The following is a 67347-nucleotide window of genomic DNA, read 5'->3' on the forward strand; positions in this document are numbered from 1 at the left end:
CAGGAACCGGCAGGGGATTCAATCCACTCTTCAGGCGCCGCCGCAACCTTCCAAACCGGGGGAAGGGGCGGGCAGGGTCACCGGGTGCCACACACGCCAGCCAAGACCTCCACTCCAGAACACAGGGGCTGCTTTATCCGGGGGAAGGACATTGTTTCGCCAGCCACCAGGAAAGCTGTCCCTGTGCACCCGGATTCCCATTGCCACCAACTTCGTGTAAACTAAAGTCCCGAGGACAAGCCAGAGACCCAGGCCTCGGGGCCCCGTGGGCACGCCCGGTGCCACGGCCCCCGCCAAACGGGCGGGCGCACTCTGCAAATCAAGGGGACCACCGCACCACAGAAAGAGCACAGGAAGGTGCCAGCAAAGGAAGGAGCCCCCGAAACCCACCTCCAAAGGAAGCAATTAATCCAGGACAAAACTCGTCTCAGCTCTCCGTTGCTCCTCTCGCATGGACGGCCTGGCCACCCTGTTCTGGACCACCCCAAGCCCCCTCCACCCTATCCCTGCCTGATCAAAAGGGCCCTGGCCAATGGAGCGTGGCGCTCCCTCTCCAAGGCTCTATCGCTCTTGCTCTCCAGCTTCCTCCCCCTCTCTCTTCTGTGTTTGCTCCTGCACCTCCCGCTACTTCTGTCCCCTTCCCTCTGTCTCTCTGTCTCTCTCTTTCACTGTCCCTCTCTCTTTCTCTGCCTCTCTGTCTGTCTCTTTCCCTCTCCCCCTCCGCTGTCTCTCTCAATCGCTGTCTCTCTCCCTCCCTCGGTTTCAATCTCTCCATCCATCTCTTCCTTGCTCTCCCTCAAGACGTTTGTGTGTGCGTGCATGTGTGTGTGTGTTTTTGTGTGTGTGTGTCTGTGTGTGTGCACACGCGCATGTGTGGGTTCCCGCACGCGAGCGCCCGGGTGTGTCTGTGTGTGGGGCTGTGGATTTGCTCCTGGTAGTGATGGGGTGTGTCTGGGTTTCTCTCGGCCCTTCTCGCCGGGGATTAGGCTGCCGGCTCTAGTGCCAGCCCGGGGCCAAGCAGGTACATCCCCCAACCCCCAACCCCCCACACGGTCTTGCCCACCGGCCAGGTCTTGTTGGGGATCGTGGGCCCTGGGCCCTGACACCTGTGAGCACTCCCTGTTCCGAGCGGGTCCGACGTGGTGGAAGCTTGGGAGCTCCGGAGCCGGGGGAAGACCGCGGGAGAGTGGCTCGGGGGTCCCGATCCAAGGCCAGCGGCCCCAGACTGGTGGTGCCAGCTGGAAGCTGGTGGGCATGGCAAGGCTCGGCTCTTGGGGCAGCCAGGCGCTTTTGCCAGCGTCTACTGCCATATCACCCTGAACGCGCCCGATCTCGTCTGATCTCGGAAGCTAATCAGGGTCGGGCCTGGTTAGTACTTGGATGGGAGACTACCTGGGAATACCGTGTGCTGTGGGCTTTTTTGCTTTCTCTCCTGCCTTTCTTTCTTTCCCACCGTCCTTTCTTCCCTTCTCTCTCTCTCTCTTCTCTTTTTTGCTTTCTTTCTTTCTTTTCTTTGTTTTTTCCTTTTTTCTTTCCATCTTTCTTTTCTTTCTTTCTCTTTGTTTATTCCTTCCTTCCTTTCTATCATTTTATCTTTTCTTTTCTCTCTCTCTCTCTCTCTCTCTCTCTCTTCCAGACAGAATCTCGCTCTGTCACCCATGCTGGAGTGCAGTCGTGGTTCATGCCATTCTCCTGCCTCTGCCTCCGGAGCACCTGGGACTATAGTCGCCCTCCACCGCCGGGCTCATGTTTTGTAGTTTTAGTAGAGACGGGTTTTCACCGTGTTAACCAGGCTGGTCTGGATCTCCTGACCTCGTGATCCACCCGCCTCCGCCTCCCAAAGTACTGGGAATACAGGCGTGATCCATGGCGCTGGGCCTGCTGTAGGGTTTTGTGGCTTCCCCCCTCCCTCCCTTCTCCCTACTGTCGCCATGCTTCCCAACCTCCCCTGACTGCTTCCCCTTTGTCACCCGCCTACACACATGCCACAGCCTGGGACCTCCTTCAGGGTTTCCGCCACCAAAGCACCACCGGGCTGCAGGACCCCACCACTTCTGCCTCGCTGCGGCTCCACCCTGGGAGGGCAGCAGGCTGGACCCCAAAGGCGCAGGCATGGGTTCCCTGCCATTCGCGGTGTCTTCCCTCTCCCAGAACACCCAGGAGATTCAATCCACTCATCGGGCGCCGCCGCAATCTTCCAAACCAGGGGAAGGGGCGGGCAGGGGCAGCGGGTGCCACACACGCCAGCCAACACCTCTGCTCCAGTAGGCAGGGCCTGCTTTATCCGGGGTAAGGACATTGCTATGCCAGCCATCAGGAAAACCGTTCCTGTCCACCCAGATTCCCATTGCCACCAACCTCTTGTAAACTCAAGTCCCAAGGACTCGCCAGAGACCCAGGCCTCCAGCCCCGTGGGCACGCCCGGTGCCACGGTTCCCACCAAACAGATGGGGGCACTCTACAAATCAAGTGGCCCTCTGCACCATGCCAAGAGAACAGGGAGGTGCCACCAAAGGAAGAAGCCTACAAAACCCACCTCCAAAGCAATCAATTAATCCAAGACAAAACTGGTCTCAGCGCTCCGTTAGTCCTCTGGCATAGACGGCCTGACCACCCTGTTCTGGCCCAGCTCAAGCCCCCTCCACCCCATCCCAGCTTGCTCAAAAGGGCCCTGGCTAAGGGAGCATGGCACTCCCTCTCCAAGGCTCTATCACTGTTGCTCTCCAGCATCCTCCCCCTCTCTCTTCTGTGTTTGCACCTGCACCTCGCACTACTTCTGTCGCCTTCCCTCTGTCTCTCTGTCTCACTCTCTTTCCCTGTCCCTCTCTCTTTCTGTGCCTCTCTTTCTGTCTCTTTCCCTCTCCACCTACCCTGTCTCTCTCACTCGCTGTCTCTCTCCCTCCCTCGGTTTCAATCTCTCCATCCATCTCTTCCTTACTCAACTTCAAACCATTTGTGTGTGCGTGCACGTGTGTGTGTATGTGTGTATGAGTGTGTCTGTGTGAGTTCACACGCACGTGTGGGATCCCGCGCGGGAGCGCCCAGGTTTGTTTGTGTGTGGGGCTGTGGATTTTCTCCTGGTGGTGGTGGGGTGTGACTGGATATCTCTCGGCAACACTCCCCGGAGATCAGGCTGCCGGCTCTAGTGCCAGCGCGGGGCAAAGCAGGGCCATTCCCCAACCCCCAACCCCCTACGCCCTCTTGCCCACTGGCCAGGACTTTGTCGGGACAAGTGAGCATGGTGAGGGCGATGTGAGAAAAAGGCCACGCGCGGCTGGGCCGGCTGTTCGCCCTTGGCCAGCCCTGACGACTTTGGGTGGGTCAGGCAAGAGGGGGCCTCTCAGGAGCTCCTGAGCCGCCAGGAATCCAAAAGAATACCTCCGCGACAGGGCAGAGTAGCAGTCGGCGTCCCAGGATCGTGGACCCTGGGCCCTGACGCCTCTGAGCCCTCCCCTTTCCGAGCACACCTGACGTGGTGGAAGCTCCGCAGCTCGGGAGCCAGAGGACAGCCGCGGGCGAGCGACTCGAGGGTCCTGATCCGAACCCTGAGGCACCGGGCTGGCGGGCATGGCTGGACCTGTCTCTTGGGGCAGCCAGGCGCCTCTGCCGGCATCTACCGCCATACCACGCTGAACGCGCCCGATCTCGTCTGATCTCAGAAGCTTAGTAGGGTCGGGGCCATTTAGTACTTGGATGGGAGATGGCCTGGAAATACCGGGCGCTGTAGGCTTTTTTGCTTTCTTTCTTGTCTTTCTTTCTTTTCTACCTTCCTTTCTTCCCTTCTATCTCTCTCTCTTTTCTTTTCTTCTTTCTTTCTTTCTTTTCTTTCTTTCTTTCTTTCTTTCTTTCTTTCTTTCTTTCTTTCTTTCTTTCTTTCTTTCTTTCTTTCTTTCTCTCTTTTTCCTTCTTTCTTCTTTCTTTAGTTCTTTTTCTTTCTTTCCTTCCTTTCTTTCTTCTTTCTTTTCTTTCTTTCTCCCTTCCTTCCTTTCTTTGTTTCTTTCTCTTTCTTTCCTTCTTTCTTTCTTTCCTTCTTTCTTACCTTCCTTCTTTCGTTTTTCTTTTCTTTCTTTTTTCTTTCTTCTTTCTATCCATCTTTTTCTTTCTTTTCTCTCTTTCTTTCATCCTTCTTTCCATCCTTTCTTTCTTTCCTTTCTCTCATTCTTTCTTTCTTCTTTCTTTCCTTCTTTCTTTCCTTTTTCTTTCTCCCTTTCTTTCTTTCTTTGTTTCTTTCTCTCTTCTTTCTTCTCTTCTTTCTTTCTTTCCTTTCTTTTCTTTTTTCTTTTCTTTCTTTCCCTCTTTCTTTTTTTCTTTCTTCTTTCTTTCCATCTTTCTTTCTTTTCTTTCTTTCTATCTCTTTCTTTTTTTCTTCCTTCCTTCTCTTTCTTTCTTTCTCCTTCCTTCCTTCCTTCCTTTCTCTCTCTCTCTCTCTTTCTTTCTTTCTTTCTTTCTTTCTTTCTTTCTTTCTTTCCTTCCAGACAGAGTCTCGCTCTGTCACCCAGGCTGGAGTGCAGTGGTGCGATCTTGGCTCACTAAAAGCTTGGCCTCCCTGGTTCAGGCCATTCTCCTGCCTCAACCTCCTGAGCACCTGGGACTACAGGCTCCCATCACCATGCCCAGCTCATGTTTTGTAGTTTTAGTAGAGACGGGGTTTCACCGTATTAGCCAGGCTGGCCTAGATCTCCTGAACTCGTGATCCACCCGCCTTGGCATCTGAAACTCCTGGCATTACAGGCTTGATCCCCTGCACCTGGCCTACTGTAGGTTTTTGTGGCATCCCCCTCCCTCTCTTCCCCCTACTGTCACTATGCTTCCCAACCTCCCCTGACTCTGCTCCCCCTTTATCACCCACCTACACCCCCGCTGCAGCCAGGGATCTCCTGCTGGGGGTCCGCCACAGAAGCACCACCGGGCAGCAGCATCCCACTACTTCCGCTTCGCCGCCACCCTGCCAGGGCCCCTTCCCCAGCCCGGAGGGCAGGGGGCCGGACGCCGGGTTCCCTGACGTTTGCGGTGCCTTTCTGCTCCCGGAACGCCCAGGCGATTCAATGCACTCATCGGGCACCCCTGCAACCTTCCAAACCGGGGGAAGGAGCGGGCAGGGGCAGCAGGTGCCACAAACACCAGCCAAGACCTCCGCTCCACAATGCAGGGGCCGCTTTATCCGGGGGAAGGACATTACTTTCCAGTCACCAGGAAAACAGTCCCTGTGCACCCGGATTCTATTGCCACCAACTTTGTGCAAACTCCAGTTCCGAGGACATGCCAGAGACCCAGGCCTCAGGCACCGTGGGCACACTCGGTGCCACGGCTCCTGCCAAATGGACGGGTGCACTCTGCAAATCTAGGGGCCCAACGCACACCACCAGGAGCACAGGTAGGTGCCAACAAAGGAAGGAGACTACGAAACCCACCTCTAAACAAGCAATTAACCCAAGACAAAACCTGTCTCAGAGCTCCATTGCTCCTCTTGCATGGACGGCCTGGTCACCCTGTTCTGATCCAGTCCATGCCTCCTCCACCCTATACCGGCCTGCTCAAAAGGGCCCTGCCTACTAGAGCAGGGTGCTCCCTCTCCATGTCTCTATTGCTCTGGCTGTCTATCTCTCTCCCCCTCTATCTTCTGGGTTTCCCCTGCAACTCCTGCTATTTCTGTCACCTTCCCTCTATCTCTCTGTCTCTCTCTCTTTCTCTGTCCCTCTCTCTTTCTCTGAATCTCAGTCTGTCTCTTCCCCTCTCCCCTTCCCCTGTCTCTCTCTTTGGATGTCTCTCTCCCACCATCAGTTTCAATCTCTCCATCCATCTCTTCCTTGCTCTCCTTCAAGTCGTTTGTGTGTGCGTGCATGTGTATGTGTGTGTGTGTCTGTGTGTGTGTCTGTGTGCCTGAGCTTGCAAGTGTGTGAGTTCCCGCACGTGAGAGCCCGGGTGTGTCTGTGTGTGGGGCTGTGGATTTGCTCCAGGTGGTGGTGGGGTGTGTCTGGGTTTCTCTCAGCCCTTCTCGCCGGGGATCAGGCTGCCAGCTCTAGTGTCAGCCCAGGACAAAGCAGGGCCATCCCCCAACCTCCAATGCCCCATGCCCTCTTGCCGCTCTGCCGGCTCTTAGTCAGAACAAACGACCATGATGGGGACGTTGTGAGAAAAAGGCCATGCGTGGCTGGGCCAGCTGTTCGACCTTGGCCTTCCCTGTTGGCTCTGAGTGTGTGTGGCAAGAGAGGGCCTCACAGGAGCTCCAGAGTGGCCAGGGATCCAAAAGAATACCTCCGTGACAGGGCGGAGGACTGGACAAGGTCCCAGGATCATGGGCCCTGGGCCCTGATGCCTCAGAGCACTCCCTGTTCTGAGCGGGCCCGACGTAGTGGAAGCTGGACAGCTTGGGAGCTGGGGGAAGGCCACGTACAAGCGGCTGGGGGGTCCCAATCCAAACCCGGTGTCCCCGGGCTGGCGGTGCCGGTTGGAACCCTGCAGACATGGCAGGGCCGGGCTCTTGGGGCAGCCAATGGCCTCTGTTGGGGTCTACGGCCATACCACCCAAGCTCTGCTCTCAGAGGCTAAGCAGGGTCCGGTCTGGTTATTACTTGGAGGGGACACCGCCTGGGAATACCGGCTGCCGTAGGTTTTTTTGCTTTCTTTCTTTTCTTTCTTTTTTTTTCTATCTTCCTTTCTTCCCTTCTCTCTCTCTCTTCTTTCTTTCTTTCTTACTTTCCTTCTTTTCTTTCTTTCTCTCTCCTTCCTTCCTTCCTTCCTTCCTTCCTTCCTTCCTTCCTTCCTTCCTTTCTTTCTTTCTTTCTTTCTTTCTTTCTTTCTTTCTTTCTTTCTTTCTTTCTTTCTTTCTTTCTTTCTTTCTTTCTTCTTTTCTTTCTTTCTGTCTCTCTCTTTCTTTCTTTCTTACTCTTTTATTCTTCCAGATGGAGTCTCGCTCTGTCACCCAGGCTGGAGTGCAGTGGCGCGATCTCGGATCACTGCAAGCTCCGCCTCCTGGGTTCACACCATTCTTCTGCCTCAGCCTGCAGAGCAGCTGGAACTACAGGCACCCACCACCATGCCAGGCTCATGTTTTGTAGTTTTTGCAGAGACTGGGTTTCACCCTGTTAGCCAGGTTTTTCTGGATCTCCTGACCTCATGTTCCACCCACATCGGCCTCCCAAAGTGCTGGGATTACAGGCGTGATCCACCAGTCACAGCCTCCTGTAGGCTATTTTGGCTTCCCCCCTCACTCCCTTCCCCCTACTGTCGCCATACTTCCCAACCTCCCCTGACTCTGCTCCCCAATTATCACCCGCCTACACTCCCGTCACGACCGGGGACCTCCTCCTGGGGGTCCACCACCAAAGCACCACTGGGAAGCAGCATCCTACTGCTTCCGCCTCGCTTCCGCCCCGCCAGGGGCCTGGCTCCAGCCTGAGAGGGCATGGGGCTGGACCCCAAAGGCGCAGGCGCGGGTTCCCTGCCATACGTGGTGCCTTCCCGCTCCCGGAACACCCAGGCGATTCAAGACGCTCATTGGGTGCTGCCGCAACCTTCCAAACCAGGGAAAGGTTCAGGTAGGGGCAGCGGGTGCCACACACGCCAGCCAAGACCTCCGCTCCAGAACGCAGGGGCCGCTTTATTCGGGGGAAGGACGTTACTTCGCCAGCCACCAGGAAAACAGTCCCTGTACACCCGGATTCAAATTGCCACCAACTTCATGTAAACTCCAGCCCCGAGGACACGGCAGAGACCCAGGCCTCAGGACCCGTGGGCACGCCGGGTTCCATGGCTCCTGCCAGATGAGCGGGGCCACTCTGCAAATCAAGGGGCCCACTGCACCACACCAAGAGCACAGGGAGGTGCCAACAAAGGAAGGAGCCTACTAAACCCACCTCCAAAGCAAGCAATTAATCCAAGACAAAACCCATCTCAGCACTCCGTTGCTCCTCGTGCATGGAAGGCCTGACCACCCTATTCTGCCCCAGCCCAAGCGCCCTCCACCCTATCCCGGCCGTCTCAAAGGGGCCCTGCCTACCGGAGCAGGGTGCTCCCTCTCCACAGCTCTATTGATCTCACTCCCTAGATCCCTCCCCTTCTCTCTTCTGGGTTTGCCCCTACACCTTGCGCTACTTCAGTCGCCTTCCTTCTGTCTGTCTGTCTCTGTCTCTTTCTCTGTCCCTCTCTTTCCCTGCCTCTCTGTGTGTCTCTTTTCCTCTCCCCCTCCCCTGTCCCTCAATTGCTGTCTCTCTCCCTCCCTCAGTTTCAATCTCTCCATCCATCTCTTCCTTGCTCTCCTTCAAGCCTTTTGTGTGTGCATGCATGTGTGTGTGTGTGTGTGTATGTCTGTGCGTGTGTGCATGCCCATGTGTGAGTTCCAGCCCGCGAGCACCCGGGTGTGTCTGTGTGTGGGGCTGTGGATTTGCTCCTGGGTGTGGTGGGGTGTGTCTGGGGTTCTCTCATCCCCTGTCGCTGGGGATCAGCCTGCCGGCTCTAGTGCCAGCCCGGGGCAAAGCAGGGCCATCCCCCAACGCCCCACCCCCCACGCTCTCTTGCCCACCAGCTGGGTCTTGGTAGGGACAAGCGACCGTGGTGGGGGCTTTGTGAGAAAAAGACCACTTGCGGCTGGGCCGGCTGTTCGCCCTTGGCCAGCCCTGACAACTCTGGGTGGGTGGGGCAAGAGGGGGCCTCGCAGGAGCTCCTGAGCAGCCAGGGATCCAAAAGAATACCTCTAAGACAGGGCGGAGGACCGGACAGGGTCCCAGGATCGTGGGCACTGGGACCTGACACATTGGAGCACTCCGTGCTCTGAAGGGGCCCGACGTGGTGGAAGCTCGGCAGCTTGGGAGCCAGGGGAAGGCCTTGGGCGAGCTGCTCGGGGTTCCTGATTCGAGCCCAGTGGCCCTGGGCTGGCAGTATCGACTGGAAGCTGGCGGGCATGGCTGGGCCGGGCTCTTGGGGCAGTCTGGTGCCTCTGCTGTCGTTTGCGGTCATACCAACTTGAACGCGCCAGATCTCGTCTGATTTCAGAAGCTAAGCACGGTTGGGCCTGGTTAGTGCTTGGATGGGAGACTGCCTGGGAATACTGGGTGCTGTAGGCTTTTTGCTGTCTTTCTCTCTTATCTACTTTCCTTTCTTCCCTTCTCTTTCTTTCTTTCTTTCTTTCTTTCTTTCTTTCTTTCTTTCTTTCTTTCTTTCTTTCTTTCTTGTTTCTTTCTTTTCTTTTCTTTCTTTCTTTCTTTCTTTCTTTCTTTCTTTCTTTCTTTCTTTCTTTCTTTCTTTCTTTCTTTCTTTCTTTCTTTCTCTTCTTCAAGCCATTTGTGTGTGTATGCGTGCGTGTGTGTGTGTGTCTATGTGCCTGTGCTCGCGTGTGTGTGGGATCCTGCACGCTAGCGCCTGGGTGTGTCTGTGTGTGGAGCTGTGGATTTGCTCCTGGTGGTGGTGGGGTGTGACTGGGTATCTCTCAGCCCCTCTCCTGGGGATCAGGCTGCCGGCTCTAGTGCCAACCTGGGTCAAAGCAGGGACATCCCCCAACCGCCAACACCCCACGCCCTCTTGCCCACCTTCCGGGTCTTGGTCGGGACAAGCGACCGTGGTGGGGGTGTTGTGAGTAAAAGACCACACGACTGGGCCGGCTGTTCACCCTTGGCCAGCCCTGAGGGCTCTGGGTGGGTGGGGCAAGAGGGGGCCTCTCAGGAGCTCCTGAGTGGCCAGGGATCCAAAAGAATACCTCCGCGACACCTCGGAGGACCGGTCGGGGTCCTAGGAACCTGGGCCCTGGGCTCTGACACCTCGGAGCACTCCCTGTTCCGAGCGGGACTGACGTGGTGAAAGCTCGGGAGCTTGGGAGCTGGGGGAAGGCTGCGGGCGAGTGGCTCTGGGGTCCCGATCTGAACCCTGTGGTCCCGGGCTGGCGTTGCCAGTTGGAAGCCAGTGGGTATGGTTGGGCAGGGCTCTTGGGGCAACCAGGCGCCTCTGTGGGCATCTGTGGCCATACCACCCTGAATGCGCCCGATCTCCTCGGATCTCTGAAGCTAAGCAGGGTCGGGCCTTGTTAGTACTTGGATGGGAAACCGCCTGGGAATACCGGGTGCTGTAGAGTTTTTTGCTTTCTTTCTTGTCTGTCCTTCCTTCCTTCCTTCCTTCCTTCCTTCCTTCCTTCCTTCCTTCCTTCCTTCCTTCCTTCCTTCCTTCCTTCCTTCCTTCCTTCCTTCCTTCTTTCTCTCTTTCTTTCTTTCTCTTCCAGACGGAGTCTAGCTCTGTCACCCAGGCTGGAGAGCAGTGGCACGATCTTGGCTCACTGCAAGCTCCGCCTCCCAGGTTCACGCCATTCTCCTGCCTCAGCCTCTCGAGCACCTGGGACTACAGGCGCCCATCACCACGCCCGGCTCATGTTTTGCAGTTTTAGTAGAGACCGAGTTTCATCGTATTAGCCAGGCTGGCATAGATCTCCTGAAGTTGTGATACACCCGCCTCGGCATCCCAAAGTACTGGCATTACAGGCTTGATCCACCACACCTGGCCTACTGTAGGCTTTTGTGGCATACCCCTCCCTCCCTTCCCCCTCCTGTCACCATGCTTCCAAACTTCCCCTGACTTCTCCCCCTTTATTGCCCACCTACACCCCTGCTGCAGCTGGGGATCTCCTGCTGGCAGTCCGTCACAAAACACCACTGGTCAGCAGCATCCCACTGCTTCCACCTCGCCATCGCCCACCAGGGCCCCTTCTCCAGCCTAGGAGGGCAGGGGGCCGGACCCCAAAGACGCAGTCGCAGGTTCCATGCCATTCGCCGTGCCTTCCTTCTCCCGGAAGGCCCAGGCAATTCAATCCACTCATCCGGCGCCTCTGCAATCTTCCAAAGTGGGGAAAGGGGCGGGCAGGGGCAGTGGGTGCCACACATGCCAGCCAAGACCTCTGCTCCACAATGCAGGGACCACTTTATCCGAGGGAAGACATTGCTTTGCCAGCCAATAGGAAAACCATCCCTGTCCACCCAGATCCCTATTGCCATCAACTTGTAAACTCCAGTCTCGAGGACATGCCAGAGACCCAGGCCTCAGGCACCGTGGGCACTCCCGGTGTCACGGCTCCCGCCAAATGCGTGGGTGCACTCTGCAAATCAAGGGGCCCACACACTGCACCAAGAGCACAGGGAGGTGCCAACAAAGGAAGGAGCCTATGAAACCCACCTCCAAAGCAAGCAATCAATCCAAGACAAAACCCGTCTCAGCGCTCCATTGCTCCTCTCCAATGGACGGCCTGGCCAAGCTATTCTGGCCCAGTGCAAGCCCCCTCCACCCTATCCCGGCCTGATCAAAAGGGCCCCGCCTACAGAGCAGGTTGTTCCCTCTAAAAGGCTCTATCACTCTTGCTCTCTAGCTTCTTCCCCCTCTCTCTTCTGGGTGTGCCCCTGCACATTGCGATACTTCTGTCGCCTTCCCTCTGTGTCTCTGTCTCTGTCTCTTTCTCTGTCCCTCTCTCTTTCTCTGCCTCTCTGTCTCTTTCCCTGTCCCACTCCCCTGTCTCTCTCGATCTCTGTTTCTCTCCCTCCCTCGGTTTCAATCTCTCCATACATCTCTTCTTTGCTCTTCTTCAAGCTGTTTGTGTGTGCGTGCATGTGTGTATGTCTGTGTGTGTGTGTCTCTGCATGCACGTGTGTGTACATTCCCACATGTGACCACCCGGATGTGGCTGTGTGTGGGCCTGTGGATTTGCTCCTGATGGTGGTGTGGTGTGTCTGGGTTTCTCTCAGCCCCTCTCTCCGGAGATCCGGTTGCCAGCTCCAGTGCCAGCCTGGGGCAAACCAGGGCCATCAGCCATCCCCCAAACCCCCACGCCCTCTTGCCCACAGGCTGGGCCTTGGTTGGGACAAGCGTCCATGATAGGGGCCTTCTCAGAAAAAGGCCATGTTTGCCCTTGACCAGCCCTGACACCCCTGGGTGGGTGGGGCAAGAGGGGGCGTCACAGAAGCTCCCGAGTGGCCATGGATCTAGAAGAATACCTCTGAGACAGGGTGGATGGGCTGTCATGATTGTGGGCCCTGGGCCCTGATGCCTTGGAGCACTCCCTGTTCCATGCAGGCCCCACGTGGTGGAAACTCTGGAGCTTGGGAGCCAGGGAAAGGCCTCGGGCTAGCGGCTCCAGGGTCCAGATCTGAACCCGGTGGTGCCGGTTGGAAGCCAGCAGGCATGGCTGGGTGGCACTCATGGGGCAGCCATGGGACTCTGCTGCTGTCTATGGCCATACCACCCTGAACGCGCCCGATCTTGCCTGATCGCGGAAGCTAAGCAGTGTTGGGCCTGGTTAGTACTTGGATGGGAGACCGTCTGGGAATACCGGGTACTTTAGGCCTTTTTACTTTCTTTCTTTTGTACCTTCCTTTCTTCACTTCTCGTTCTCTCTTCTTTCTTTCTTTCTCTCTTTTCTTTCTTTCTCTCTCTCTTCCTTTCAATCTCTCTTTCTTCTTTCTTTCCTTCTTTCTTTCTTTTCTTTCTTTCTCTCTCTCTTTCTTCTTTCTTTCCATCTTTCTTTCTTTCTCTCTCTCTCTTTCTTTCTCTCCCTTCCTTCCTTCCTTCCTTCCTTCCTTCCTTCCTTCCTTCCTTCCTTCCTTCCTTCCTTCCTTCCTTCCTTCCTCTTTCTCTTTCTTTCTTTCTTTCTTTCTTTCTTTCTTTCTCTCTCTCTCTCTCTCTCTCTCTCTCTCTCTCTCTCTTTCTTTCTTTCTTTCTTTCTTTCTTTCTTTCTTTCTTTCTTTCTTTCTTTCTTTCTTTCTTTTTCTTTCTTTTCTTTCCTTCTCTCTCTCTCTCTCTGTCTCTCTCTCTCTTTCTTTCTCTTCCAGACGGAGTCTCACTCTGTCACCCAGGCTGGAGGGCAGTGTCGGGATCTTGGCTCACTGCAAGCTCCGCCTCCCAGGTTCACGCTATTCTCCTGCCTCAGCCTCCCGAGCAGCTGGGACTACAGGCGCCTGCCACCACACCTGGCTCATGTTTTGTAGTTTTAGTAGAGACGGCATTTTACTGTGTTAGCCAGGCTTGTATGGATCTCCTGATCTCGTGATCCACACACCTCGGGCTCCTAAATTGATGGGATTACAGGCGAGACCCAGCACGCCCGGCCCTGCTGTAGGCTTTTGTGGCTTTCCCCCTCCCTCCCTTCCCCCTACTGTCACCATGCTTCCCAACCTCCCCTGACTCTGCTCCCCGTTTATCGCCTGCCTACAATGCCTTCAGGGCCGGGAACCTCCTTCTGGGGTTCCGCCACCAAAGCTCCACCAGGCAGAAGCATCCCACTGCTTCTGCCTTGCCGTCGCCCAGCCAGGAGAAGGGCTCCAGCCCAGGAGGGCAGGTGGCCAGACCCCAAAGGCCCAGATGTGGGTTCCCTGCTGTTCTTGGTTCCTTCCTGCTCCCGGAACACCCATGCGATCCAATCCACTCATCAGGCGCCACTGCAACCTTCCAAACCGGGGGAAGGGGCAGGCAGGGGCAGTGAGTGCCACACACGCCAGCCAGGAACTCTGCTCCAGAGCACAGGGGCTGCTTTATCTGGGGGAAGGACATTGCTTCGCCAGCCACCAGGAAAACAGTCCCTGTGCACCTGGATTCCCATTGCCACCAACTTCTTGTAAACTCCAGTCCCAAGGACATGCCAGAGACCCAGGCCTCCGCCCCTGTGGGCATGCCGGGTGCCATGGCTCCCGCCAAATGGACCAGCACCCTCTGTAAATCCAGGGGTCCACTGCCCTGCACCAAGAGTACAGGGAGATGACAACAAAGGAACGAGTGTAGGAAACCCACCTCCAAAGCAAGCAATTAATCCAAGACAAAACCTGTCTCAGCACTCCACGTTACTCCTCTCGCATGGACGGCCTGGCCACCCTATTATGGCCGAACCCAAGCCCCTCCACCCTATCCAGGACTGCTCAAAAGGGCCCTGCCTACCGGTTCAGGGTGGTATCTCTCCAAGACTCTATTGCTCTCCCTCTCTAGCTCCCTCCCCCTCTGTTTTCCTGGTTTGCCCCTGCATCTCGCGCTACTTCTGATGCATTACCTCTGTTTCTGTCTGTCTCTGTCCCTCTCTCTCTCTTTGCCTCTCTGTCTGTCTCTTTCCCTCTCCCCATCCCCTGTCTCTCTCGATGGTTGTCTCTCTCCCTCCGTCAGTTTCAATCTCTCCATCCTTCTCTTCCTTGCTCTCCTTCAAGCTGGTTGTGTGTGCGTGCATCTGTGTGGGTGTGTGTGTCTGTGTGTGTGTGCATGTGCGTGTGTGGGTTCCCGCATGCGATCGCCCAGGTGTGTCTCTGTGTGGGGCAGTGGATTTGCTCCTGGTAGTGGTGGGGTGTGTCTGGGTTTCTCTCAGCCCCACTGGCCGGTTATCAGGCTGCCAGCTCAAGTGTCGGCCTGGGGCAAAGCAGGGCCATCCCCCATCTCCAACCTCTCACTCCCTCTTGCCCACCGGCCGGGCCTTCGTCAGGACAAGCGACTGTGGTGGGGGCGTTGTGATAAAAAGACAACGCGCAGCTGGGCTGGCTGTTGGCCCTTGGCCAGCTCTGACGGCTCTGGTTGGGTGGGGCAAGAGGGGGACTCACAGGAGCTCCTGAGTGGCCAGGGATCCAAAAGAATACCTCCATGACAGGGTGGAGGACAGGACGGGGTCCCAGGATTGTGATCCCTGGGCCCTGACACCACAGAGCACTCCCTGTTCCGAGTGGGCCCAACGTGGTGGAAGCTCGGGAGATCGGGACCCGGAGGAAGGCCGAGAGCGAAGGGCTCAGGGGTCCCGATATGAGCCCGGAGGCCCCGGGCCGGCGGAACCAGCTGGAGGCCTGCGAGCACGGCTGGACTGGGCTCTTGAGGCATCCAGGCTCCTCTGCCTGTGTCTCCTGCCATACCACCCAGAATGCCCCCGATCTCTTCTCTCTCTTTCTCTTTCTTTCTTTCTCTTTCTTTCTTTCTTTCTTTCTTTCTTTCTTTCTTTCTTTCTTTCTTTCTTTCTTTCTTTCTTTCTTTCTTTCTTTCTTTCTCTCTCTCTCTCTCTCTTTCTTTCTTTCTTATTTCTTTCTTTACTTCTTTCTTTTCTTTCTCTCTCTCTCTTTTTCTTTCTTTCCCTCTTTCTTTCTTCCTTTCTTCTTTCTATCTTTCTTTCTTTCTCACCCTCTCTCTTTATCTTCTTTTTTCTTTTCTTTCTCTCTTTCCTTCTTTATTTTCTTTCATTCTTTCTCTCTCTTTCTTTCTCTCCTTTCTTTCTATCTTTTATTTCTTTCTCTCTTTCTTTCCTTCTTTCTGTCTTTCCTTCTTTCTTTCTCTCTTTCATTATTTCCTTCTTTTGTTTTTCTGGTTTGTTTTCTTTCTTTCTCTCTTCTTTCTTTCTTCCTTCTTGCTTTCCTTCTTTTCTTTCTCTCTATCTTTCTTTCTTCTTTCTTTCCTTCTCGCTTTATTATCTTTCCCTCTTTCTCTCTCTTTCTTTCTTCCTTCTTTATTTCTCACTTTCTAATCTTTCCTTCTTTCTTTCTCTCTCTCTTTCTTCTTTCTTTCTTTTTCCTTCCTTCCTTCCATCCTTCCTTCCTTCCTTCCTTCCTTCCTTCCTTCCTTCCTTCCTTCCTTCCTTCCTTCCTTCCTCCCTTCCTTCCTCCCTTCCTTCCTTCCTTCCTTCCTTCCTTCCTTCCTTCCTTCCTTCCTTCCTTCCTTCCTTCCCTGCCTTCCTGCCTTCCTGCCTTCCTGCCTTCCTGCCTTCCTTCCTGCCTTCCTTTCCTTTTCCTTCCAAATGCAGTCTTGCTCTGTCACCCAGGCTGGAGGACAGTGGCGTGATCTCGGCTCACTGCTAGCTCCTCTTCCGGGGTTCATGCCGTTCTCCTGCCTAAGCCTCCCGAGCAGCTGGGAGTACAGGCGAGGCCACGACGCCTGGCTCATGTTTCATAGTTTTAGTAGAGATGGGGTTTCACCGTGTTAGACAGGCTAGTCTGGATCTCCTGACTACGTGATCCATCCGCCTTGGCCACACAAAGTGATGGACTACAGGCCTCATCCACTGTGCCCTGCCTGCTGTAGGCTTTTGTGGCTTCCCCTGCCCCTCCCTTCCCCCATCTGTCACCATGCTTCCCGACCTCCGCGACCCTGCTCCTGCTTTAACGCCCACCTACAACCGCGCTGCATCCAGGGACATTCTCCTGGGAGTCCGCCACCAAAGCACCACCGGGCATCCCACTGCTTCCACCTCGCCGCCGCCCTGCCAGGCTCCTGGATTCAGCCCGGGAAGGCAGAGCGCTGGACTCCAAAGGTGCAGGCGCAGGTTCCCTGCCTTTCCTGGTGCCTTCCCATTACCGGAACGCCCAGGCGATTCAATCCACCCATCAGGTGCCACCAGAACCTTCCAAACCGAGGGAAGGGGCGGTCAGGGGCAGCGGGTGCCACATACACCAGCCAACACCTCCGCTCCAGTAGGCAGGGGCTGCTTTATCCGGGGAAGGACATTGCATTGCCAGCCACCAGGAAAGCAGTCCTTGTGAACCCGTTTTCCCATTGTCACCAACTCTGTGTAAACTCCCGTCCCGAGGACACACCAGAGACCCAGGCCTCAGGTCCCGTGGGCACGCCCGGTTCCATGGCTCCTGCCAAACGGGAGGGCACACTCCACAAATCAAGGGGCCCACCGCACCACACCAAGAGCACAGGGAGGTGCCAACAAAGGAAGGAGCCCACGACTCCCACCTCCAAAGCAAGCAATTAATCCAAGACAAAAGCTCTCTCCTGTTGCATGGACAGCCTGACCACCCTGTTCTGGCCCAGCCCAAGCCACCTGCACCCTATCGCGGCCTGCCCAAAAGCGCCCCACCTACCGGAGCAGGGTGCTCCCTCTCCAAGGCTCTATCACTCTCACTCTCTAGCTCCCTCCCCCTCTCACTTCTGGGTTTGCCCCTGCACCTCGCACTACTTCTGTCACCTTCCCTCTGTCTCTCTGTCTCTCTCTTTCTCTGTCTCTCTGTCTCTTTCCCTCTCCCCCTCCCCTGTCTCTCTCAAAGGCTGTCTCTCTCCCTCCCTCGGTTTCAATCTCTCCATCCATCTCTTCCTTGCTCTTCTTCAAGCCGTTTGTGTGTGCGTGCATGTGTGCGTATCTCTGTGTGTGTGTGTGTCTGTGTGTGTGCCTCAGCCCCTCTCGCCAGAATCAGGCTTCCGGCTCTAGTGCCAGCCCGGGGCAAAGCAGGGCCATCCCCCAACCTCCAACCCACCACACCCTCTTGCCCAACTGCCAGGTCTTGGTCGGGACAAGCGACCTTGTTGGGGACATTGTGAGAAAAAGGCCATGCGTGGCTCGGCTGGCTGTTCACCCTTGGACAGCCATGACGGCACTGGGTGGATGGGGTAAGAGGGGGCCACCCAGGAGCTACTGAGCGGCCAGAAATTCAAAAGAATACCTCCGCAACAGTGGGGAGGACTGGATGTGGTCCCACGATCGTGGGCCCTGGGCCCTGACGCCTCGGAGCGCTTCCTGTTTCAAGCGGGCCTGACCTGGTGGAAGCTCGGGTGCTCAGGAGCCAGGGGAAGGCCACGGGCGAGCAGCTCGTGTGTCCCCATCCCAGCCTGGCGGCTCTGGGCTGGTGTTGCCGGCTGCAAGGCAGTGGGCACGGCTGGGGCTGGCTCTTAGGGCAGCCAGGCACCTCTGCCGGCGTCTACTGCCATACCATCCTGAACGATTCTGATCTCATCTGATCTTGGAAGATAAGAAGATAAGCAGGGTCGGGCCTGGTTAGTACTTGGATGGGAGATCACCTGTGTATACCGGGTGTTGTAGGCTTTTTTCCTTTCTTTCTTGCCTTTTTTTCTACCTTTCTTTCTTCCCTTCTCTCTCTCTCTCAGTGTCTCCTTCCTTCCTTCCTTCCTTCCTTCCTTCCTTCCTTCCTTCCTTCCTTCCTTCCTTCCTTCCTTCCTTCCTTCCTTCCTTCCTTCCTTCCTTCCTTCTTTCCTTTCTGTCTGTCTGTCTGTCTGTCTTTTTTTCCAGACGGATTCTTGCTCTGTCACCCAGGCTGGAGGGCAGTGGCGCTATCTCGGCTCACTGCAAGCTCTGCATCCCGGGTTCACCCCATTCTCCTGCCCGACAGACGGGGTTTCACCGTGTAAGCCAGGCTTGTCTGGATCTCCTGACCTCGTGATACACATGCCTCGGTCCCCAAAAGTGCTGGGATTACAGGCGTGGTCCACCGCACCCGGCCAGCAGTAGGCTTTTGTGGCTTCCCCCCTCCCTCCCTTCCCCCTACTATCGCCATGCATCCCAACATCCCCTGACTCTGCTCCCCCTTTATTGTGCCTCTACACCCCTGCCGCAGTCGGGGACCTCCTTCTAGGGGTGTGCCAACAAAGCACCCCCAGGCAGCAGCATTCCACCACTTCTGTCTAGCCGCCCTCCCGCCAGGAACCTGGCTCCAGCCTGGGAGGGCAGGGGGCCGGACCCCAAAGGCGCAGGCCCAGGTGTTGGCATTGTGAGAAAAATGCCAAGTGCCATGGGCCGCCTGTTCGCCATTGACCAACCCTTAGGTCTCTGGCTGGGTGGGGCAAGAGGGGGCCTCACAGGAGCTCCTGAGCTGCCAGGGATCCAAACGAATACTTCCGCGACAGGGCGGAGGACCAGACGGGGTCCCAGGATCCTGGGCCCTGGGCCCTGGGCCCTGGGCCCTGACGTCTGGGAGCACTCGCTGTTCCTAGCGGGCCCGATGTGGTGATAGCTTGGCAGCTCGGGATCCGGGTTAAGGCCGCAGGTGAGAGGTTCGGGGGTCCGGATACGAGCTGCGAGGCCCCGGGCTGGTGGTCCTGGCTGCACGCCGGCGGTCATGGCTGGGCCTGGCACTTGTGGCAGCCAGGCGCCTCTGCCTGCGTCTACGACCATACCACCCTGAACGTGTCCCATCTTGTCTGATCTCGGAAGATAAGCAGGGTAGGACCTGGTTAGTACTTGGATGGGAGACTGTCTCTGAATACCGTGTGCTGTTGTCTTTATTGCATTCTTTCGTCTTTTTTTCTTTTCTACCTTCCTCTCTTTCCTTCTCTCTCTCTTTGTTTCTTTTCTTTCTCTCTTTCTTTCCTTCTTTCTTTCTTCCTTTCTTTCTTCTTTCTTTCCTTCTTTCTTTCTCTCTCTTTCTTTCCTTCTTCCTTTTCTTTCCCTCTCTCTCTCTTTCTTTCTTTCTTTCTTCTTTCCTTCTTTCTTTCTTTTCTTGGTTTCTTTCTTCCTTTCTTTCTATCTTTCTTACTTTCTTTCATTCTTTTCTTTTCTTTCGTTCTTTCTTTTCTTTTCTTTCTCCTTCCTTCCTTCCTTCCTTCCTTCCTTCCTTCCTTCCTTCCTTCCTTCCTTTCTTTCTTTTCTTTTCTTTTCTTTTCTTTTCTTTTTTCTTTTCTTTTCTTTTCTTTTCTTTTCTTTTCTTTCTTTTCTTTTCTTTTCTTTCTCTCTTTCTTCTTTTTCTTCCAGACAGAGTCTCACTCTGTCACAAAGGCTGCAGTGCAGTGGCGCGATCTCGGCTCACTGCAAGCTCTGCATCCTGGGTTCATGTCATTCTCCTGCCTCAGACTCCTGAGCACCTGGGACTATAAGCGTCCTCCACCCCGTCCGGCTCATGTATTGTAGTCTTAGTAGAGATGGGGTTTCACCATGTTAGCCATGCTGGTCTGCATCTCCTGACCTCGTGATCCACCTGCCTCGGCCTCCCAAATTGCTGGGATTACAGGCATGATCCACTGCAGGCAGCTTCTGTGGCTTCCCCCCTCCCTTCCTTCCCCCTACTGTCGCCATGCTTCCCAACCTCCCCTGACTCTGCTCCCACTTTATCGCCTGCCTACACCCTCATCACAGCTGGAGACCTCCTCCTGGGGGGTCCGCTACCAAAGCACGACTGGGGAGCAACATCCGACTGCTTCTGCCTTGTCGCCGACTTGCCAGGAGCCCGTACAAGCGCGGGTTCCCTGCTGTTCGTGGTGCCTTCCTGCTCCCGGAATGCCCAGACGATTCAGTCCACTCATCGTTCGCTGCCTTCCAAATTGGGGGAAGGGGAGGGCAGGGGCAGCGCGTGCCACACACACTAGCCAAGACCTCCACTCCAGAACTCAGGGCTACTTTATCTGGGGGAAGGATGTTGCCTCGCCAACCACTGGTAAAACAGTCCCTGTGCACCGGATTCCCATTGTCACCAACTTCGTGTAAACTCCAGTCCTGAGGACACGCCAGAGACCCAGACCTCAGTCCCAGTGGGCACGCCCAGTGACACGGCTCCCACCAATAGGACGGGCGCAGTCTGCAAATCAATGTGACCACCGCACTGCACCAAGACCACTGGGTGGTGCCAACAAAGGAAGGAGCCTATGAAACCCACCTCCAAAGCAAACAATTAATCCAGGACAAAACCCGTCTCAGCGCTCCGTTGCTCCTCTAGCATAGACGGCCTGTTCACCCTGTTCTGGCCCAGTCCAAGCCCCCTCCAACCTATCCCGGCCTGCTCAAAACGTCCCTGCACACCGGAGTAGGGAGCTCCCTCTCCAAGGCTCTATCGATTTTGCTCTCTACCTCCCTGTGCCTCTCTCTTCTGGGTTTGCCCCCGCACGTGGCGCTACTTCTATCACCTTCCCTCTGTCTCTCTGTCTCTCTCTCTTTCGCTGTCCCTCTCTCTTTCTCCGCCTCGCTATCTGTCTCTTTCCCTCTCCACCTCCCCTGTCTCTCTCGATCACTGTATCTCTCCCTCGTTTTCAATCTCTCCATCCATCTCTTCCTTGATCTCCTTCAAGTCGTTTGTGTGTGCGTGCACTTGTGTGTGTGCGCGTGTATGTGTGTGTCTGTGTGTGTGCGCGTGTGCGTGCAATTTCCCACGTGTGCCTGTGTGTTGGGCTGTGGATTTGCTCCTGGTGATGGTGGGGTGTGTCTGGGTTTCTCTCAGCCCCTCTTGCTGGAGATCAGGTTGCCGGTTCCAGTGCCAGCCTGGGGCAAAGCAGGGCCATACCCCAACCCCCAACCTCCCATGCCTTCTTGCCCACCTGGCGCATCTTGGTCATTACAAGTGACCGTGGTGGGGGCATTGTGAGAAAAAGACCATGTGCGGCTTGGCCGGCTGTTTGACCTTGTCCAGCCACGACGGCTCTGGCTGGGTGGGACAAGAGGGGCCCTGACAGGAGCTCCTCAGTGGCCAGGGATCCAAAAGAATAACTCCATGACAGGGAGGAGGACCGGACAGGGTTCCAGGAACGTGGGCCCTGGGCCCTGACGCCTCGGAGCACTCCCTGTTCTGAGCAGGCCCAATGTGGTGGAAACTTGGGAGCTCGGGAGCCAGGGGAAGGCCATGGGCGAGTGGCTTGGGGATCCCGATATGATCCTGGTGGCCCCGGGCCGGCGGTGCCAGGTGGAAGACCTCGGGCATGACTGGGCCAGGTTCTTGGGGCAGCCAGGTGCCTCTGCTGGAGGCTATGGCCATACCACGCTGAACACACCCGATCTCGTCTGATCTCGGAAGATAAACAGGGTTGGGACTGTTTAGTACTTGCATGAGAGACCTCGTGGGAATACCAGGTGCTGTAGGCTTTTTTGCTTTCTTTCTTGTCTTTCTTTCTTTTGTACCTTCCTTTCTTTCCTTCTCTCTCTCTCCTTTCTTTTTCTTTCTTTTCTTTCTTTGTCTCTTTTTTCCTTCTTTCTTTCTTTATTTTTCTTTCCTTCTTTCTTTTCTTTCTTTCCTTCTTTCCTTCTTTTTTCTTTCTTTTCTTTCTCTCTTTCTTTCTTTTTTCTCTTTCATTCTTTCTTCTCTTCTTTCTTTCTTTACTTCTTTCTTTCTCTTTTTTTTTTTTTTTTTTTTTTGAGACGGAGTCTCGCTCTGTCGCCCAGGCTGGAGTGCAGTGACGCGATCTCAGCTCACTGCAAGCTCCGCCTCCCGGGTTCATGCCATTCTCCTGCCTCAGCCTCCCGAGTAGCTGGGACTACAGGCGCCCACAACCGTGCCCGGCTAATTTTTTGTATTTTTAGTAGAGACGGGGTTTCACCGTGGTCTCGATCTCCTGACCTTGTGATCCGCCCGCCTCAGCCTCCCAAAGTGCTGGGATTACAGGCGTGAGCCACCGCGCCCGGCCCTCTCTTTTCTTTCTTTGTCTCTTTCTTTACTTCTTTCTTTCTCTCTTTTCTTTCTTTGTCTCTTTCTTTCTTATGTTCTTTCTTCCTTCTTTCCTTCTTTCTTTCTCTTCTTTCTTTCTTTTTTCTGTCTCCTCTCTTTCTTTCTTTCTTTCTTACTCTCATTTTCTTCTAGATGGAATCTTGCTCTCTCATCCAGGCTGGAGTGCTGTGGCGCTATCTCTGCTCACTGCAAGCTCCGCCGTCCAGGTTCACGCCATTCTCCTGCCTCAGCCTCCAGAGCAGCTGGAACTACAAGCGCCCATCACCACACCAGGCTCATGTTTTGTAGTTTTAGCAGAGACTGAGTTTCACCGTGTTAGCCAGGCTGGTCTGGATCTCCTGACCTCGTGATCCACCCGCCTCGGCTTCCCAAAGTATTGGGATTACAGGCGTGACCCACTGGTCCCGGCCTGTTGTAGATTTTTTGGCTTCCTCCCTCACTCAATTCCCCCTACTGTCATCATGCTTCCCAACCCCCCCGACTCTGCTCCCCCTTTTTCACCTGCCTACACCCCGGCTGCAGCTGGGGACCTATTCCTGGTGGTCTGCCACCAAAGCACCACCAGGAAGCAGCATCCCACTGCTTCCGCCTCACTTCCACCTGGCCAGGAGCCAGGTTCCAGCCCAGGAGGGCAGGGGGCTGGACCCCAAAGACACAGGCGTGGATTCACTGCCATACACAGTGCCTTCCTGCTCCCGGAACACCCAGGCAATTCAAGATACCCATTGGGTGCCGCCACAACCTTCCAAACCGGGTGAAGGGTTGGACAGGGGCAGCTCGGTGCCACACACGCCATCCAAGACCTCCTCTCCAGAACACAGGGACTGCTTTATCCTGGGGAAGGACATTGCTGCGCCAGCCACCAGGAAAACAGTCCCTCTGCACCCGGATTCCCATTGCCATCAACTTCGTGTAAACTCCAGTCCCAAGGACACAACAGTGACCCAGGCCTCGGGACCCGTGGGCACACCAGGTTCCACGGCTCCGGCCAAACAGGCAGGGGCACTCTTCAAATCAAGGGGCCCAGCGCACCACACCAAGAGCACAGGGAAAGTGCCAACAAAGGAAGGAGCCTACTAAAACCACCTCCAAACAAGCAATGAATCCAAGACAAAACCAGTCTCAGCACTCCATTGCTCCTCTCCCATGGATGGCCTGATCAACCTGCTCTGCCCCAGCACCTCACGCTACTTCAGTCACCTTCCTTCTGTCTGTCTATCTCTGTCTCTTTCTCTGTCCCTCTCTCTTTCCCTGCCTCTCTGTGTGTCTCTTTCCCTCTCCCCCTCCCCTGTCCCTGGATCGCTGTCTCTCTCCCTCCCTCAGTTTCAATCTCTCCATCCATCTCTTCCTTGCTCTCCTTCAAGCCTTTTGTGTGTGCATGCATGTGTGTGTGTGTGTCTGTGCGTGTGCGTGTGCACGTGTGTGGGTTCCCACACACGAGTGCCCGGGTGTGTCTGTGTGTGGGGCTGTGGATTTGCTCCTCGGGGTGGTGGGGTGTGTCTTTGTTTCTCTCAGCACCTCTCCATGGGGATCAGGCTGCCGGCTCCAGTGCCAGCCTGTGGCAAAGCAGGGCCGTCCCCCAACCCCCAAACCCCATGCCCTAATCCACCGGCAGGGTTTTCCTTGGGACAAGCTATCGGGGTGGGTTCGCTGTGAGAAAAAGGCCATGCTCTGCTGGGCCGGCTGTTCGCCCTTGGCCAGCCCTGACAACTCTTGGTGGGTGGGGCAAGAGGGGGCCTTGCAGGAGCTCCTGAGCAGCCAGGAATCCAATGGAATACCTGTGCTACGGGGTGGAAGACTGGATGGGGTCCCAGGATCGTGGGCCCTGGGCCCTGACACCTCAGAGTGCTCCCTGTTACGAACGGGCCCAACGTGGTGGAAGCTTGGGAGCTCAGGAAGTGGGGTAAGGACATGGGTGAGAGCCTCGGGGGTCCTGATCTGAGCCCGGTGGGCCCACGCTGGGGGTGCTGGTTTGAAGCCGGCAGGCATGGCTGGGCTGGGCTCTTGGGACAGCCAGGCGCCTCTGCTGGCATCTATGGCCATACCACCTTGAACGCACCCTGTCTCCTCTGTTCTGGGAAGCTACTCAGGGTTGGGCCTTGTTAGTACTTGGATGGGAGACCACCTGGGAATACTGGGTGCAGTAGGTTTTTGGCTTTCTTTCATTTCTTTCTTTCTTTTCTACCTTACTATGTTCCTTTCTCTCTCTCTCTCTCTTTCTCTCTTCTTTCTTTGTTTCTTTCCTACTTTCTTTTCTTTCTTTCTCACTTTCTGTCTTCTATCTTTCCTTCTTTCTTTTCTTTCCTTTTTCCCTCTTTCTTTCCATCTTTCTTTCTTTCCTTTCTTTGTTTCTCTCTTTCTTTCTTCTTTCTTTCCTTCTTTCTTTCTTTTCTTTCATTTCTCTTTCTTTCTTACTTCCTTTCTTCTATCTTTCCTTCTTTCTTTTCTTTCTTTGTTCTCTCTCTCTCTTTCTTTTTTCTTGCTTGTTTGCTTTCTTTCTTCTTTCTCTCCTTCTTTCTTTCTTTTCTTTGTCTTTCTTCTTTCTTTATTCCTTTCTTTCTTTGTTTCTCTCTTTTTCTTTCATTTCTTTCTCTCTTTCTTTTCTTCCTTCCTTCCCTTCTTTCTTTCTTTTCTTTCTTTGTTCTCTCTCTCTTTTTTCTTGCTTGTTTGCTTTCTTTCTTCTTTCTCTCCTTCTTTCTTTCTTTTCTTTGTGTTTCTTTCTTCTTTCTTTATTCCTTTCTTTCTTTTCTTTGTTTCTCTCTCTTTTTCTTTCATTTCTTTCTCTCTTTCTTTTCTTCCTTCCTTCCTTTCTTTTCTTTCTTTCTTTCTTTCTTTCTTTCTTTCTTTCTTTCTTTCTTTCTTTCTTTCTTTCTTTCTTTCTTTCTTTCTTTCTTTCTTTCTTTCTTTCTTTCTTTCTTTCTTTCTTTCTTTCTTTCTTTTCTTCTTTCTTTTCTTTCTTTCTTTCTCTTTTTCTTCCAGATAGAGTCTCGCTCTATCACCCAGGGTGGAGTGCAGTGGCGTGATGTCGGCTCATTTCAGGCTCCATCTCTCATGTTCACGCCATTCTCCTTAGTCTCCAGAGCAGCGTGGACTACAGACGCCTGCCCCCACGCTGGCCTCATGTTTTGTAGTTTTAGTAGAAACGGGGTTTCACCATATTAGCCAGGCTGGTCTGTGTCTCCTGACCTCGTGATCCACACTCCTCGGAATCCCAACGTGCTGTGGTTGCAGCCGTGATCCACGGAGCCTGGTCTGCTGTAGTCTTTTGTGACTTCAACCATCCCTCCCTTTCCCCTACTGTCACCGTGCTTCCGAAATTCCCCAGATTCTGCTCCGTCTTTATCGCCCACCTGCAGCACCACCGCAGCCTGGGACGTCCTCTTGGGGGTCCGCCACTAAAGCACAACTGGGCAGCAGCCTCCCACCACTTCCGCCTTGCCACCACCAAGCCAGGAGCCCGGGTCCATCCCGGGAGGTCAGGGGGCCAGACCATAAAGGCGCAGGCGCAGGTTCCCTGCCGTTGGCGCTGCCTTCCCACTCCCAGAACGCCCAGGAGATTCAATGCACTCATCAGGCGCTGCCACAACGTTGCAAACAGGGGGAAGGGGCGGGCAGGGTCAGTGGGTGCCACACACACCAACCAAGACCTCTGCTCCAGAACGCAGGGGCTGCCTTATCAAGGGGAAAGGCATTGCTTTGCCAGCCACCAGGAAAGCAGTCTCTGTGCACCCGGATTCCATTGCAACCAACTTTGTGTAAACTGCAGTCCCGAGGACATGCCAGAGACCCAGGCCTTGGGCAACGTGGGCACGCCCAGAGCCACGGCTCCTGCCAAATGGACGGGTGCACTCTGCAAATGTAGGGGCCCAATGCACTGCACCAGGAGCACAGGGAAGTGCCAACATAGGAAGGAGCCTACGAAACCCAACTCCAAAATAAGCCATTAATCCAAGACAACATCCGTATCAGTGCTGCGTTGCTCCTCTTGCATGGATGGCCTGGCCACCCTGTTCTGGCCCAGTCCAAGCCCCCTCCACCCTATCCCGGTCTGCTCAAAAGGGAACTGCCTACAGGAGCAGGGTGCTCCATCTCCAAGGCTCTATCACTCTCGATCTTTAGCTCCCTCCCCCTCTCTCTTCTGTGTTTGCCCCTGCACCTCCCGCTACTTCTGTCGCCTTCCCTCTGTCTCTGTCTCTCTCTCTCTCTGTCCCACTCTCCTTCTCTGAATCTCTGTCTGTCTCTTTCCCTCTCCCCTTCCCCTGTCTCTCTCGATGGATATCTCTCTCCCTCCTTCGGTTTCAATCTATCCATCCATCTCTTCCTTGCTCTCCTTCAAGCCGTTTGTGTGTGCTTGCATTTGTGCGTGTGTGTGCACGTGCATGTGTGGGTTCCCACATGCAAGAGTCCGGGTGTGTCTGTGGGGCTGTGGATTTGCTCCTGGTGGTGGTGGCCTATGTCTGGGTTTCTCTCAGCCCCTCTCACTGGAGATCAGGCTGCCAGCTCTAATGCCAGCCCAGGGCAAAGCAAGGCCAAACCCCAACCCCCAACACCCCATGCTGTCTTGCCCACCGGCAGGGCCTTGGTCGGGATAAATTACCACGGTGATGGCTTTGTGAGAAAAAGTCCATGTGCTGCTCAGCTGACAGTTCACCCTTGGCCAGCCCTGATGGCTCTGGCTGGAGGGGTAAGAGGGGGCCTCGCAGGAGTTCCCGAGCCACCAGGGATTCAAGAGTACCTCCGTGACAGGGCGGAGGACAGGACAGGGTCCCAGGATCATGGGCCCTGGGCCCTGATGCCTTGGAGCATTCCCTGTTCTGAGCAGACCCAACGTGGTGGAAGCTCAGGAGCTCGGGAGCCGGAGAAGGCCGTGGGCAAGCAGCTCGGGCGTCCTGATAGGAGACTAGCGGCCCCGGGCTGGCAGTGCCAGCTGGAAGCTGGCAGGCATGGCTGGGCTGGGCTCTTGGGGCAGCCAGACACCTCTGCCAGTGTCTACTGCCATACTACCCTGAACGCATCAGATCTCATCTGATCTTGGAAGCTAAGCATGGTTGGGTCTGTTTAGTACTTGGATGGGAGACTACCTGGGAATACCGGGTGCTGTAGGCTTTTTTGCTTTCTTTCTTTCTTTCTTTATTTTCTATCTTTCTCTCTTTCTTTCGTTCTCTCTTTCTTTCTTCCCTTACTTTCTTTCTTTCTCTTTCTTTCTTTCCTTCTTTCTTCTTCCTTCTTTTCTTTCTTTCTTTTTCTTTCTTTTCTTTCTTTCTTTTTCCTTCCTTCCTTCCTTCCTTCCTTTCTCTCTCTCTCTCTTTCTCTCTCCTTCCTTCCTTCCTTCCTTCCTTCCTTCCTTCCTTCCTTCCTTCCTTCCTTCCTTCCTTCCTTCCTTCCTTCCTTCCTTCCTTCCTTCCTTCCTTCCTTCCTTCCTTCCTTCCTTCCTTCCTTCCTTTCTTTCTTTCTTTCTTTCTTTCTTTCTTTCTTTCTTTCTTTCTTTTCTTTCTTTCTTTCTTTTCCTTTCCACATGGAGGCTCGCTCTGTCACCCAAGATGGAGTACAGTGGTGTAATCATGGCTCATTAAAAGCTCAGCCTCCCTGGTTCAAGCCATTCTCCTGCCTCAGCCTCCCAAGTACCTGGGACTGTAGGTGCTAGACAGCATTCCTGGCTCATGTTTTGTAGTTTTAGTAGAGATGGGTTTTCACTGTAATAGCCAGGCTGGTCTAGATCTCCTGAACTCGTGATCCACCGGCTTTGGCATCCAAACGTCCTGACATTACAGGTGTGATCCACCGCGCCCGACCTGCTGTAGGCTTTTGTGGCTTCCCCCTCCCTCCCTTTCCCCTACTGTCGCCATGCTTCCCAACCTCCCCTGACTCTGCTCCCCCTTTAACGCCCGCCTATACCCCCTCCGCAGCTGGGTATCTCCTGCTGGGTGTCCGCACAAAAGCACCACCGGGCAACAGCATCCCACTGCTTCTGCCTCGCTGCCGCCCCATCAGGATCCACTTTCCAGCCCTGGAGGGCAGGGGACCGAGCCCCAAAGGTGCAGGCATGTGTTCCCTGCCGTTCGCACTGCCTTCCCGCTCCCGGAACGCCCAAGCGATTCAGTGCAGTCATCGGGCACCGACGCAACCTTCCAAACCAGGCGAAGGGGCGGGCAGGGGCAGCGGGTGCCACACATGCCAGCCAAGACCTCTGCTCCAGAATGCAAGGGCCGCTTTATCTGGGGGAAGGACATTGCTTGCCAGCCACAAGGAAAATAGTCCCTGTGCACCCGGATTCCATTGCTACCAACTTTGTGTAAACTCCAGTCCAGAGGATATGCCAGAGACCCAGGCCTCAGGTACCATGGGAACACCCAGTGCCACAGCTCCTGCCAAATTGACGGGCACACTCTGCAGATCTAGGGGCCCAAAGCACCGCACCAGGGGCACAGAGAGGTGCCAACAAAGGAAGGAGACTACGAAACCCACCTCCAAACAAGCAATTAACCCAAAACAAAACCCATCTCAGCGCTCCATTGCTCCTCTTGCATGGACGGCCTGGTCACCCTGTTCTGACCTAGCCCATGCCCCCTCCACCATATCCCGACCTGCTCGAAAGGGCCCTGCCTACCGGAGCAGGGTACTCCCTCTCCAAGGCTCTATTGATCTGGCTCTCTATCTCCCTCCCCTTCTATCTTCTGGGTTTCCCCTGCACCTCCCGCTATTTCTGTCGCCTTCCCTCTGACTCTCTGTCTCTCTCTCTTTATCTGTTCTTGTCTTTCTCTGAATCTCAGTCTGTCTCTTTCCCTCTCCCCTTCCCCTGTCTCTCTCAATGGATGTCTCTTTCCCACCATCGGTTTCAGTCTCTCCATCCATCTCTTCCTTGCTCACCTTCAAGCCGTTTGTGTGTGCATGCATGTGTGTGTGTGTGTGAGTGTGTGTGTGTGTGTCTGTGTGTGCCCGTGTGTGGGTTCCAACACGCAAGTGCCCAGGTGTCTGTGTATGGGGCTGTGGATTTGCTCCTGGTGGTGATGGGATGTGTCTGGGTTTCTCTCAGCCCCTCTCGCCGGGGATCAGGCTGGTGGCTCTAGTGCCAGCCCGGGGCTAAACAGAGCCATCCCCCAAACTCCAATGCCCCATGCCGTCTTGCCCCCCTGCCGACTCTTGGTCGGGACAAGTGACCGTGATGGGGAAGTTGTGAGAAAAAGGCCATGCATGGCTAGGCGGGCTGCTCGCCCTTGGCCAGCCCTGATGACTCTTGGTGGGTGGGGCAAGAGGGGGCCTTGCAGGAGCTCCAGAGCTTCCAGGGATCCAAAAGAATACTTCTGTGACAGGGCAGAGGACTGGATGGGGCCCCAGGATCGTGGGCTCTGGGCCCTGACACCTCAGAGCACTACCTATTCCGAGTGGGCCCGACGTGGTGGAAGCTCGGCAGCTCAGTAGCCGGGGAAAGGCTGCGTGCGAGCGGCTCTGGGGTCCTGATCTGAGCCTGGCATCCCCGGACTGGCAGTGCCGGCTGGAAGCCGGTAGACACGGCTGGACTGGGCTCTTGGGGCAGCCACGGGCCTCTGCCGGCATCTGCGGACATACCAGCTGAACGCACCTGACCTCCTGTGATCTCGGAAGCTAAGCAGCAGTCTGGTTAGTACTTGGATGGGAGACCGCCTTGGAATACTGGGTGCTACAGGCTTTTTTGCTTTCTTTCTTCTCTTTCTTTCTTTTCTACCTTCCTTTATTCTCTACTCTCTCTCTCTCTTCTTTCTTTCTTTGGTTTCTTTCTCTCTTTCTTTCTTTCATTCTTAATTTCTTTCTTCTTTCTTTCTTTCTGTCTCTCTCTTTCTGTCTTTCTGTCTTTCTTTATTACTGTCTTTTTCTTCCAGATGGAGTCTCTCTCTGTCACCCAGGCTGGGGTGCAGTGGCGTGATCTCGGCTCACTGCAAGCTCCGCCTCCCGGGTTCACGCCGTCCTCTTGCCTCAGCCTCCAGAGCAGTTGGAACTACAGGCGCCCGCCACCACGCCAGGCTCATGTTTTGTAGGTTTAGCAGAGACTGGGTTTCACCATGTTAGCCAGGATGGTCTGGATCTCCTGACCTCATGTTCCACCCACCTTGGCCTCCCAAAGTGCTGGGATTACAGGCGTGATCCACGAGTCCCAGCCTGCTGTAGGCTATTTTGGCATACCCCCTCACTCCCTTCCCTCTACTGTTGCCATGCTTCCCAACCTCCCCTGACTCTGCTCCCCCTTAATCATCCGCCCACACCCCCACCGCAGCCGGGGACCTCCTCCTGGGGCCTACCACCAAAGCACCACCGGGAAGCAGCATCCCACCATTTCCGCCTCACTTCCGCCCCACCAGGGGCCCGGCTCCAGCCTGAGAGGGCAGGGGGCCGGACTCCAAAGACGCAGGCGCAGGTTCCCTGCCATATGCTGTGCCTTTCCCCTCCCAGAACACCCAGGTGATTCAAGACACACATTGGGTGCCACCATAACCTTCCAAACCGGGGGAAGGTTCGGGCAGGGACAGCGGTTGCCACACATGCCAGCCAAGAAGTCCACTCCAGAGCGCAGGGGCTGCTTTATCCGGGGGAAGGACATTGCATCACCAACCACCAGGAAAACAGTCCCTGTGCACCCGGATTCCCATTGCCACAGGCTTCGTGTAAACTCCAGTCCTGAGGACATGGCAGAGATCCAGGCCTCAAGACCTGTGGGCACGCCAGATTCCATGGCTCCTACCAAACGGGCAGGGTCACTCTGCAAATCAAGGGGCAAATGGCACTGCACCAAGAGCACAGGGAGGTGCCAACAAAGGAAGGAGCCTACTAAACTCACCTCCATATCAAGCAATTAATCCAAGAGAAAACCCATCACAGAGCTCCATTGCTCCTCTCCTATGAATGGCCTGGCCACTCTGTTCTGGCCCAGCCCAAGCCCCCTCCACCCTATCCTGGCCTGATCAAAAGGGCCCTGCCTAAAGGAGCAGGGCACTCCCTCTCCACGGCTCTATTGATCTCGTTCCATAGATCGCTCCCCCACTTTCTTCCGGGTTTGCCCCTGCACCTCATGCTACTTCAGTCGCCTTCCTTCTGTCTCTCTCTCTCTCTCTCTTTCTCTGTCCCTCTCTCTTTCCCTGCCTCTCTGTGTGTCTCTTTCCCTCTCCCCCTCCCCTGTCCCTGGATCGCTGTCTCTCTCCTTTCCTCAGTTTCAATCTCTTCATCCATCTCATCCTTGATCTCCTTCAAGCCGTTTGTGTGTGCATGCATGTGTGTGAGAGTGTATGTGTGTATGTGTGCGTGTGTCTGTCCGTGTGCATGCATGCGTATGTAGGTCCCCACATGTGAAAGCCCGGGTGTGTCTGTGTGTGGGGCTGTGGATTGGCTCCTGGGGGTGGTGGGGTGTGTCTTTGTTTCTCTCAGCCCCTCTCACCGGGGATCAGGCTGCCAGCTCTAGTGCCAGCCTGTGGCAAAGCAGGGCCGTCCCCCAACCCCCAAACCCCATGCCCTAATCCACCGGCAGGGTTTTCCTCAGGACAAGCTATCGGGGTGGGTTCGCTGTGAGAAAAAGGCCATGCATGGCTGGGCCAGCTGTTCACTCTTGGCCAGCCTTGATGGCTCTCGGTTGGTGGGGCAAGAGGGGGCCTTGCAGGAGCTCCTGAGCAGCCAGGAATCCAACGGAATACCTGTGCTATGGGGTGGAAGACTGGATGGGGTCCCAGGATCGTGGGCCCTGGGCCCTGACACCTCGGAGTGCTCCCTGTTACGAGCGGGCCCGACGTGGTGGAAGCTTGGGAACTCGGGAAGTGGGGTAACGACATGGGTGAGCACCTAGGGGGTCCTGATCTGAGCCTGGTGGGCCCATACTGAGGCTGCTGGTTGGAAGCTGGCAGGCACGGCTGGGCTGGGCTCTTGGGACAACCAGGCGCCTCTGCAGGCATCTATGGCCATACCACCCTGAACGCACCCTATCTCGTCTGTTCTGGAAAGCTACTCAGGGTCGGGCCTTGTTAGTACTTGGATGGGAGACCGCCTGGGAATGCCGGGTGCAGTAGGTTTTCGGTTTTCTTTCTTTCTTTCTTTCTTTCTTTCTTTCTTTCTTTCTTTCTTTCTTTCTTTCTTTCTTTCTTTCTTTCTTTCTTTCTTTCTTTCTTTCTTTCTTTTCTACCTTACTATCTTCCTTTCTCTCTCTCTCTTCTTTCTTTGTTTCTTTCCTTCTTTCTTTCCTTCTTGTCTTTCTTTCTCTCTTTCTTTCTTACTTTCTGTCTTCTATCTTTCTTTCTTTTCTTTCTTTTTTCTCTCTTTTTCTTTCTTTCCATCTTTCTTTCTTTCTTTTGTTTCTCTGTTTCTCTCTTCCCTTCTTTCTTTCCTTTTATTATTTTTCTCTCTCTTTCTTTCTTCTCTTTCTTTCTTACTTCCTTTCTTCTATCTTTCCTTCTTGCTTTCCTTTCTTTTTTTCTGTCTCTCTTTGTTTCTGTCTTTCCATCTTTCTTTCTTTTGTCACTTTCATGCTTTCTTCTTTCTATCCTTCTTCCTTTTTTCTTTTTGTTCTCTCTCTCTTTCTTCCTTCATTAATATTTTCTTTCTTTGCTTCTCTCCCTCTTTCTTTCTGTCTTTTCTTTCTCTCTCTCCTTCCTTCCTTCCTTCCTTCCTTCCTTCCTTCCTTCCTTCCTTCCTTCCTTCCTTCCTTCCTTCCTTCCTTCCTTCCTTCCTTCCTTCCTTCCTTTCTTTCTTTCTTTCTTTCTTTCTTTCTTTCTTTCTTTCTTTCTTTCTTTCTTTCTTTCTTTCTTTCTCTCTCTCTCTCTCTCTCTCTCTCTCTCTCTCTCTCTCTTCTTTCTTTCTTCTTTCTTCCAGACGGAATCTCACTCTGTCACCTAGGATGGAGTGCAGTGGCATGATCTCGGCTCAAGGCAAGCTCCGTCTCCCGGGTTCACATCATTCTCCTGCCTCAGCCTCCAGTGCAGCTGAAACTACAGGCGTCTGCCACCATGCCAGTCTCATGTTTTGTAGTTTTAATAGAGAGGGGGTTGCACCATGTTAGCAAGACTTGTCTGGATCTCCTGACCTCGTGATACACCCGCCTTGGCATCCCAAGTTCCTGGGATTACAGGCATGATTCACCGCGCCCAGCCTGTTGTAGACTTTTGTGACTTGCCCCCTCTTTCCCTTCCCCATACTGTTGCCATGATTCCCAACCTCCCCTGACTCTGCTCCCCCATCATCGTGCCCCTACACCCCCACCACATCCGGGGACCTCCTTCAGGGGGTGTGCCACCAAAGCACCACCAGGCAGCAGCATTCTACCACTAATGCCTAGTCATCACCCCGCCAGGTGCCCGGCTCCAGCCTGGGAGGGCAGGGGGCCGGACCCCAAAGGCGCAGGCGCTGGTGTTGGCGTTGTGAGAAAAATGCCAATGCTGCTGGGCCGCCTGTTTGCCTTTGGCCAGCCCTGACGGCTCTCACTGGGTGGGGCAAGAGGGGGCCTCGCAGGAGCTCCTGAGCCGCCAGGGATCCAAAAGAATACCTCCGTGACAGGGCAGAGGACTGGACTGTGTCCCAGGATTGTGGGCCCTGGGACCTGGGTCCTGACGCCTCACAGTGCTCCCTGTTATGAGCAGGCCGATGTGGCGGAAGTTCGGGAGCCTGGGAGCCGGTGGAAGGCCATGGGCGAGTGCCTCGCGGGTCCCGATATGAGCCCGTCAGTCCCAGGCTGGCGGTGCCAGTTAGAAGCCAGTGGGCATGGCTGGGACTGGCTCTTGGGACAGCCAGGCACCTCTGCTGGTGTCTATGGACATACCACCCTGAACTCGCTCAATCTAGTCTCTTCGTGGAAGCAAAGCAGGGTCCAGCCTGGTTAGTACTTGCATAGGAGACCACCTGGGAATACCGGGTGCTGTAGGTTTTTGGCTTTCTTGTCTTTCTTTCTTTTATACCTTCCTTTCTTTCCTTCTCTCTCTCTCTCCTTTCTTTTTTCTTTTTCTTTCTTTCCTTCTTTCTTTGTTCGTTCTTCTATCTTTCCTTCTTTCTTTCTTTTCTTTCTTTTTTTCTCTCTTTTTTCTGACTTTCGTTCTTTCTTGCTTTCCATCTTTCTTTCTTTCTCTTTTTATTCTTTCTTCTATCTTTCCTTCTTTCTTTCTTTTCTTTCTTTCTTTCTCTCTTTATTCTTTCTATCTTTTCTTCTTTCTTTCTTTTCTTTCTCTCTTTATTTCTTCTTTAATTCTTTCTTTCTTTTCTCTCTCTCTTTCTATCTTTTCTTTCTCTCTTTCTTTCCTTTTCTTTCTTCTTTCTTTCTTTTCTTTCCTTCTTTCTTTTTCCATCTCTCTTTGTTTGTCTCCTTTCTTTCTTTCTTTCTTTCTTTCTTTCTTTCTTTCTTTCTTTCTTTCTTTCTTTCTTTCTTTCTTTCTTTCTTTCTTTCTTCCTTTCTTCCTTTCTTCCTGTCTCTCTCTCTCTCTCTCTTTCTTTCTTTCTCTCTTTTTCTTCCAGACGTGGTCTTGCTCTCTCACCCAGGTTGGTGTGCAGTGACATGATCTCGGGTCGCTTCAAGCTCCACCTCCCAGGTAAACTCCATTCTCCTGCCTCAGTCTCTCGAGCAGCTTGGACTACATGCGCCCGCCACCACGCCCTTCTCATGTTTTGTAGTTTTAGTAGAGATGGGGTTTCACCGTGTAAGTCAGGCTTGTCTGGATCTCCTGACTTTGTAATCCACACTCCTCGGCCTCCCAAAGTGCTGGGATTACATTCCCTCTGGTGGTGCGCCACCAAAGTACTATTGGACAGAAGCATTCCACCACTTCTGCCTAGCCACCGCCCCACCAGGAGCCCGGCTCCAGCCTGGGAGGGCAGGGGCCGGGATCCCAAAGGCGCAGACCCGGGTGTTGGTGTTGTGACAAAATGTCCATGCGATTCTGGGCCGCCTGTTCACCCTTGCCCAGTCCTGACGGCTCTGGCTGGGTGGGGCAAGAGGGGGCCTCGCAGGGGCTCCTGAGCTGCCAGGGATCTAAAAGAACACTCTCTGACATGGTGGAGAAACGGACGGGGTCCAGGGATTGTGGGCCCTGGGCCCTGAAGCTTAAGAGCACTCCCTGTTCCAAGCGAACCGGACGTGGTGGAAGATCGGGAGGTTGGGAGCTAGGGGAAGGCCTCGGGCTTGCATCTCCGGGGTCCCGATATGAGCCCGGAGGCCCTGGGCTGGCGGTACCCGCTGGAAGCCGGCAGCCTGGCTGTGCCAGGCTCTTGTGGCAGCCAGGCGCCTCTGCTGGAGTCTTTGGCCATCCCACCCAGAATACACGAGATCTCCTCTGATCTCGGAAGCTAAACAGGGTCGGGCCTTATTAGTACTTGGATGGGAGACCGCCTGGGAATCCTGGGTGTGTATACTTTTTTCTTTCTTTTCTGCATTCCTTTCTTTCCTTCTCTCTCTGTCTCCTTTCATTCTTTCTTTTCTTTCTCTCTTTCTTTCCTTCTTTCTTTCTTTCCTTCTTTCTTTTCTTGCTTTCTTTCTCTTTCTCTTTCTTTCTTTCTTTCTTCTTTCTTGCCTTCTTTTTTCTTTCTCTCTCTTTCTCTCTTTCCTTCCTTCCTTCTTTCTCTCTCTCTCTTTCTCTTTCTTTCTTTCTTTCTTTCTTCCTTTCTGTCTCTCTCTCTCTATCTCTCCCTCCCTTTCTTTCTTTCTTTCTTTCTTTCTTTCTTTCTTTCTTTCTTTCTTTCTTTCTTTCTTTCTTTCTTTCTTTCTTCCTTCCTTCCTTCCTTCCTTCCTTCCTTCCTTCCTTCCTCTCCTCTCCTCTCCTTTCCTCTCTCCCTCCCTCCCTCCCTCCCTCCGTCTCCCTCCCTCCCTCCCTCCCTCCCTCCCTTCCTTCCTTCCTTCCTTCCTTCCTTCCTTCCTTCCTTCCTTTCTTTCTTTCTTTCTTTCTTTCTTTCTTTCTTTCTTTCTTTCTTTCTTTCTTTCTTTCTTTCTTTCTTTCTTTCTCTCTCTCTCTCTCTCTCTCTCTCTCTCTCTTTCTTTCTTTCTTTCTTTCTTTCTTTCTTTCTTTCTTTCTTTCTTTCTTTCTTTCTTTCTTTCTTTCTTTCTTTCTTTCTTTTTCATTCTCTTTCTTTTTCTTCCAGATGCAGTCTCGCTCTATCACCCAGGGTGGAGTGCAGTGGCATGATCTCGGCTCATTTCAGGCTCCATCTCTCATGTTCACACCATTCTCCTGTCTCAGCCTCCCGAGCAACGGGGACTACAGGTGCCCACCCCCATGTCGGGCTCATATTTTGTAGTTTTAGTAGAGACTGGGTTTTACCGTGTTAGCAAGGCTGGTCTGGATCCCCTGACCTCATGATCCACCCTCCTCGGAATCCCTGCTGTGGTTACAGCCATGATCCACCGAGCCCGGCCTGCTGTGGTCTTTTGTGGCTTCAACCCTCCTTCCCTTCCCTGTGCTGTCGCCATGCTTCCCAAATCCCCTGGACTCTGCACCCACTTTATTGCCCGCCTGCAACACCGCCACAGCTGGTGACTTCCTCTTGGCATTTGCCACCAAGGCACAACTGGGCAGCAGGCCCCCACCATTTCCACCTCGCTGCCGACATGCCAGGAGCCCGGGTCCATCCCAGGATGTCAGGGGGCCAGTCTATAAAGGTGCAGGCACAGGTTCCCTGGTGTTCGTACAGCCTTCCCGCTCCCAGAATGCCCCGGAGATTCAATGCACTCATTGGGCGCCGCCGCAACATTCCAAACCGGGGGACGGGGCGGGCAGGGGCAGCGGGTGCCACATATGCCAGCACAGACCTCTGCTCCAGATCGCAGGGGCCGCTTTATCCGGGGGAAGGACATTGCTTTGCCAGCCACCAGGAAAACAGTCCCTGTGCACCCAGATTCCATTGCCACCAACTTCGTGTAAACTCCAGCCCCAAGGATATGACAGAGACCCAGGCCTCGGGCACCATGGGCAGGCCCAGTTCCACTGCTCCTGCCAAATGGACGGGCGCACTCTGCAAATCTAGGGGCCCAACACACCACACCAGGAGCACAGGGAGGTGCCAACATAGAATGGAGCCTATGAAACCCACCTCCAAAGCAAGGTATTAACCCAAGAATAAACTCATCTCAGCGCTCCATTGCTCTTCTTGCATGGACGGCCTGGTCAACCTGTTCTGGCCCAGTCCATGCCCCCTCCACCCTATCCCAGCCTGCTTAAAAGGGCCCTGCCTACCAGAGCAGGGCGCTCCCTCTCCAAGTCTCTATCGCTCTCGCTCTGTAGCTTCCTTGCCCTTTCTCTTGTGTGTTTGCCCCTGCACCTCGCCCTCCTTCTGTCGCCTTCCATCTGTCTCTCTGTCTCTCCCTCTTTATCTGTCCCTCTCTCTTTCTCTACCTCTCTGTCTGTCTCTTTCCCTCCCCCCTCCCCTGTCTCTCTTGACTGCTGTCTCTCTCCATCCTTCGGTTTCAATCTCTCCATCCATCTCTTCCTTGCTCTCCTTCAAGCTGTTTGCGTGTGCGTGCATGTGTGTGTGTGTGTCTGTGCGTGTTTACGTGCGTGTGTGGGTTCCCGCGTGCGAACGCCCAGGTGTGTCTGTGTGTGCGGCTGTGGATATTCTCCTGGTGGTGGTGGGGTGTGACTGGGTTTCTCTCAGCAACTCTCGCCGGAGATCAGGCTGCCGGCTATAGTGCAAGCCTGGGGAAAAGCAGGGCCATCCCCAACCCCCAACCCCTCACGCCCTCTTGCCCACTGTCTGGGTCTTGGTCAGGACAAGCGACCGTGGTGGGGGCATTGCAAGAAAAAAGCCACATGCCTAGACTGGCTGTTCGCCCTTGTCCAGCCCTGATGGCTCTGGGTAGGTGGAGCAAGAGGGGGACTCGCAGGAGTTCCTGAGTGGCCTGGGATCCAAAAGAATATCTCCGTGACAGAGCTGAGGATGGGACGAGGTTGCAGGATTCTGGGCCGTGGGCCCTGATGCCTCGGAACACTCCCTGTTCTGAGTGCACCCAAAGTGGTGGAACCTTGGAATCTCGGGCGCCGGGGGAAGGCCACGGGCCAGTGGCTCAGGGGTCCTGATTCGAGCCGGTGGCCCCGGGCTGGCGGTGTCAGCTGGAAGCCGTCAGGCATGGCTGCGCTGAGCTCTTGGGGCAGCCAGGCGCCTCTGTCAACATGTACGGCCATACCACCCTGAACGCACCTGATCTTGTCTGATCTCAGAAGCTAAGCAGAATCTGGCCTGGTTAGTACTTGGATGGGAGACTGCCTGGGAATACTGGGTGCTTTTTTGCTTTCTTTCTTTTCCACCTTCTTTTCCTCCCTGTTCTCTCTCTTCTTTTTTGCTTTCTTTCTTTCTTTCCAACTTACTTTGTTTTCTTTTCTTTCTTTCTTTCCTTCTTTCTTCTTTCTTTCCTTCTTTTCTTTCTTTCTTTCTTTCTTTCTTTCTTTCTTTCTTTCTTTCTTTCTCTCTCTCTCTCTTTCTTTCTTTCTCTCTCCATCTCTCTCTCTCTCTCTCTTTCTTTCTTTCTTTCTTTCTTTCTTTCTTTCTTTCTTTCTTTCTTTCTTTCTTTCTTTCTTTCTTTCTTTCTTTCTTTCTTTCTCTCTCTCTCTCTCTCTCTTCTTCTCTCTCTCTCTCTCTTTCTCTCTCCTTTTCTTCCAAACAGATTCTCGCTGTATCACCTAGGATGGACTGTCGTGGCGCGATCTCAGCTCACTGTAAGTGCTGCCTCCCGGGATCAAGCCATGCTCCTGCCTCAGCCTCCCGAGCAGCTGAGACTACACGCTCCCGCGACCACGCCCAGTTCATGTTTTGTAGTTTTACTAGAGACGGGGTTTCACCTTGTGAGCCAGGCTGGTCTGTGTCTCCTGACATCGTAATCCACATGCCTCTGCCTCCCAAAGTGCTGGAATTACATTCGTGATCCACCGCGCCTGGCCTGCAGTAGGCTTTTGTGGTTTTACCCCTCCCTCCCTTCCCCCTACTATCGCCATGCTTCCCAAACTCCCCTGAGTCTTCCCCCTCTTTATCGCGCCCCTACACACCCAACGCAACTGGGGAACTCCTTCTGGGGGTGCACCACCAAAGCACCAGCGGGCAACAGCATTCCAGCGCTTCTGCCTAGCCCCTGCCCTGCCAGGAGCCCGGCTCCAGCCTGGGAGGGCAGGGGGCTGGACCCCAAAAGCACAGCCCCGGGTGTTGACATTTTGAGAAAAAGGCCATGCGCCGCTGGGTCGCCTGTTCACCCTTGGCCAGCCCTGATGGCTCTGACTGGGTGTGGCTAGATGGGGGCTTCGCAGGAGCTCCTGATCCACCAGGGATCTAAAAGAATACCTCCGCGACAGGGCCAAGGAGCGGTCGGGGTCCCAGGATCTTGGGCCATGGGCCCTGGAGCTAAGCAGGATCGGGCCTGGTTAGTACTTGGAAGGGAGATCACCTGGGAATACCAGGTGCTGTGGGGTTTTTGCTTTCTCTCTTGTCTTTCTTTTCTACCTTCATTTCTTTCCTTCTCTCTCTCTCATTTCTTTCTTTCTTTTCTCTCTCTTTCTTTCTTACTTTCTTCTTTCCTTTTTCTTTCTTTCTCTCACTCTTTCTTTCTTTCTTTTCTTTAGCGCTTTCTTTCTTCCTTGTTTCCTTTTTTTCCTATTCTTTCTTTCTTTCAGTCTCTCTCTCTTTCTTTCTTTCTCTCTCTCTCTTTCTTTCTTTCTTTCTTTCTTTCTTTCTTTCTTTCTTTCTTTCTTTCTTTCTTTCTTTCTTTCTTTCTTTCTTTCTTTCTTTCTTTCTTTCTTTCTTTCTTTCCCTTCCCTTCCCTTCCTTCCCTTCCCTTCCCTTCCCTTCCCTTCCCTTTTCCTTTCCTTTCCTTTCCTTTCCTTTCCTTTCCTTTCCCTTTCCTTTCCTTTCCTTTCCTTTCCTTTCCTTTCTTTCCTTTCCTTTCCTTTCCTTTCCTTTCCTTTCCTTTCCTTTCCTTTCCTTTCCTTTCCTTTCCTTCCTTTCTTTTTCTTCCAGGTGGAATCTCACCCTATCACCCAAGGTAGAGTGCAGTGGCACTCACTGCAAGCTCCGCCTCCCAGGTTCATGCCATTCTCCTGCCTCAGCCCCCCGATCAGCTGGGACTATAGGCACCCGCCACCATGTCCGGCTCATGTTTTTTAGTTTTAGTCGAGATGGGATTTCACCGTGTTAGCCATTCTGGTCTGCATCTCTTGACATCGTGATCCACCTGCCTTGGCCTCCCACAGTGCTGGGATTACAGGTGTGATCCACCGCACCTGGCTTGCTGTAGGCTTTTGTGGCTTGCACCCTCCCTCAATTGCCCCTACTGTCGCCCTGCTTCCCAACGTCCCCTGACTCTGCTCCCCCTTTATCGCCCGCCTACACCCCGCCACAGCCAGGGACCTCCTCCTGGGGGTCCATCACCAAAGCACCTCCGGGCATCACAATCCCTCCACTCCCACCTTACCGCCGCAGCACTAGGAGCCTGTCTCCAGTCCGGGAGGGCAGGGGGCCGAACCCTAAAGGCATAGGTGCGGGTTCCCTGCTGTTCGCGGTGCCTTCCCGCTCCTCGAATGTCCAGGCAATTCGATTCACTCATCGGGAACTGCCACAACCTTCCAAACTGGGGGAAGGGGTGGGCAGTGGCAGCGGGTGCTGCATATGCCAGCCAAGACCTCAGCTCCAGAACACAGGGGCTGTTTTATCTGGGGGAAGGACATTGCTTCGCCAGTCACCAGAAAAACAGTGCCTGTGCACCTGGATTCCCACTGCCGCCATCTTCATGTAAACTCCAGTCCCAAGGACACTCCACGGACCCAGGCCTCAGGCCCCATGTGCATGCCTGTTTCTCATAGCTCCCACCAAAGGGGAGGGCACAATCTGCCAATCAAGGGGCCCACCGAATCGCACCAAGAGCACATGGAGGTGCCAACAAAGGAAGCAGCCTATGAAAACCACCTCCAAAGCAAGCAATTAATCCAAGAGAAAACCCGTTACAGAGCTTTGTTGCTCCTCTCGCATGAACGGCCTGGCCACCCTGTTCTGGCCCAGCCCAAGCTCTCTCCACCCTATCCCGGCCTGCTCAAAAGGGCCCTGCCTTAAGGAGCAGGATCCTGGACGCTGGGCCTTGACGCCTCAGAGCACTCCCTGTTCCTAGCAGCCCCGACGTGGTGGAACGTCGGAAACTCGGGAACTGGGGGAATGGCGCAGGCGAGGGGCTCGGGGGTCCTGATCCGAGCCCCGGGCTGGCGGTGCTGGCTGAAAGCTGGCGCGCATGGCTGGGCCGGTCTCTTTTCTATCTTCCTTTCTTTCCTTCTCTCTCTCTCCCTTCTTTCTTTCTTTTCTTTCTTTCTCTCTTTCTTTCTTCCTTCTTTCTTTGTTTTCTTTCTCTCTTTCTTTCTTTCCTTCTTCTTTCTTTCCTTCTTTCTTTCCTTTCTTTCTTTCTCTTTCTCGCTTTCTTTCTTCTTTCCTTCCTTTCTTTCGTTCTTTCTATCTTTCTTTCTTTCTCTCTCTCTTCTTTCCTCTCTCTCTCTTTCTTTCTTTCTTTCTTTCTTTCTTTCTTTCTTTCTTTCTTTCTTTCTTTCTTTCTTTCTTTCTTTCTTTCTTTCTTTCTTTCTTTCCTTCCTTCCTTCCTTCCTTCCTTCCTTCCTTCCTTCCTTCCTTCCTTCCTTCCTTCCTTCCTTCCTTCCTTCCTTCCTCTCTCTCTCTTTCTGTCTTTCTTTCTTTCTTTTTCTTCCAGACGGAGTCTCACTCTGTCACCCAGGCTGGAGTGCAGTGACACGACCTTGCAGCCTCCCGGGTTCATGCCATTGTCCTGCCTCAGCCTCCCAAGCACCTGGGACTACAGGCACCCGTCACCACGCCCGGCTCATGTTTTGCAGTTTTAGTAGAGATGGGGTTTCACCGTATTAGCCAGGCTGGCCTAGGTCTCCTGAAGTCGTGATCCACCCGCCTCGACATCCCAAAGTACTGGCATTACAGGCTTGATCCACCACACCCGGCCTACTGTAGGCTTTTGTGGCATCCCCCTCCCTCCCTTCCCCCTACTGTCACCATGCTTCCCAACCTCCCCTGACTCTACTCTCCCTTTATCGCCCACCTACACCCCCACTGCAGGCTGGGATCTCCTGCTGGGGGTCCGCCACAAAAGCACCACTGGTCAGCAGCATCCCACTGCTTCCACCTCGCTGCCACCCCGCCAGGGTACCTTCTCCAGCCTGGGAGGGCAGGGGGCCGGACAACAAAGGTGCAGTCGCGGGTTCCCTGCAGTTCGCGGTGCCTTCCTGCTCCCTTAAGGCCCAGGCAATTCAATCCACTCATCTGGCACTGCTGCAATCTTCCAAACTGGGGGAAGGGGCGGGCAAGGAGAGCTGGTGCCACACACGCCAGCCAAGACCTCCGTTCCAGAATACAGAGCCTCTTTTATCTGGGGGAAGGACATTGCTATGCCAGCCACCAGAAAAACCATCCCTGTGCACCCGGATTCCCATTGACACCAACCTCATGTAAACTAAAATCCCGAGGACATGCCAGAGACCCAGGCCTCAGACCCCATGGGCACACCCATATCCACGGCTCCTGCCAAATGGGTGGGGGCACTCTGCAAATCAAGGGGCCCTCCGCACCGCTCCAAGAGCACAGGGAGGTGCAAACAAAAGAAGGAGCCTATGAAATCCACCTCCAAAGCAAGCAATAAATCCAAGACAAAATCGTTCTCAGTGCTCCATTACTCCTCTCACATCGACGGACTGGCCAACCTCTTCTGGCCCAGCCCAATCCCCCTGTACCCTATCCCAGCCTGCTCAAAAGGGCCCAGCCTACCAGAGCAGGGCGCTTCCTCTACACGGCTTTATCGCTCTCGTTCTCTAGCTCCCTTCACCTCTCTCTTCTGGATTTGCCCCTGCACCTCGCCCTACTTCTGTTGCCTTCCCTCTGTCTCTCTGTCTCTCTCTCTTTCTCTGTTCCTCTCTCTCTGCCTCTCAGTCTGTCTCTTTCCCTCTCCACATCCCCTGTCTTTCTCGATCACTGTATCTCTCTCTCCCTTGGTTTCAGTCTCTCCATCCATCTCTTCCTTGATCTCCTTCAAGCCAATTGTGTGTGCGTGCACGTGTGTGTGAGTGTGTGTGTCTGTATGTGTGCATTTGTGTGTGTGCACGCGCACGTGTGTGTTCCCCCGCACGAGTGCCCAGGTGTGTCTGTGTGTTGGGCTGTGGATTTGCTCCTGGTGGTGGTGGGGTCTGTCTGGGTTTCTCTCAGACCCTCTCACTGGAGATCAGGCTGCTGGCTCTAATGCTGGTCCGGGGCAAAGCAGGGCCATCCCCTAACCCCCACCCCCCACACCCTCTTGACCAGTGGGTGGGTTATGGTCGGGACAAGTGACCATGGTGGGGGCGTTGTGAGAAAAAGGCTATGTGTGACTGGGCCAGATATTCTCCCTTGGCCAGCAGTGACAGCTCTGAGTGGGTGGGGCAACACGGGGCCTCACAGGAGCTCCTGAGTGGCCAGGGATCCAAAAGAATACCTCCACGACAGGGCAGAGGACCGGACAGGGTCCCAGGATCGTGGGCCCTGGGCCCTGATGCCTTGGAGCCCTCCCTGTTCTGAGCGGTCCCGACGTGGTGGAAGGTCGAGAGCTCCGGAGCCAGGGGAAGAGCATGGGTGAGCGGCTTGGGGGTCCCGATACAAGCCCGGCGTCCCTGGACTGGCAGTGCCGGTTGGAATCTGGTGGGCATGGCTGGGCCAGGCTCTTGGGGCAGCCATGCGTCTCTGCTGGTGTCTACAGCCATACCACCCTGAAGGTGCCTGACCTCATTTGATCTCAGAAGCTAAGCATGGTCAGGCCTGGTTAGTACTTGCATGGGAGACCACCTGGGAGTACTGGGTGTTATAGGCTTTTTTGCATTCTTTCTTGTCTTCCTTTCTTTTCTCCCTTCCTTCTTTCCTTCTCTCTCTCTCTTCTTTCTTTTCGGTTTTTTCTTTCTTTTTCTCTTTCTTTCTTTCCTTCTTTCTTTTCTTTCTTTCTCTCTCTTCCTTTCTTTCTTTATTTACTTCTTTCTTTCCTTCTCTCTTTCTTTGTTTCTTCTTTCTTTCCTTCATTCTTTCTTTTCTTTCTTTCTCCCTCTCTTCTTTGTATCTTTTCTTTCTCTCTTTCATTCTTTCTTTCTTTCTTCTTTCTTCCCTTCTTTCATTCTTTTCTTTCTTTCTCTCTCCTTCTTACTTTCTTTTTTCTTTCTTCTCTCTTTCTTTCTTTTTCTTTTTTCTTTCTTTCTTTCTCTCTCTCTTTGTTTCTTTCCTCTGTCTTTCTTTCTTTTCTTTTTTCTCTCTTTCTTTCTCCTTTCTTTCATTCATTCATTCTTTCTTTCTTTCTTCTTTCCTACTTTCTTTCTTCCCTTTCTTTCTCTCTTTCTTTTCTTTCTTCATTTCTTTCTTTCATTCTTCCTTCTTTTCTTTCTGTCTTTCTCTCTTTCTTTCATTCTCCCTTTCTTTTTTCTTACTTTCTCTTTCTCTCTCTCTCTTTCTCTTTCTTTCTTTCTTTCTTTCTTTCTTTCTTTCTTTCTTTCTTTCTTTCTTTCTTTCTTCCTTCCTTCCTTCCTTCCTTCCTTCCTTCCTTCCTTCCTTCCTTCCTTCCTTCCTTCCTTCCTTCCTTCCTTCCTTCCTTCCTTTTTCTTCCAAATGCAGTCTCAGTCTGTCACCCAGGCTGTCGTGCAGTGGCACGATCTTGGCTGACTGCAAGTTCCGCCTCCTGGGTTCACACCATTCTCCTGCCTCAGCCTCGCGGGCAGCTGGGACTACAGGCACCTGCCACCACGCCCGGCTCATGTTCTGTACTTTCAGTAGAGACAGGATTTCACTGTGTTAGCCACGTTGGTCTGGATCTCCTGAGATCGTGATCCACCCGCCTCGGCCTCACATAGTGCTGGGATTACAGGCGTGATCCACTACGATTGGCCTGTTGTAGGCTTTTGTGGCTTGATCCCTTCCTCAATTGCCCCTACTGTCGCCGAGCTTCTCAACCTCCCCTGACTCTACTCACCCTATATCGCCCATCTGCAACCTTGCCACAACCAGGGACCTCTTCCTGGATGTCCGCCACCAAAGCATCACGGGGAGCAGCATCCCACTGCTTCTGCCTCTCTGCTGCCCTGCCAGGAGCCCGACTCCAGACCGGGAGAGCAGGGAACAGGATCCAAATGCGCAGGGACTTGTTCCCTGCCGTTCGCAGTGCCTTCCCACTCCCGGAACGCCCATGTGATTCCATCCACACATTGGGCACTGCCACAACCTTCCAAACTGGGGAAAGGGGTGGGCAGGGGCAGTGGGTGCCACAGACGCCAGCCAAGACCTCCGCTCTGGAAGGCAGGGGCTGCTTTATCCGGGGGAAGGACATTGCTTCACCAGCCACCATTAACACAGTCCCTTTGCACCCGGATTCACATTGCCACCAACTTCTTGTAAACTCCAGTCCTGAGGACATGCCAGAGACCCAGGCCACAGGCCCCATGGGCACGCCCGGTGCCACGGCTCCCACCAAATGGGCCGGCGCACTCTGCAAATCAAGGGGCCCACTGCACTGCACTAAGAGCACAGGGAGGTGACAACAAATGAATGAGCCTACGAAACTCACCTCCAAAGCAAGCAATTAATCCAAGACAAAACCCGTCACAGCACTCCTGAGCAGCCAGGTACCAAAAGAATACCTCCATGACAGGGTGGAGGAATAGATGGGGTCCCAGGATCGTAGGCCCTGGGATCTGACGCCTTGGAGCACTCCCTGTTCAAAGCGGGTGCGACGTGGTCAAGCTTGGGAGTACAGGAGCCGGAGGGAAGGCTGTGGGCGAGCAGCTCGGCGGTCCCGATCCCAGCTCGGCGGCCCGGGGTCAACGGTGCTGGCTGGAAGCTGGCGGGCACGGTTGGGCTGAGCTCTTGGGTCAGCCAGGTGCCTCTGCCAGTGTCTACTACTATACCACCCTGAACGTGCCCGATCTCGCCTGATCTCAGAAGCTGTGCAGGGTCAGGCCTGGTTAGTACTTTAATGGGAGACCGTCTGGGAATACCAGGTGCTGTAGGCTTTTTTGTTTTTTTTCTTTTCCACCTTCCTTTCTTCCTTTCTCTCTCTCCTTTCTCTCTTTCTCTTTCTTTCTTTCTTTCTTTCTTTCTTTCTTTCTTTCTTTCTTTCTTTCTTTCTTTCTTTCTTTCTTTCTTTCTTTCTTTCTTTCTTTCTTTCTTTCCTTCCTTCCTTCCTTCCTTCCTTCCTTCCTTCCTTCCTTCCTTCCTTCCTTCCTTCCTTCCTTCCTTCCTTCCTTCCTTCTTTTACTTCCAGATGGAATCTCACTCTGTCACCCAGGCTGGATTGCAGTGGCGTGACCTCGGCTCACTGCAAGCTCTGCCTCTTGGGTTCACACCATTCCCCTTCCTCAGCCTCCTGTGTAGCTGGGACTACAGGTGCCCGCCATGACTCCCCCTCATGTTTTATAGTTTTAGTAGAGACGGGGTTTCACTGAGTTAGCCAGGCTGGTCTGGATCTCCTGGCTTCATGATCCACATGCCTTGGCCTCCCAAAGTTCTCGGATTATAGGAGTGATCCACCTTGCCCATCCTGCTGTAGTCTTTTGTGGCTGCCCCCATCCCTCCCTTCCCCCTACAGTCACCATGCTTCCCAACCTCCCCTGACTCTGCTCTCCCTTTATTACCTGTCTACCCCACCGCTGCAACCGTGGACCTACTCCTGGGGGTCCACCACGAAAGCACCACTGGGCAGCAGAATCCCACCACTTCTGCCTCGCCGCCACTCTGCCAGGAGCCAGGGGGCTGGACCCCAAAGGCCCAGGTGTGGGTTCCCTGCCATTCGTGGTGCCTTCCTGCTCCAGGAATGACCGGGTGATTCAATCCACTCATCAGGCACCGCCACAACCTTCCAAACTGGGGGAAGGGGCGGGTAGGGGCAATGGGTGCCACACATGCCAGCCAAGACCTCCACTCCAGAACAAAGGGGCTGCTTTATCCAGGTTAAGGACATTGTTTCGCCAGCTACCAGGAAAACAGTCCCTGTGCACCTGGATTCCCATTGCCACCATCTTCGTGTAAACTCCAGTCCCAAGGACACTCCACAGACCCAGGCCTCGGGCCCTGTGGGCACGCCCATTGCCATGGCTCCCACCAAATGGACTGGCGCCCTCAGCAAATCAAGAGGCCCACCGAATCACACCAAGAGCACATGGAGGTGCCAACAAAGGAAGGAGCCTATGAAACCCGCCTCCAAATCAATCAATTAATCCAAGAGAAAACCCGTCACAGTGCTCCGCTGCTCCTCTTGCATGAACGGCTGGGTCACCCTGTTCTGGCCCAGTCTGAGCCCCCTCCATGCTATCCTGGCCTGATCAAAAGGGCCCTTCCTAAAGGAGCAGAGTGCTCCCTCTCTAAGGCTCTATCGCTCTCACTCTCTAGCTCCCACCCCCTCTCTCTTCTGGGTTTGCCCCAGCACCTCACGGTATTTGTGTCGCCTTCCCCCATCTCTCTGTGTCTCTCTCTTTCTCTGTCCCTGTCTCTCTGCCTCTCTGTATGTCTCTTTCCCTCTCCCCATCCCCTGTCTCTCTCAATCACTGTCTCTCTCCCTCCCTCAGTTTCAATCTCTCCATCCACCTCTTTGTTGCTCTCCTTCAAGCCATTTGTGCGTGCGTGCATGTGTGTGTGTGTGTGTGTGTGTTTCTGTGTGCCTGCACTCGTGAGTGTGTGGGTTCCCATGTGCAAGTGCCTGTGTGTGTCTGTGTGTGGGGTTGTGGATTTGCTTCTGGTGTTGGTGGGGTGTGTCTAGGTTTCTCTCAGTCCCTCTCTCCGGGGATCAGGCTGCTGGATCTAGTGCCAGCCCGGGGAAAAATAGAGCATCCCCCAACCCCCAACCCCCACGCCCTCTTGCCCACCGGCCGGGTCTTGGTCGGAAGAAGCGACCGTGGTTGGGGCGTTGTGAGAAAAAGGTCACAAGCGGCTGGGCCGTCTGTTCTAACTTGGCCAGTCCTGACGGCTCTGGGTCGGTGCGGCAAGAGGGGACCTCACAGGAGCTCCTGAGCTGCCAGGATCCAAAAGAATAGCTCTGCGACATGGTGGAGGACCGAACGGGGTCCCAGGATCATGGAGCCTGGGCCCTGACACATCGGAGCACTCCCTGTTCCGAGTGGCTCGGATGTGGTGGAAGCTCGGGATCTCGGGAGCCAGGGGAAGGCCGCAGGCGAGGGGCTCGGGGGTCCCGACTGGAGCCCGGAGAATCCGGGCTGGTGGTTCCAGCTGGAAGCTGGCAGGCATGGCTGGGCCAGGCTCTTGTGGCAGCCAGGCACCTCTGCCGGTGTCTACGGCCATATCACCCTGAACGCGCGAGATGTCATCTGATCTCGGACGCGAAGCAGGGTCAGGCCTTGTTAGTATTTGGATGGGAGACTGCCTGGGAATGCCGGGTGCTGTAGACTTTTTTGCATTCTTTCTTGTCTTTCTTTCTTTTCTACATTCCTTTCTTTCCATCTTTCTCTCTCTTCTTTCTTTTCTTTCTTTCTTTCTTTCCCTCTTTCTTCTTTCTTTCCTTCTTTCTTTGTTTTCTTTCTTTTATTTCTCTCTTTCTTTCTTCTTTCTTTCCTTCTTTCTTTCTTTTCTTTCTCTCTCTCTTTTCCTTCTTTCTTTCTTTCTCTTTCTTTCTTCTTTCTTTCATTCTTTCCTTCTTTTCTTTCATCATTTCTCTGTCTCTTTATTTCTTCTTTCTTTCGTCCTTTTCTTTCTTCCTCTCTTTCTTTCTTCTTTCTCTCCTTTCTTTTTCTCTCTCTCTCTCTCTCTTTCTTTCTTTCCTTCTTTTGTTGTTTTTTCTTTCTTTCTCTCTCCTTTCTTTCCTTCTTTCTTTTCTTTCTTTCTTTCTTAATTTCTTCCTTCTTTCTTTCTTTCTCTCTCTTTCTTTCTTTCTTTCCTTCTTTCTTTCTTTCCTTCTTTCTTTTCTTTCTCTATTTGATTCATTCATTCTTTCTTCTTTCTTTTCTGTCTGTCTCTTTCTTTCTTTCTTTCGTTTTTTCTCTCTCTCTTTCCTTCCTTCCTTCCTTCCTTCCTTCCTTCCTTCCTTCCTTCCTTCCTTCCTTCCTTCCTTCCTTCCTTCCTTCCTTCCTTCCTTTCTTTCTTTCTTTCTTTCTTTCTTTCTTTCTTTCTTTCTTTCTTTCTTTCTTCCTTCCCTCCTTCCTTCCTTCCTTCCTTCCTTCCTTCCTTCCTTCCTTCCTTCCTTCATTTCTTTTTATTCCAGATGGCATCTCACTATGCCACCCACGCTGGAGTGCAGTGGCACAATCTTGGCTCACTGCAAGCTCCTCCACCCAGGTTCACACCATTCTCCTATCTCAGCCTCCCGAGAAGCAGGGACTACAGGGGCCCACCACCACGCCTGGCTCATGTTTTGTAGTTTTAGTAGAGACAGCGTTTCACCATGTTAGCCAGGCTGGTCTGGATCTCCTGACCTCGTGATCCACTTGCCTCGGATTCCCAAAGTGCTGAGATTACAGGCATGATCCACCGTGCTTGGGCTGCTGTCGGCTTTTGTGGCTTCCCCCCTCCATCCCTTCCTCCTACTGTCGCCATGCTTCCCAACCTCCCCTGACTCTGCTCCCACTTTATTGAACTCCTACCATTCCACCGCAGCCAGGGAACTCTTCTTGGGTGTTTGCCACAGAAGCACCACTGGGGAGCAACATCCCATCACTTCCACCTCTGGCTGCTGGCTCTAGTGCCAGCCTGGGGAAAAGCAGGGCCACCACCCAACCCCCAAGCCCCCACACCCTCTTGACCACCGGCCAGGTCTTGGTCGGGATAAATGACCATGGTGTTGGCATTGTAAGAAAAAGTCCACGTGCGCTCAGTTGCCTGTTCGCCCTTGGCCAGTCGTGATGGCTCTGGCTGGGTGTGGCAAGAGGGTGCCTCACAGGCGCTCCTGAGCTGCTAGGGATCCAGAATACCTCCTCAACAGGTCAGAGGTCCGGATGATGTCCCAGGATCATGGGCCCTCAGCCCTGATGCCTTGGAGCACTCCCTGTTCCCAGCGGGCCCAACGTGGTGGAATCTTGGGAGCTCGGGAGATGGAGAAAAGTGGACGGCGAGCGTCTCAGGGGTTCGGATATGAGCCTGGCATCCCCGGGCTGACAGTGCCAGCTGGAAGCCAGTGGGCATGGCTGGCCTGGGCTCTTGGGGCAGCCAGGCACCTCTGCCGGCATCTACGGGCATACCACCCTGAACCCACCCTATCTCGTCTGATGTCAGACGCTAAACAGTGTGGGGCCTGGTTAGTACTTGAATGGGAGACCGCCTGGGAATACCGGGTGCTGTAGGCTTTCTTGTTTTCTTTCTTTTCTACCTGCCTTTCTATCCTTCTCTCTTTCTGTCTTCTCTCTTTCTATCTTTCTTTTCTTTCTTTCTCTCTTTTGTTCCTTCTTTATTTCTTTCCTTCTTCCTTTCTTTCTCTTTTGTTCTTTCCTTCTTTTTTTCTTTTCTTTCTCTTTCTTTCGTCCTTTCTTTTCTTTCTCTCTCTTTCTTTGTTTCTGTCCTTCTTTCTTTCTTTCTCTGTTTTTTCTTCCCTTCTTTTCATTTGTTTTCTTTCTTTCTTCTTTGTTTCTTTATTTCTTTATTTCCTTCTTTCTTTTCTTTTCTTTCATTTTCTTTCTTTTCTTTCTTTATTTTTCTTTCTTTCTCTCTTTCTTTCTTTCCTTCTTTTCTGTCTTTCTCTGTCTCTTTCTTTCCTCTCTTTCTTTCCTTCTTTCTTTCTTCCCTTCTTTCTTTCTTTTCTTTTTTTTTTTTTTTTTTGAGACGGAGTCTCGCTCTGTCACCCAGGCTGGAGTGCAGTGGCCGGATCTCAGCTCACTGCAAGCTCCGCCTCCCGGGTTCACACCATTCTCCTGCCTCAGCCTCCCGAGTAGCTGGGACTACAGGCGCCCGCCACCTCGCCCGGCTAGTTTTTTGTATTTTTAGTAGAGACGGGGTTTCACCGTGTTAACCAGGATGGTCTCGATCTCCTGACCTCGTGATCCGCCCATCTTGGCCTCCCAAAGTGCTGGGATTACAGGCTTGAGCCACCGCGCCCGGCCTCTTTCTTTCTTTTCTTTCTTTCTCTCCTTTTTTCTATTTTCTTTCTTTCTTTCTTTCTTTCTTTCTCTTTCTTTCTTTCTTTCTTTCTTTCTTTCTTTCTTTCTTTCTTTCTTTCTTTCTTTCTTTCTTTTTCTTCCTTCCTTCCTTCTCTCTCTCTCTCTTTCTTTCTTTCTTTCTTTCTGTCTGTCTCTCTTTCTTTCTTTCTTTCTTTCCCTCCCTCCCTCCCTCCCTCTCTCTCTCTCTCTCTCTCTCTCTTTCTTTCTTTCTGTCTTTCTTTCTTTCTTTCTTTCTTTCTTTCTTTCTTTCTTTCTTTCTTTCTTTCTTTCTTTCTTTCTTTTTCTCTCTTTCTTCTTTCTTTTTTTCTTTCTTTCCTTTTCTTTCTTTCTTTCATTCTTTGTCTTCCAGATGGAGTCTTGCTCTGTCACGCAGGCTGGAGTGCAGTGGCGTGATCTCACCTCACTCCAAGCTCTGATTCCCGGGTTCACGCCTTTCTCCTGCCTCAGTCTCCCTAGCAGCTGGGATTACAGGCGCTCACCACCACACCCAGCTCATGTTCTGTAGTTTTAGTACAGACGGGGTGTCAACGTTTTAGCCATGCTGGTCTGGATCTCCTGACCTCGTGATCCACCAACCTCGGCCTCCCAAAGTGCTAGGATTACAGGCGTGATCCACCATGCCTGACCTGCTGAAGGCTTTTGTGGCTTCACCCCTCTCTCCCTTCCCCCTACTATTGCCATACTTCCCAACTTCCCCTGTCTCTGCTCCCCATTTATCGCGCACCTACACACCCGCCACAGCCTGAGAACCCCTCCTGGGTGTCTGCCACCAAAGCACCAGGGGGCTGCAGGACATCACCACTTCTACCTCGCTGTCACTCTTCCAGGTGCCCAGCTCCAGCACGGGAGGGCAGCGGGCTGGATCCCAAAGGCGCAGGCGCGGGTTGCCTGCCGTTTGCAATGCCTTCCCACTCCCAGAATGCGCAGGTGATTCAATCCACTCAACAGACCCTGCTGCAACCTTCCAAACGGGTTAAAGGGACTGGCAGTAGTAGCAGGTGCCACACACACTAGCCAAGACCTCCGCTCCAGACCGCAGGGCCTGCTTTTTCTGAGGGAAGGACATTGCTATGCCAGCCAACAGGAAAACAGTGCCTGTGCACCCGGATTCCCATTGCCAACAACCTCGTGTAAACTAAAGTCCCGAGGACTTGCCAAAGACCCAGGCCTTGGACCCCGTGGGCATGGCTGGTGCCATGGCTCCCGCTAAATGGGCAGGGGCACTCTGCAAATCAAGGGGCCCTCTGCACTGTGCCAAGAGCACATGGAGGTGCCAACAAAAGAAGGAGCCCATGAAACCCACCTCCAAAGCAAGCAATTAATCCAAGAAAAAACCCATCACAGAGCTCTGTAACTCCTCTCGCATGGACGGCCTGGCCACCCTGTTCTAGCCCAGCCCAAGGCCCCTCCACCCTATCCCGGCCTGCTCAAAGGGGCCCTGGCTAACAGAGCATTGTGCTCCCTCTCCATGGCTCTATCTCTCTCACTCTCTATCTCCCTCCCCCTCTCTCTTCTGGGTTTCCCTTGCATCTCCTGCTCTTTCTGTTGCCTTTGCTATGTCTCTCTGTCTATCTCTTTTTTCCTGTCCCTTTCTCTTTCTCTATCTCTCTGTCTGTCTCTTTCCCTCTCCCCCTCCCCGTCTCTCTCGATCTCTGTCTTTCTCCCTCCCTCGGTTTCAATCTCTCCATCCATTTCTTCCTTGCTCTCCCTGAAGACGTTTTTGTGTGTGTGCATGTGTGTGTGTGTTTGTGTGTGTCTGTGTGTGTCCACGTGCGTGTGTGTGGGTTCCGGCACGCGAGCACCCGGGTGTGTCTCTGTGTGGGGCTGTGGATTTGCTCCTGTTGGTGGTGGGGTGTGTCTGGGTTTCTCTCAGCCCCTCTCGCCGTTGATCATCCTGCCGGCTCTAGTGCTAGCCTGGGACAAAGCAGGGCCATCCCCCATCCCCAACCCACCATGCCTTCTTGCCCACTGGCCGGGCCTTCGTCGGAACAAGCGTCCGTTGTGGGGGAGTTGTGATAAAAAGGCTATGCATGACTGGGCCAGCTGTTCGCCCTTGGCCAGCTTTGTCTGCTCTGGGTGGGTGGGGCAAGAGGGGGCCTCACAGGAGCTCCTGAGCGGCCAAGTACCAAAACAATACCTCCCTGACAGGGTGGAGGACTGAACATGGTACCAGGATCGTGGGCCCTGGGCCCTGACTCCTCTGAGCACTCCCTGTTCCGAGCAGGTGGGATGGGGTGGAAACTCGGGAGCTCAGGAGCTGGGGTAAGGATGCGGGAGAGACGCTCGGGGGTCCGGATCACAGCCCCATGGCCCCTGGCTGGCGCTGCTGGCTGGAAGTTGGCTGGCATGGCTTGGCAGGACTCTTGGGGCTCTTGGAGCAGGCGCCTCTGTGGGCCATGGCACCCTGAACATGCCCTATCTCGTCTGATCTTGGAAGCTAAACAGCGTCGGCCCTGTTAGCACTTGGACAGGAGACCGCGTGGGAATAGTGCATGCTGTAGGCTTCTTTGCTTTCTTTCTTTTTTACCTTCCTTTCTTCCCTTCTCTCTCTTCTTTCTTTCTTTCTTTCTTTCTTTCTTTCTTTCTTTCTTTCTTTCTTTCTTTCTTTCTTTCTTTCTTTCTCTCTCTCTCTCTCTCTCTCTCTCTCCCTCCCTCCCTCCCTCCCTCCCTCCCTCCCTCCCTCCCTCCTTCCCTCCTTCCCTCCTTCCCTCCTTCCCTCCTTCCCTCCCTCCTTCCCTCCTTCCCTCCTTCCCTCCTTCCCTCCTTCCTTCCTTCCTTCCTTCCTTCCTTCCTTCCTTCCTTCCTTCCTTCCTTCCTTCCTTCCTTCTTTTCTTCCAGATGGAGTCTCGCTCTGTCAACCAGACTAGAGTGCAGTGGCACGATCTCGGCTCACTGCAAGCTCCACCTCGAGGGTTCACGCCATTACCCTTCCTCTGCCTCCTGAGCAACTGGGACTACAGGTGCCCACCATGACTCCCGGCTCATGTTTTGTAGTTTTAGTAGAGACGGGGTTTCACTGTGTAAGCCAGGCTGATCTGGATCTCCTGACTTCGTGATCCACATGCTTCAGCCTCCCAATGTGCTGGGATTACAGGAGTGATCTACCATGCCCAGCCTGCTGTAGGCTTTTGTGGCATCCCCCATCCCTCCCTTCCCCCTACTGTTGCCATGTTTCCCAACCTCACCTGACTCTGCTCCTTCTTTATTGCCTGCCTACACCCCTGCCGCAGCCGAGGACCTCCTCCTGGGTGTCCCCAGGACACCAAAGCAACACAGGGCAACAGAATCCCACCGTTTACGCCTCGTCGGTGCCCCACCACGAGCCTGGCTCCAGTCCGGGAGGGCAGGGGGCCAGACCCTAAAGGCACAGGCATGGGTTCCCTGCCATTCACCATGCCTTCCCGGTCCCAGGGGCCTCTGCCCATGTCTACGGCCATCCCACTCTGAATGCGTCTGATCTCATCTGATCTCAGAAGCTAAGCAGGGTGGGGCCTGGTTAGTACTTGGTTGGGAGACCGTGTGGAAATACCAGGTACTGTAGGCTTTTTTGCTTTCTTTCTTGTCTTTCTTTCTTTTCTACCTTCCTTTCTTCCCTTTTCTCTCTCTCTCTCATGTATTTCTTTCTTTGTTTCTTTCTTTGTTTCTTTGTTTCTTTCTTTCTTTCTTCTTTCCTTCTTTCTTTCTCTCTTTTTTCTCTTTCCTTTCTTTCTCTCTTTCTTTCTTTCTTTCTTTGTTTCCCTCTCTCTCTTTTTTTCTTTCTCTCTCTCTCACTTTCTTTTTTCTTTCTTTCTTTTCTTTCTTTCTTTCTTTCTTTCTTTCTTTCTTTCTTTCTTTCTTTCTTTCTTTCTTTCTTTCTTTCTTTCTTTCTTTCTTTCTTTCTTTCTTTCTTTCTTTTTTTCTTTCCTTCCTTCCTTCTTTCTTTCTTCTCTTCTGTCTTCTTTTTCTTCCTCGCTCTGTCACCCACGGTGGAGTGCAGTACCGTGATCTCGGCTCACTGGAAGCTCCTCGTAGCACATTCACGCCATTCTCCTGCCTCACCCTCCCGAGCAGCAGGGACTACAGGCACCCACCCCCATGCCGGTGTCATGTTATGCAGTTTTCATAGAGACTTGGTTTCACCGTGTTAGTCAGGCTGGTCTGGATCTCCTGACCTCGTGATCCACCCGCCTCTGCCTCCCAAAGTGCTGGGATTACAAGCGTGATCCACTGCGCCTGGCCTGCTGTAGGCTTTTGGGGCTTCACCCCTCCCTCCTTTCCCCCTACTGTCAACATGCTTCCCAACCTCCCCTGACTCTACACCCCTTTTATCACCCACCTATGCACACGCCACAGCCTCAGTTGGGGACCTCCTCCTGGGGCTCTGCAAGCAAAGTGCCACCGGTCAGCAGCATACCACTGCTTCCACCTCGCTGCCACCCCATCAGGAGTCCGGCTGCAGCCCGGGAGGGCAGGGGGCCGGATCCCAAGGGCACAGACGCGTGTTGCCTGCTGTTCGCGGTGCCTTCCCGCTCCCGGAACGCCCAAGTGATTCAATCCACTCGTCGGGTGAAACCTCAACCTTCCAAACTGGGGGAAGGGGCGGGCAGGGGCAGCAGGTGCCACACACACCAGCCAAGACCTCTGCTCCACAACGCAGGGACTGCTTTATCCAGGGGAAGGACATTGGTTCCCCAGCCACTAGGAAAACAGTCCCCCTGCACCCGGATTCCCATTGCTGCCAACTTCGGGTAAACTAAAGTCCTGAGGACACGCCGCCAGAGACCCAGGCCTCAGGCCTCCTGGTCACACCCGGTGCCATGGCTCCTGCCAAACAGGTGGGGGCACTTTGCAAATCGAGGGGCCCACTGCACTGCACCAAGAGCACAGGGAGGTGCCAATAAAGGCAGTAGCCTACGAAATCTACCTCCAAAGGAAGCAATTAATCCAAGACAAAACCGGTCTCAGTGCTCCGTTACTCCTCTTGCATAGGCATCCTGGAAACCCTGTTCTGGTCCAGCCCAAGTCTCCTTCACCCTATCCCGGCCTGCTCAAAACGTCCCTGGCTAATGGAGAATGATGCTCCCTGTCCAAGACTCTATTGCTTTTGCTCTCTTCCTTCCTCCCCCTCTCTCTTCTGTGTTTGCCCCTCCACCTCGTCCTACTTCTGTCACCTTCCCCCTGTCTCTCTGCCTCTCTTTCCCTGTCCCTCCCTCTTCCTCTGCCTCTCTGTCTGTCTCTTTCCCTCTCCCCCTCCCCTGTCTCTCTCGATCGTTGTCTCTCTCCCTCCCTCGGTTTCAATCTCTCCATCCATCGCTTCCCTGCTCTCCCTCAAGACGTTTGTGTATGCGTGCACGCGTGTGTGTGTGTTTGTGTATGTCTGTGTGTGTGCACATGTGCGTATGTGGGTTACTGCATGCCAGCGCCCATGCGTGTCTGTGTGTGGGGCTGTGGATTTGCTCCTGATGGTGATGGGGTGTGTCTGGGTTTCTCTCAGTCCCTCTCACCAGGGATCAGGCTGCCGGCTCTAGTGCCAGCCCGGAGTCAAGCAGGGCCATCCCCCAACCCCCAACCACCCACGCCCTCTTGCCCACAGGCCAGTTCTTGTTGGGGAAGAGCGACCATGGTGGTGGTTGTGAGAAAGAGGCCATGCTCTGCTGGTCCAAGTGTTTGCCCTTGGCCAGCCCTGAGGGCTTTGGCTAGGTGGGGCAAGATGGGGTCTCACAGGAGCTCCTGAGTGACCACAGATCCAAAAGAATAACTAAGTGACAAGGCAGAGGATCAGACGGGGTCCCAGGATTGTGGGCCCTGGGCCCTGACGCCTCGGAGCACTCCCTGTTCCGAGTGGGCCCAACGTGGTGGAAGGTCGGGAGCTCTGGAGCCGGGAGAAGGCCACAGGCAAGTGTCTCGGGAGTCCTGATCTAGCATCTATGGCCATAACACCCTAAACGCGCCCGATCTAGTCTGATCTTGGAAGCTAAGCAGGGTCGGGCCTGGTTAGTACTTGGATGGGAGACCACCTGGGAATACCGGGTGCTGTAGGATTTTTTGCTTTCTTTCTTTTGTACTTTCCTTTCTTCACTTCTCTCTCTGTCTCTCTCTCTCACTCTTTCTTTCTTTCTTTCTTTTCTTTCTTTCCCTCTTTCTTTATTTCTTTCTTTCCTTCTTTCTTCTTTCTTTCCTTCTTTCTTTCTTTCCTTCTTTCTTCTTTCTTTCCTCTTTTCTTTCTTTTTTTCCTTCTTTCTCTCTCTCTTTCTTCTTTCTTTCCTTTTTTCTTTTCTTTCTTTCTTTCCCTTTCTTCCTTCCTTTCTTTCTCTTTCTTTCTTTCTTTCTTTCTTTCTTTCTTTCTTTCTTTCTTTCTTTCTTTCTTTCTTTCTTTCTTTCTTTCTTTCTTTCTTTCTTTCTCTCTTTCCTTTTCTTTCTTTGATGGAGTCTTGCTCTGTCATGCAGGCTGGAGTGCAGTGGTGCGATCTCGGCTCAATGCAAGCTCTGCAACCTGGTTTCACACCATTCTCCTGCCTCATTCTCCAGAGCAGGTGGGACTACAGGCGCCCGACACCATACCCGGCACCACGCCTGGCTCATGTTTTGTAGTTTTAGAAGAGATGGGGTTTGACCGTGTTAGCCAGGCTGGTCTGGATCTCCTGACCTCGTCATCCACCTGTGTTAGCATCCCAAAGTGCTGGGATTACAGGCGTGACCCACCCCGCAGGTCCTGCTGTAGTCTTCTGTGGCTTCCCCCCTCCCTCCCTTCCCCCTGCTGTTGCCATGCTTCCCAACCTCCCCTGACTCTGCTCCCCCTTTATCGCCCGCCTACACCCCCGCTGCAGCCGCAGCCGGGGACCTCCTTCTGGGGGTCTGCCACCAAACCACCAGTGGGCAGCAGCGTCCCACCGCTTCCGCCTTGCAACCACCCCGCCAGGAGCCCGACTGCAGCCCGGGAGTGCAAGGGCCTGACCCCAAAGCTCAGGCGCGGGTTCCCTGCCTTTCGCAGTGCCTTCCTGCTCCCAGAACGCCCAGGCGATTCAAACTGCTCATCCGGCGCTGCCACAACCTTCCAAACCAGGGGAAGTGGCGAGTTGAGGCAGTGGGTGCTACACATGCCAGCCAAGACCTCCGCTACAGAAGGCAGGGGCTGCTTTATCCAGGGGAAGGACATTGCTTCGCCACCTACAAGGAAAAGTGACCCTGTGCATCCGGATTTCCATCGCCACCAACTTCGTGTAAACTCCATTCCCAAGGACATGTCAGAAACACAGGCCTTGGGCCCCGTGGTCATACCTAGTGTCACGGCTGTCTCCAAATGGGCGGGCACCCTCGGCAAATGTCAGGGCCCACTGCACCACACCAAAAGCACAGGGAGGTGCCAACAAAGGGAGGGTCCTAAGAAACCCACCTCCAAAGCAAGCAATTAATCCAAGACAAAACCTGTCTCAGCGCTCCATTGCTCCTCTTGCATGGACGACCTGGTCACCCTGTTCTGGCCCAGCCCATGCCCCCTCCACCCTAACCTGGCCTGCTCAAAAGGGCTCTGACTACCGGAGCAGGGAGCTGCCTCTCCAAAGCTCTATCGCTCTCACTCTCTAGCTCCCTCCCTCTTTCTCTTCTGGGTTTGACACTGCACCTCATGCTACTTCTGTCGACTTCCCTCTGTCTATCTGTCTCTCTCTCTCTCTCTCTGTCCCTCTCTCTTTCTCTGCCTCTGTGTCTGTCTCCCTCTCCCTCTCCCCTGTCTCTCTGGATTGCTGTCTCTCTCCCTCCCTCGTTTTCAATCTCTCCTTCCATCTCTTAATTGCTTTCCTTCAAGTCGTTTGTGTGTGCGTGCATATGTGTGTGTGTGCGTGCACATTTGTGCACGGGAGTGGGCAGGCGCATGTGTGTGTTACTCCGTGCAAGAGCCCGGGTGTGTCTGTGTGTGGTGCTGTGGATTTTCTCCTGGTGGTGGTGGGGTGTGTCTGGGTGTCTCTCAGCCCCTCTCGCCGGGGATCAGGCTGCCGGCTCCAGTGTCAGCCTGGGGCAAAGCAGGGTCATACTCCAACTCCCAATCCCCCACACCCTCTTGCCCACCAGCCGGGTCTTGGTCAGGACAAGTGACTGTGGTGGGAGCGTTGTGACAAAAGTCCACCTGTGGCTGGGAGTGCTGTTTGCCCTTGGACAACCCTGATGGCTCTGGGTGGCTGCGGCAAGAGGGTGCCACGGAGGTGCTCCTGTGTGGCCAGAGATCCAAAAGAATACGTCCGTGACAGGGCAGAAGACCAGACAGTGTTCCAGAAGCGTGGGCCCTGGGCCCTGATGCCTTGGAGCACTCCCTATTCTGAGTGGTCTCGACGTGTTGGAAGCTCGGGAGATCAGGGGCAAGGGGAAGGCTGCGAGCGAGGGTCTCAGGGGGTCCTGATCAGAGCCCAGTGTCCCTGGGCTGTCGGTGGCAGCTGGAAGCTGGCAGACATGGCTGGCCCGGGCTCTTGGGGCAGCCAAGGGCCTTTGCTAGGGTCTACGACCATACCACCCTGAACGCACCAGATCCTGTCTGTTCTCTGGAAGCTAAGCAGGGTCGGGTCTGGTTAGTAGTTGAATGGGAGACTCCTGGGAATACCGGGTGCTACAGGCGTTTTTGCTTTCATTCTTTCTTGTCTTTCTTTCTTTTCTACCTTCCGTTCTTCCCTTCTCTCTCTCCTCTTCCTTCCTTCCTTTCTTTCTTTCTTTCTTTCTTTCTTTCTTTCTTTCTTTCTTTCTTTCTTTCTTTCTTTCTTTCTTTCTTTCTTTCTTTCTTTCTTTCTTTTTCTTTCTTTCTCTTTCTTTCTCTATTTCTTTCTTTCTTTCTTCTTTCTTTCCTTCTTTCTTTTCTTTCTTTCTGTCTTTCTTTTTCTTCCAGATGGAGTCTCGCTCTGTCACCCAGGCTGGAGTGCAGTGGCAAGATCTTGGCTCACAAAACGCTCGGCCTCCCGGGTTCACACCATTCTCCTGCCTCAGCCTCCTGAGTACCTGGGAATACAGGTACCCACCACCACGCATGGCTCATGTTTTGTTGTTTTAGTAGAGACTGGGTTTCACTGTATTAGCCAGGCTGGTGTAGATCTCCTGAACTCGTGATCCTCCCGCCTCGGCCTCCCGAAGTGCTGGGATTACAGGCATGAACCACCGTGCCCGGCCTGCTGTAGGCTTTTGTGGCTTCCCACCTCCCTCCCTTCCCCCTACTGTCGCCATGCTTCCCAACTTCCCCTGACTCTACTCCCCCTTCATTCCCTGCCTAGACACTCGCTGCAGCCTGGGACTTCCTCCTGGGGGTTCGCCACCAAAGCACCACCGGGCTGCAGGCCTCACCTCTTCCGCCTCACTGCCACTCCACCAGGAGCCCAGCTCCAGCCCAGGAGGGCAGCGGGCCAGACCCCAAAGTTGCAGGCACGGGTTCCGTTCTCACTCTCCTTTCTTTCTTTATTTTTTTCTTCTTTCTTTCTTTCTTTCTTTCTTTCTTTCTTTCTTTCTTTCTTTCTTTCTTTCTTTCTTTCTTTCCTTCTTCCTTCCTTCCTTCCTTCCTTCCTTCCTTTCTTTCTCTCTCTCTTTCTCTCTCTCTCTTTCCTTCCTTCCTTCCTTCTTTCTTATTCCTTCCTTCCTTCTTTCTTTCTTTCTTTCTTTCTTTCTTTCTTTCTTTCTTTCTTTCTTTCTTTCTTTCTTTCTTTCTTCCTTCCTTCCTTTCTTTCTTTCTTTCTCTTCTAGCCAGTGTCTAGCTCTGTCACCCAGGCTGGAGTGCACTGGCGTGATCTCGGCTCACTGCAAACTCCGAATCCTGGGTTCACGCCATTCTCCTGCCTCAGTCTCCTGAGCACCTGGGACTAGAGGTGCTTGCCACCATGCCCAGCTCATGTTTTGTAGTTTTAGTAGAGATGGGGTTTCACCGTGCTAGCCATGCTGGTCTGGATCTCCTGACCTTGTGATCCACCTGCCTCAGCCTCCCAAAGTCCTGGCATGACAGGCGTGATCCAGCGTGCCTGGCCTGCTGTAGGCTTTTGTGGCTTCCCCCTCCCTCCTTTCCCCTTACTGTCACCATGCTTCCCAACCTACCCTGACTCTACTCCCACTTTATTGTCCGCCTACACCACTGCCGCAGCCAGGGACCTCCTCCTGGTGGTCCGCCACCAAAGCATCACCAGGCGGCAGCATCCCACCGCTTGCGCCTCACTGCCGCCCCGCCAGGAGCCCGTCTCCAGCCCGGGAGGGCAGGGGCCGGACCCCAAAGGTGCAGGCACGGGTTTCCTGCCTTTTGGGACCTTACCCCCTTCCGGAATGCTCAGGCATTTCAATCCACTCATCAGGCGACGCTGGAACCTTCCAAACCGGGGGAAGGGACAGGCAGGGGCAGTGGGTGCCAGACACGCCAGCTAAGACCTCCGGTCTAGATTGCAGGGGATGCTTTATCCGGGGGAAGGACATTGCTACCCCTGTCACCAGGAAAACAGTGCCTGTGCACCCGGGTTCCCATTGCCAAAAACTCCGTTTAAACTCCAGTCCCGAGGACATGCCAGAGACCCAGGCCTCGGGCCCTGTGGGCACGCTTGGTGCCACGGCTCATGCCAAACGGGTGGGTGCCCTCTGCAAATCAAGGGGACCACTGCACCACACCAAGAGCACAAAGAGGTTCCAAAAAAGGAAGGAGCCTACGAAATCCACCTGCAAAGCAGACAATTAATCCAAGACAAAACCCGTCTCAGTGCTCCATTGCTCCTCTCCCACGGAAGGCCTGGCCACCCTGTTCTGGCCCAGCCCAAGCCCCCTCCACCCTATCCCGGCCTGCTCAAAAGGGACTTGCCTACTGGAGCAGGGTGCTCCCTCTGCAAGGTTCTATAGCTCTCACTTTCTATCTCCATCCCCTTCTCTCTTCTGGGTTTGTGCTTGCACCTCGTGCTACTTCTGTCGCCTTCCATCTGTCTCTCTGTCTCTCTGCCTTCCTCTGTCCCTCTCTCTTTCTCTGCCTCTCTGTCTGTCTCTTTCCCTCTCCCCCTCCCCTGTCTCTCTTGATCGCTGTCTTTCTCCCTCCCTCAGTTTCAATCTCTCCATCCATCTGTTCCTTGCTCTCCTTCAAGCCGTTTGTGTGGTCTTGCATGTGTGTGTGTGTGTGTGTGTGTGTGTGTGTGTGTTTCTGTGTGTGTGGGTGCGTGAATGTCTGGGTTCCCGCACGTGAGCGCCTGGGTGTGTCTGTGTGTGGGGCCGTGGATTTGCTCCTGGTGGTGGTGCGGTGTGTCTGGGTTTCTCTCAGCCCCTCTTGCCGGGGATCAGGCTGCCGGCCCTAGTGCCAGTTCCGGGGAAAGCAGGACCATCTCCCAACCCCCAACCTCCCATGCCCTTTTGCCCACCGGTCGGGTCTTGGTTGGGACAAGTCACCGTGTTGGGTGCGTTGTGAGAAAAATGCCAGGCGTGGCTGGTCCAGCTGTTCAGTCTTGGCCAGCTCTGACAGCTGTGGGTGATTGGGGCAGCAGGGGCCCCGCAGGAGCTCCTGAACAGCCATGGATCCAAAAGAATATGTCCACAATAGCACGGAGGACTGGACGGGGTCCTAGGACTGTGGGCCCTGGGCCCTGACGCCTCGGAGCACTCCCTGTTCTGAGCAGGCCTGATGTGGTCGAACCTCGGGATTTCGGGAGCCAGGGAAAGTGGCACGGGGGTCCCGATTCGAGCCCGGCGGCCATGGGCCAGCGGTGCATGCTGTCAGTCAGTGGGCATGGCTGTGCTGGGCTCTTGGGGCAGCCAGGCACCTCTACCAGCATCTACGGCCATACCACCCTGAATGCGCCCGATCTCGTCTAATCTTTGAAGCTTAAGCAAGGTCGGGCCTGGTTAGTACTTGGATGGGAAAATGCCAGGTGCTGTAGGCTTTTTTGCTTTCTTTCATGTCTTTCTTTGCTTTTCAGCTTCCTTTCTTCCCTTCTCTGTCTCTCTCTCTCTTCTTTTTTCCTTTCTTTCATTCCTTCTTTCTTTTCTTTCTTTTATTCTTTCATTCTTTTTTCTTTCTTTCCTTCCTTCTTTCTTTTCTTTCCTTTCTTTCTTTCTTTCTTTCTTTCTTTCTTTCTTTCTTTCTTTCTTTCTTTCTTTCTTTCTTTCTTTCTTTCTTTCTTTCTTTCTTTCTTTCTTTCTTTCTTTCTTTCTTTTTTCTCTCTCTCTCTTTCCTTCTTTCTTCTTTTTCTTCCAAACAGTGTCCCGCTCTGACACCCAGGCTGGAGTGCAGTGGCACGATCTCAGCTCACTGCAAGCCCTGCCTCCTGGGTTCATGCCATTCTCCTGCCTCAGTCTCCCAAGCAGCTGGGACTACAGGCGCCCACCACCACACCTGGCTCATGTTTTGTAGTTTTAGTGCAGATGAGGTTTCACTGTGTAAGCCAGTCTGATCTGGATCTCCTCACCTCGTATTCCACATGCCTTGGCCTCCCAAAGTGCTGGGATTACATTCGTGATCCACCAGGCCTGGCCTGCAATAGGCTTTTGTGGCTTCCCCCCTCCCTCCCTTTCCCCTACTATCGCCATGCTTCCCAAACTCCCCTGAATCTGCTCCCACTTTATCATGCCCGTACACTCCCGATGCACCCGGTGAACTCCTTCTGGGGTTGCACCACCAAGGCACCACCAGACAGCAGCATTCCACCCCTTCCTCCTAGCTGCCGCCCTGCAGCAGCCCAGCTCCAGCCTGGGAGGTAGGGGGCTGGACCCCAAAGGCACAGGCCTGGGTGTTGGCGTTGTGAGATAAAGTCCACGCGCCACTGGGCAGCCTATTCTCCCTTGGTCAGCCCTGACAGCTCTGGCTGGGTGGTGCAAGTGGGGGCCTCAGAGGAGCTCCTGAGCCACCAGGGATCCAAAAGAGTACCTCCGTGACAGGGCAGAGGACTGGACGGGGTCCCAGGATTGTGGGCCCTGGGCCCACAATCCCTGATCCAAACGGGCCATACGTGGTGGAAGATCAGGAGCTCGGGAGCCGGGGGAAGGCCACAGGCGAGCGGCTCGGGGTCCAGATGCAAGCTCAGAGGCCCCGGGCTGGTGGTGCCGGCTGGAAGCTGGCAGGCATGGCTGGGCTGGTCTCTTGTGGCAGCCAAGCACCTCTGCCGGCATCTAGGGACATACGACCCTGAACACGTGAGATCTCATCTGATCTCAGAAGCTAAGCAGGGTTGGTGCTGCTTAGCAGGATTTGGATAGGAGACCGCCTGGGAATACCAGGTGCTGTAGGCTTTTTTGCTTTCTTTCTTCTCTTTCTTTCTTTTCTACTTTCCTTTTTTTCTTCTCTCTCTTCCTTCCTTCTGTCTTTTCTTTCTTTTCTTTCTTTTTCTCTTTCCTTCTTTCTTTCTTTCTTCTTTTCTATTTCTTTCCTTTCTTTCCTTGTTTCTTTGTTTCTTTCTTTGTTTCCTTCCTTCCCTCCCTCCCTCCCTCCCTCCCTCCCTCCCTCCCTCCCTCCCTCCCTCCCTCCCTCCCTCCCTTCCTTCCTTCCTTCCTTCCTTCCTTCCTTCCTTCCTTCCTTCCTTCCTTCCTTCCTTCCTTCTCTTCCAGAGGGAGTCTCTCTCTGTCACTCAGGATGGAGTGCAGTGGCACGATCTCGGCTCACTGCAAGCTCCGCCTCGCGCATTCACACCATTCTCCTCGGGGACTATAGCCGGGCTCATGTTTTGTAGTTTTAGTAGAGACGGTGTTTCACCGTGTTAGCCAGGCTGGTCTGGATCTCCTGACCTCATGATCCACCCTCCTTGGAAATCGAACGTGCTGTGGTTACAGGCGATTCACCGCACAGGGCCTGCTATAGTCTTCTGCGGTTTCCCCCCTCCCTCCCTTCCCCCTACTGTTGCCATGCTTCCCAACCGACCCGGACACTGCTCCCACTTTATTGCCTGCCTACAGCACCGTTGCAGCCGGGGACGTCCTTTTGGGGGTCCGCCACGAAAGCACAACCGAGCAGCAGCCTCCCAACGCTTCCCCCTTGCCGCCGCCAAGCCAGGAGCCCGGGTCCATCCCGGGAGGGCAGGGGGTGCGACCATAAAGACGCAGGCGCAGGTTCCCTCCCCTTCACGCTTCCTTCCCGCTCCCGGAACGCCCAGGCGATTCAATGTACTCATCAAACACCGCCACAACCTTCCAAACCGGGGGAAAGGGCAGGCAGGGGCAGAGGGTGTCACACACGCCAGCCAAGAACTCCGCTCCAGAACACAGGGGCCACTTTATCCGGGGGAAGACCTTGCTTTGCCAGCCACCAGGAAAACAGTCCGTGTGCACCCGGATTCCATTGCCACCAACTTCGTGTAAACTCCAGTCCCGAGGACATGCCTGAGACCCAGGCCTCGGGCACCGTGTGTACGCCCGGTGCCATGGCTCCTGCCATATGGTCGGTCGCACTCTGCGAATCTAGGGGCCAACACACCGTACCAGGAGCACAGGGAGGTGCCAACAAATTAAGGAGCCTACAAAACACACCTCCAAACAAGCAATTAACCCTAGACAAAACCAGTCTCAGTGCTCCATTGCTCCTCTTACATGGATGGCCTGGTCACCCTGTTCTGGCTCAGCCCATGCCCCCTCCACCCTATCCTGGCCTGCACAAAAGGGCCCTGCCTACTGGAGCAAGGAGCTCCCTCTCCATGGCTCTATCTCTCTCCCTCTCTACCTCCCTCCCCCTCTATCTTCTGAGTTTCCCCTGCACCTCCCGCTATTTCTGTCACCTTCCCTCTGTCTCTGTCTCTCTTTCTCTGTCCCTCTCTCTTTCTCTGAATCTCAGTCTGTCTCTTTCCCTCTGCTTTTCCCCTGTCTCTCTCGATGGATGTCTCTCTCTCACCATCAGTTTCAATCTCTCCATCCATCTCTTCCTTGTTCTCCTTCAAGACTTTTATTTGTGTGTGCATGTGTTTGTGTGTGTGTGTGTGTGTGTATGTCTGTGTCTGTGTACACGCGTGTGTGGGGGTTCCTGTGCGCCAGCGCCCGGGTGTGTCTGTGTGTGGGGCTGTGGATTTGCTCCTGGTGGTGGTGGGGTGTGTCTGGGTTTCTCTCAGCCCTTCTCGCCGGGGATCAGGCTGCAGGCACTAGTGCCAGCCCGGCGCAAACAGGGCCATCCCTCAACCCCCAACCCCCCACGCCCTCTTGCCCACCGGCCGGGTCTTGGTCTGGACAAGTGACCTTTGTGGGGGCGCTGTGAGAAAAAGGCCATGCGCAGCTGTTCCAGCTGTTCTTCCTTGACCAGCCATGACGGCTCTGGGTGGGTGGGATATGAGGGGGCCTCGCAGGAGCTCCTAAGTGGCCAGGGATCCAAAAGAATGCATCCGTCACAGGGCGGAGGATGGGACGGGGTCCTAGGATCCTGGGCCCTGGGCCCTAACGCCTCGGAGCACTTCTTTTTCCGAGTGGGCAGAACGTGGTGGAAGCTCCGGAGCTCAGGAGCTGGGGGAAGGCCACGGGCGAGCATCTCAGAGGTCCTTTTCTAAGCCCGGCGGCCCTGGGCTGGTGGTGCCAGCTGGAAACCAGTGGGCATGGCTGAGCCGAGCTCTTGGGGCAGCCAGGCGGCTCTGCAGGTGACTACGGCCATGCCACCCTGAACCCGCCCGATCTCATCTGATTTTGGAAGCTAAGCAGGGTCGGGTCTTGGTAGTTCTTGGATGGGAGACTACCTGGGAATACTGGGCACTGTAGGAGTTTTAGCTGTCTTTCCTTCTTTTCTACCTTCCTTTCTTCCCTTCTCTCCCTCTCTTCCTTCTTTCTTTCTTTCTTTCTTTCTTTCTTTCTTTCTTTCTTTCTTTCTTTCTTTCTTTCTTTCTTTCTTTCTTTCTTTCTTTCTTTCTTTCCTTCTTTCTTTTTTTCCTTCCTTCTTTCTTTCTTTTCTCCCTTTCATTCTTTCTTTCTCTCTTCTTGCTTTCTTTATTTCCTTCTTTCTTTCTTTCTCTTTTTGTCTTTCCTCCCTTTCGTTCTTTTATCTTTTCTTCTTTCTCTTTCTTTCTTTCCCTCTTTTCCTTCTTTCTCTCCTTTCTTCTTTCTTTTTTCTTTGTTTGTTTGTTTCTTTCCTTCATTCTTTCCTTTCTGTCTCTCTTCCTACTTTCTTTTCTTTCTTTGTCTCTTCTTTCTTTCTGACTTTCCTTCTTTCTTCTTTCTTTTCTTTCTTTTATCTCTCTCTTTCCTTCTTTCTTTTTTTTTTTTTTTTTTTTTTGAGATGGGGTCTCACTCTGTCACCCAGGCTGGAGTGCAGTGGCCGGATCTCAGCTCACTGCAAGCTCCGC

General features: G+C 53.8%; 1 non-coding gene and 18 pseudogenes across 1 annotated transcript; all 19 read left to right on the forward strand.

Moving 5' to 3' along the window:
• Nucleotides 1-1298: 1298 nt before the first annotated feature.
• LOC123570602 (5S ribosomal RNA) lies at nucleotides 1299-1417 on the forward strand (annotated as a pseudogene).
• Nucleotides 1418-8943: 7526 nt separating this feature from the next.
• Nucleotides 8944-9062, forward strand: LOC123571067 (5S ribosomal RNA; annotated as a pseudogene).
• An 882-nt stretch (nucleotides 9063-9944) lies between these two features.
• On the forward strand, nucleotides 9945-10063 carry LOC123570605 (5S ribosomal RNA; annotated as a pseudogene).
• A 2131-nt stretch (nucleotides 10064-12194) lies between these two features.
• LOC123570681 (5S ribosomal RNA) lies at nucleotides 12195-12313 on the forward strand (annotated as a pseudogene).
• A 5303-nt stretch (nucleotides 12314-17616) lies between these two features.
• Nucleotides 17617-17743, forward strand: LOC123570595 (5S ribosomal RNA; annotated as a pseudogene).
• A 3637-nt stretch (nucleotides 17744-21380) lies between these two features.
• LOC123570610 (5S ribosomal RNA) lies at nucleotides 21381-21499 on the forward strand (annotated as a pseudogene).
• Nucleotides 21500-24110: 2611 nt separating this feature from the next.
• LOC123571171 (5S ribosomal RNA) lies at nucleotides 24111-24229 on the forward strand (annotated as a pseudogene).
• Nucleotides 24230-27066: 2837 nt separating this feature from the next.
• LOC123570835 (5S ribosomal RNA) lies at nucleotides 27067-27185 on the forward strand (annotated as a pseudogene).
• Nucleotides 27186-31988: 4803 nt separating this feature from the next.
• LOC123571154 (5S ribosomal RNA) lies at nucleotides 31989-32107 on the forward strand (annotated as a pseudogene).
• Nucleotides 32108-35309: 3202 nt separating this feature from the next.
• LOC135969009 (5S ribosomal RNA) lies at nucleotides 35310-35427 on the forward strand (annotated as a pseudogene).
• A 2746-nt stretch (nucleotides 35428-38173) lies between these two features.
• LOC123570576 (5S ribosomal RNA) lies at nucleotides 38174-38292 on the forward strand (annotated as a pseudogene).
• Nucleotides 38293-43765: 5473 nt separating this feature from the next.
• LOC123570583 (5S ribosomal RNA) lies at nucleotides 43766-43884 on the forward strand (annotated as a pseudogene).
• A 2057-nt stretch (nucleotides 43885-45941) lies between these two features.
• On the forward strand, nucleotides 45942-46060 carry LOC123570574 (5S ribosomal RNA; annotated as a pseudogene).
• A 2269-nt stretch (nucleotides 46061-48329) lies between these two features.
• On the forward strand, nucleotides 48330-48448 carry LOC123570589 (5S ribosomal RNA; annotated as a pseudogene).
• Nucleotides 48449-50216: 1768 nt separating this feature from the next.
• On the forward strand, nucleotides 50217-50335 carry LOC123570570 (5S ribosomal RNA; annotated as a pseudogene).
• Nucleotides 50336-54567: 4232 nt separating this feature from the next.
• Nucleotides 54568-54686, forward strand: LOC123570572 (5S ribosomal RNA). The gene has a single exon (XR_006694848.1). It is a non-coding gene; the product is annotated as a 5S ribosomal RNA (ribosomal RNA).
• A 2358-nt stretch (nucleotides 54687-57044) lies between these two features.
• On the forward strand, nucleotides 57045-57163 carry LOC123570606 (5S ribosomal RNA; annotated as a pseudogene).
• A 2444-nt stretch (nucleotides 57164-59607) lies between these two features.
• LOC123570594 (5S ribosomal RNA) lies at nucleotides 59608-59726 on the forward strand (annotated as a pseudogene).
• A 6924-nt stretch (nucleotides 59727-66650) lies between these two features.
• LOC123570580 (5S ribosomal RNA) lies at nucleotides 66651-66769 on the forward strand (annotated as a pseudogene).
• The last annotated feature ends 578 nt before the right edge of the window (nucleotides 66770-67347 follow it).

This window comes from Macaca fascicularis, chromosome 1, assembly GCF_037993035.2.
Source record: "Macaca fascicularis isolate 582-1 chromosome 1, T2T-MFA8v1.1".
Taxonomy (NCBI): Eukaryota; Metazoa; Chordata; class Mammalia; order Primates; family Cercopithecidae; genus Macaca; species Macaca fascicularis.